A 72089-nucleotide genomic window follows, 5' to 3' on the forward strand; every position below is an offset into this window, starting at 1 on the left:
TTACAATGAGAAAAACTGTCAGGATCAAGAACGTCAAGGACAGGATTTTGTATTTGACTGTTCCACTCAAGAACTTTCCTCCTTTGTGTGAGAAGCAGAGTAAGAGTAAGCATCAGTAGAAGCTACAAGAACACCTTTTCACCATGTATTTGCTTTTGGTTAAAAATGGGCACACTGTATCACTTCTAAAAATCTTAACACTTTTCAGATAATAATCATTACATGTGAATAAAGCTACAACCCTTCTGAGCTGTGTTTAACAGATCACTATTCAATAGTAATAAAACCATGTTACTAACTGGGCAGATCTATTTTATCATGATTACTATAATGAAGGTTGTTGAAGTTGTAGTACACATTTTAATAGAAGATTTTGAAATGAGTTTGCATTCTTACAAATCCACTGCTTTTCCAGGCAACTCTTGAGCTTTACATTGCTATGGAGTATTGTAGGGAAAATATTCAATATGTTTCTTCTAGTTTTATATTCTTCACTAGTCATTTGCTGTAAGCCAGTGTCAGAGATGGATATAGATAAATGTATCTTTGGCAATACAGTATGGATCTTTTAAAGTTTGGGGCTTTTTTCCTTGTCTTAACTGTTAAACTTTCTACAGCACATAACCCCGCTTCACCTTCCACAAACTTGTAAAAAGTGCCATGGTTGTTCTTTAAAAACAATCCTGAGAAATGAGTGAATTATTTTATGTGAAATTAGGTGGTACTTCAGCTAATCTGCTGCTGTATACAGTTTATTTCTGTCTAGAGTTAACTGCCTCTGTCTCTCTTTGCAGTTATGCTTCAAATATTGTATTATAAACATAATCTACATGTACTCAAATTTTCAGTACTACTTGGACTTAAAAATTGTTAGAAGATTATACATTACTTCTAAACCTGATATTTTTAACATGATTTTTTTCATCAAGAGATGTTTGTTCTCATATTATTCCTCTTTCCTCAAGAAATGAGACTCTTTTACAAGAAGTGATTATCTGCAATTTCTGCTGAATTTAATTTTTTTTTTTTTTTTTTTTCAGTTAGAATTCAATTTTCAAAATGCCCTTCAAGAATAAAGGATATTTGTTTTGTTGCCCTACTTCTAGGCTGAGAAATCTAAAGTAAATAAACCAAATCATGTTTCTCCCAAAGAAACCTTTTTTTCCCCAGTGGCTCATTTAAAAATCACTTTTAACACTAGTTAACTAGAAGTAATTTATGTGTTGAAATGTCACAGTGTTTCAAATAATTATCCAAAAGGATTGATAGTAGAGTCCATGAAATTTTCTTTTTAAACATCTCCTTTAGAGCTTTCCCTTACTTAGAGGTGAACAGCAAAGTTTCTGTTATTAACGAAAGTAGCTAAAAGAACAAAGCTATATCTACACTTATATATGCATAATAATTTCTTTTTATATTAAAAAAAAAAAAAAAAAAAAGAAAAAGGTGTTTCATCTTGGAGCGGAATAATAGAACAGAAACTAGCCATAGCAGAGCACGATTGAGTGTGTCTAAAGGTGCATGTTAGAAGAGAATATGTGGGTGCCATTTCCATTATGAGAAGTAAGAGTTCATGCTGTGCCAACTTCCCAAAACTCCCCTCACCTCGAATTTATTATGTAAGTGCCATTGTTAATCTTCCTTAGACAGGTAACACTAGTCATAGCTAATTGTCACCTTAATTTCAACTTTAATATTCGCATTATTCCAGCATTTACCTGATCTCCTTTAGAATTATAGCAGTATGAATGCCCATAGATTCGGGAGGTTTTTTCCTAGGGCTTTTAGGATACTCAGTCCTCCTCATCTTCTCTTCAGGAGGAGAACAGATGTCTTCAGAAATTCCTCTGGACTGGAGTCAACATGTCGTGAATAACACTGTGATCTTACTAAGACACTCCCATGCTTAAAGGCACTGAGCTCAGTGTGGCAACTGATGTGTTTGAAATTAAACATGCGAACAAGCCTTTGCAGCAGCAAACTCTTAAACCAGAACAGAATGCTGAAACCAAGGGGGAATAGAGGATGAGATTTGTATTCTTGTTTTATTTCAAGAAAGATAAAACCCAATCTTTTCTTCTCCAGATTAATAACTGTACAAAGAACAATTCTGCTATTGGTCTCCCTTTCTTTTCAAGGTGCACCTTCATTATTACCATGTTACATACTAATAAATCATGGAAATTGCTTATTCTGATAATATATACAGCTTTGCAAACTCATTTTGGAGTAACAGTTTACAAAAATCAAAAACCCTTAATGCTGTTTGTTTGGAATTGGCTGTTGAATGCTTGGGAGCCTTTTATAACCATAAAAAATTACAATGATAGTCAATAGGGAAGGTTTATGAAAGGTGATCATGTAAGATAATTTTTACACAGGGAAATACCGAAAGAAGTTTCTAAAAAAGAGCAACAGACCGCAATATCTAATTCTCTTAAGCAATAATAAATTGCCCATATAGAATTAATGATCTCTAGACATTCCTTTTAAAAGACTTGAAAAGAACTAATTAATGTAGCACATTTCAAGTTAAGCAAATTGCAATGATAAATGGGATTACTGGAAGCTATAAATGCAATTCGTAACTGAAGGAAAAGAGCAAAACATCACTCAGAACATTAAGGAATGCAATTAAGCAAAACATTTGGAAGTACTTAATTACATCTGCAGAGGATAGTTAAGTGAGATCTGGTGCCTTGCATTAGTAGCAATATCAAACCTTCAGAAGATTGCTTGAGCATAAAGTAGACCATTTGCTGTCAGGATAAATTCTGATTTGACATACAAGAAAAATATTCCTTTATTGATAAATTGTGCAAGCATCTGAAAAACAGATACTTAATAATGACAAAGTTTGAATTACAGGAAGAAACGACAGGTAGGTAATCAAGTGCACTTGTTGTCCAAATGTCTTTTATTATAATTAATGTATGACAAAAAAATAAATAGGCAAGAAAGTGGGGTGGGCTGTAAATCAACTGGAGCTTAATTCCGCAAATTACAAAACTATATGGTCCTAATTAAGCGAAACTCTTACAAACTGGTATGCTTCCATTGATTTATCTTCCCTTATTATAATATTCTTCATTAGAGTTTGAACCTAAGACATTGATCTAACAGATAAAACTCCTAAAGGACAGGTGTTAAATCATGCACTCTCTCTTTCACAGAAAAGTAAAAGCTGTCTTTGAGGAAGCACAGGGAGTGAACAAGCCTTGGGGATGGCTAGTATGGACTGGCTCATGTCCATGCTATTGAGGACAAGTACCCTCTGGAGCAGAAAGGCAGTGTTAAGCATGTGTAACAATCAGGAGACTTCTGGTACTTTCTGTAGGGAGTGAGCCTTGGAGAGGGCCATCCATTCAAGCACACCTGTGTTTTCTCCTGTAAGAAGGTATTTTGATCTCTCTGTACAGGAAATCAGGAGTGAAGTAGCAAGGACCTGAAGGACAAAGCAAGCTCATGATGTAGCTAGATTCTCCTTGCCTGCCTTGAGCTCATTCCTAATGAATAGGCTGGCTATAGAAACTTTTTCCCTGCTTCACTTTTCCTTTTGTTCTTGACCTGTCTTCTAGTAGTTGTTATGATTTCAGCAATGAGACTCTTCTATGTGAGTGTTCGTGCTTGGGAATGTCACAACTGAGGTATCACCAGACATATCTATAGAATCACAAATACAGATTCACTGCTTAGAAACTGGATTATCAAATACAAGGGCCAAAAATATTCAGTTGTATCTCTCCAACTTTCTAAAAAAGTAAAGCTTCACTTAAAAATGTTGCCTATTCAAAACTTTGCTGACACATTTTAAATATCATATATCTATGTCTGTGTATTCTATAGCTGTCTTCTGCTTACTTATAATATGGATGGAATATTATGGAATGATAAACAAAATCACAAATAAAGGTGTTGTCCCCTTTCCTTGCAACCTAAAAATGAATATATAATTGTTTTTATTGCACCATCAAGCAAGTTGGGCAGTTACCAGAGAGTGTTTTAATATTTGATGATTATATCTTCATAGCTTTCAGTGCACAATTGTTTTAATGTATTTTGGTGAATATCTGATATAACTGCTTTTATGGGTCTGTTCCACTGATCACATGGATAACATTACCATTTTTAGTGTTGGTGTTAGGACAAAGCACTGCTGAATAAGTGATGAAGTCTTTGTTTAATGTAATATATAAATGTGTTTCTATTTAATTTTAATTCTTCTTCATGGAAATTGTTGTGACCTGTGCTTATACTGCATTTTATACTCTGCTGTGAATGCTAAAATTAAATAAGTAAAATAAAAAGGAAAGTAATTGAAAAATAGGGATATCTCAGAAGTACAGCTGGGGAAAAAAAGCATTGTAGAACTAAAGACTAAAACAATAATAAATATTACAGAAAAAGATCAAGGATTACATGAATAGAGGACACATTTTAAAGTTAAGAATATTAATGTTTAATTAAAACAGTTCAGGGTGGGAAAAATGTTTCTGTATTTCTTATCTCTGTGTGTGTAGGTTTTGGCTGCTCTTAACTCAAAGACAACATCCACAGAAGGAGTTTGTTAGGAATGACTAAAGTTATATAAAAAGTTACTTTTTAGTATTGTAATACAATAATTTAGTGAGGAGTTTGAATGAGATTTTGTAAACCAAAATGAAAGGAGAAAGCAGCTGGGCTTTCTTCTGTTTTTCTGAGAAGCCTGTTTTCCTGACCAGTTGTATCGTCCCTCTTTGTGACTGCTATGTGACTAACCCTTGGATGCCACATAAATGTATGTCAATGCTCTGATCTGCCTTTTTGAGACACTTTTATGCCTCCTGACTGCTTTGATGTCTCAGATCACTTCTCACTGCAGCAGCCTCTTGGAGATGAGGGCTTAAGTTACTGCAACACCTTGTAACATTGCCTGTTCTTTGTCCTGTGCTTCAGTAGTTCAGCTGCACTGTAATGGGTAACAGATCTGGAGCACACAGAACTAAAAGACCACACTTTTTTTCTGAGTAATTTTTAAGCCTGTCCAATTCCCCACTCTAGTTTGAAGCATGGCAGTCTAGTTTGTGATTTATAGGGAGGAGAGAGAAACAAGAATGTTTTACAGCACCTCTCTTGACTCTTCTTGGACACCAGGCTTTCAGCGGCTTTGCAGCCCTGCTCCTGTGGTTTTCATCAAGTTCTCCTTTACGAGGAAACTTGTGATAAGGTCACCAGGAAGTTCGTCTATCAATACTGGTGGTTAGAGAAACTCCTCTAGGCAGCTACACAGCTAGATACAGGACTCTGCATCAGTAGCAACAATATGGTGTTTTTAACTCAAAAACCCCTCCAAACTCGCCCCCGCTCTGCTCCCTCCCATCCCCCCCCCCGCCCCCCCCCCCAAAAAAAAAAAAAAAAAAAAGAGAACTCAAGGTATTGATTTCAATACCTCTTCTTGGCTAGATTGGCTTACTATCCAGACTTCCAGATGTTAGTGACTTTACCCTAGGATCAGTCTTAGCAACAAATGAGAGTCATCTGCAATTTTTTCCCCTTTTCTTTTTAGAAAAGCTATTTGCAAATTCTATACATGAGTAATCTCTCCCGTTTGCTAGCACATACGTCTTCAGATATGACTGGAAGATGACATGAAAATCTGAGCATGCAAAGGTTTGGCCACTTCCAGGAATGGTTAGCTGAAGAAAAGGAGATAAGATCTCAGAAATACAATGCTGGCAGCAAGCTGCTTCAATGGTATTGAGACGATCAAAGGCAGACAACCAGTTGGCTGCACTTTTAGAAGCTTGGAGAGTTTTTGTAAGCATTGCAAATCCTCAGAGTTGTTCACACATTAAAGACCATGTATCCTAATTGTCAGGGGGATTCTAGATGTAGTATGTGGGATAAAACTGGGACAGGGTTACATGGTGTAATGTAGCACTAGTTAGGTATCTATGACCTAATTAATAGGTGGAATCTTTGTAGATGTATGTAACCCAGGTCCTGAGTGTGGCAAAACTTCCAAACTAATTAGTCCTGCCTCAAAATGACATTTATTTTACTCTCATGACTTAGCTTTTCTCTACCTTTTGTACTTTGGAGTATTGACACATTTGCATTTTTCTTCTTTTCAATTTTTTAAAAAGAGTAGTGGAAAAATGTTGTGTAAACCTTCAAGGACTTCTGACATAAGTTGCAAAGCCCAGAGAATCAGGGCTTTTCCTGATGATATATCAGTAGGTTAAGTTCAAAATGCTACTATGTGATTAATGCTACAGCAGATATTATAGTAATTAAAACACTTGAATGAGTACTGCTGTGAATGCATTTCATAGGGCCCACAAAGAGCTAAATGCATACCAGTAACTATTTACAAAAACTATACATTTGGTTTTGTCTGACTCAGTATAGGGGTCTCTGGACTTACTTAGAACCAGAGGAAAATGAATGGCAGAGTTGTGCTTTTTATTTTAATCTATGTAATGCAAGCAGATGGGAGTCAAGTTGTTGATTTATTGTAATAATTTAGTTGGCTAATTTGTCCCAGATTTGCTCATCCTCTTAACTGTTGCTCATGGTTTGAAGAACCTGCAAGTATTTTCCCTTTCTGAGGTAAAAAGTATAGTAAGTGGTAGTTGGGTCAGCCTGGTATTTCTCTCAATTTTTGTCTTTTAATACTAGACATCACTAGCAGAGAATTCATTCTTTCCTGTAGTCACATTTATAGAGCTGGAGTTTAGCTGTCTGCTTTGTCTAATTGGCATTATAATTCACAGCCAGTCAGCATATTAGTGTTTCAGTTTCCCATTTAAAATCATGGCAAAACACACATAACTATAATGGGCTGAAAGTTTTATGCTTCGACAATTATATTTTGTAATGCCTAACTAACAATGATTATTCTCTCAAAAGAGGTCATTTAAATTGGAAGAAATTGCCAATATTAAGTTGGATGTTTTCCCATAAGGGAAAGAGACCTTTGAAATTCATCCTTTCATCCAAAGCCTTCAGCTGTTATTCTGTCTGTCTGTCCTTTGTGGCCACCCCTTGGTTCCTCATGGTGTTCTGTTTTCTTCTTCTGCATTCATTCAGTTGAAGACTAGCTGTTAGTCTTTCTTTTCTTCTGCTTTCCCCCCTGTTGACCCTTTCCATTGTCCCTATCCTTCATTGGTCCAAGCTGCTGTTTCTCGATCAGTCAGACTGTATGTAACTTCACTGGTCTCTATATCTATTTTCTTTACTCTCTACTCTCCTTGCTAATTATACCTGTTCTCTTTCTTCACTGAGTATAAGATCTACTTTTTCTTGACCAGGTAGTGTTATATATTCTGGAGTACTTGAGTCCAGCCTGCTTTTGAAGAAAGCTCTGAAATGTTCTCTATTTCATGAGACATTCCCGTACGAAAAAGCCACTATCCAGTACATCTGACTTCCCCCCCCCCCGTTCTTTCTTCATTGCATCAGACTTTAAAGCCCTTTGGGAAAGGAACCTCTTCTCTTGAAATTGCTTTCTTAGCACTGTGTGCATTCACAGTGCTCTAGAAATGAATATGTATGTAACTAGACATGAGACTTATCTTTCCAGAATTAAGTCAGTATCAACAAAGGATGTGCACAGGAGGTAAAGATATATGCATTTCAAGCTGCAGTGTGCCTCATCATTAAGGGAAGAACATGTTCTGAGTAATTGTTAACCTGTACAGATAAAACCTTATGAATTTGAGTACATGCTTGTATTTCCATTCAAAACCAAACACAAGGAAACCTGTCAAGCTGAAGTAAGTGGCCTGGAAAACAAAGGCAAACACCAATAACCATTTTTTTAAACATTATTTAGTCCACATGAAATGTATCAAACTAGCAGATGGAAAGTGTGATTTCCTATCTGTGTCTTTGGTCTGGCACAAGCAGGTGGTTAATTCTTTGGCAAGAAGAAATTTTGATGGCTATTAGACATCTATTTCCTGTGCTAAGGAGACTAACATTTTGACAGTGGTGTGTCTGCCCACTCAGTAGGAAATCTGAGGCAACCACATCACCTCCAGTTAAATCAGTAAACAGTTTTGAACAGGAAGGTGTGATATAGAACCACTTCCATGTGCTCAACAGACAAGCCATGACAAAGTAGCAGTAAGTACATGTTTTCCCTGTAACATGTCTTCTAGCAGTTTGTCTTGATACCCAGTGATGTATTCAGGGTGTCAACAGCTCTGCCTGGTGCTGTCATGAAGAGGATGAAGGTTATTTCTGCATGCTGTGAGAGAATGCTTTTCATTGTTTCAAATCAGTATTGCCTAAAAAATGAATCAGAATGAAATGGAAAAAAAAACTAAAACAAACAAACAAACAAAAAACAACCAAACAACTAAGTAAAGAGCAAGAGCCAGATATTAATTACATTTTGCACCACTTTATAAAGATGATCTTTTTTCTCTTTTGAATAAGAGAGAAGCATTTTTGCAATTACTTTTTGGTTCAGAATTCCCTTTCAGGAGCTCTGCTTGAAACAACAGCATTTATTGAAAGTTAAAGTATTTCATAGGGATGTTATTAGTAAAACTGATTATCATAAGCTTTTTTTCTTTAAGTGATATGAGTCAGATCTTTCCCATTGTTACCCTGTTTTCAGCCTGGAATAATTAATGAAGCTTATTTCCTCTCACCTTATAGTAACTGTGTATGTATGATTATGCGTCACTGGAATATGCTGCAAATCTAATTTATTTTGACTGATAATACATTTTAGGTTTTTAGTGTTTAAGAGGATTTCTTTGATATCTTTTATACTTCTTATATTTCTTTCCTTTTTCATTCCTTCCTTCTTTCCTTTTACCATTTTCTTGAAAACAAGAAAAACTACCGTGTTTTGATTAATTTTTTTGTCTTTCTTGTGGTCTGTTTCTGTATTCATTAAAGTTATTTGAAAAGCAGCAATTAATTTCAGATGCACAGGATGTGAAGTTGATGCTGAACTTGTCCTGAAGGTTGTCTGACTCCTCATCTGCTACTACCTTTGAAATATTGTTCTGAGGCACTTTCTCTCCCTTGTATGTGAGCCAGGAGCTTTTCAGCTTGTGGGTTTACCACAGTGCAAGGCCTGTTGTTCCTTAGTCAGCCTGAACCAAGTACAGCTGGGAGTCAAGTGCATCTGTCACAAACTCTCACGCCATTCATCGGCTAAAAGAGTTGGAGTGATTAATTCCTGGAGTGCCTTGGTGTCCCATGGGTCATGCCACCATTCTCATCATGACAAATATCAACAGGAAAAGTGAAGTCCAAGGAAAAGGTGGCTAGCTGCGCAATACTAGGCTACCAAAGGGGAGCTGGTACACCTGTTGGGTTGTTCAATGGCTGCTGAGATGTCTACTCTGAAATTATGAGCTTCAGGTTTGGAGAATGTTTCTGTGATGTGTGAAGTTACTGCAGTGATTGTTCAGCAGCTTGTTCAGGAGAACAGAGATGAAGCCTGCTTTCTCACTAGTCTGATATTTACTTTTTTTCACGTACATGGTCCTAAGACAGCAAATGTATTGTTAATTTTTATAACTTGTAAAATTCTGTTTTGTTTTCTGTTTGGTAAATATGCCTTTTCTTTTACACGACCACCAGTACTTCCTAGTTCACAACAAAGATAAAACTCATATTTCTGTTGGCATTTTAGACTCGAGTTAATGAACATTTTTATAGGAGCAATAATTAACATTTTATGAGCTGGAGTCCCTCATCCCTTGAACCTACTTTGGCTTCACTTCATACTGGAACATATAAATGGGTAATGTTACAAAATGCTAATGTTCTTTTTGGGTTTAAGGGCAAAATGAACTTCATAAATGCTGCTGAATTGCAGTAATAGCACAGAGCTCCATTTGAAGGAAAAGAAGTGGCAGGAAGCCCTCAGCACCAGTCCAAGATGCCAAGCTAACACTGAATAATAATTATTCTATAAATGTTATTCTGTTTGCTGTTATGCTGGCTAATATTATCTTAGTGATATGAGAGTCCCTCAACTATCTGTATCTGTGTTGTTTTATATTTAGATTGTAAGTAAATAGGGGCAGGCCTCTGTGGTCTAGTGGCACTCCTAGCAAAACGGGGTAAGGTGCTGAAGTGCTATCCCAGGTCAAAATTTTAATTGTAATAAATGATCCATCAGATCATCTGAGGAGACGCCTAGGGGAGCAGCATGCTTTAATGCCATGTCTAGATGAGTTGCTCTCACTAGCCCTCCAAAGTCTAATTTCTTTCTGCCTTCAATAGTGCTTTTGACAACTGCAGACACGGGGACCCAGATTTCCAGCAATAATAGCAACATGCATATTAGTGCCTTTTAGACCCAGTATCTTGTATTATGAGGAAAATGGAGTGGATATCTGTTATATTTTGTTCAGTGTCTGCAGTGTCTTTTCTTTGCGTTAGAGTTTTTCCATGCAAGGTGTCCCATTAATTTAAAAAGAATAGTTATTTTAATTAGTTCTATTATTAAAGAACGGTACTGAGGATGTAACCCAGATGAAATACTTGGTTTTCTATATCAAAACACAGGAGAAATGAGACAGAAATATATATCAAAGTGCAACCACACTATGTTCTTACTGTTTTTATGACTCAACATAATTTTTTAAGATCTCAGTTCACAGAGAATTATACTTACAGCTATTTTTCTCTTAAAAGTTGTTCTTTATCAATATAATATCCCCGTGCCATTTATTTTAGCTCCCTTGTCGTGGTTTGCTTGTGATGAATGAATGATGTACATGCCGCACAATATATCTTTGCCACACTTGAGAGAAGTACCTCATTAAGGAATAACTTTTTTTTTTTTTTCAAATTTGAGATGCTAAAAATAATTTGTTAAAGTCTTGCATAATTGGACAAAAAAACCACAAACTGTTCAAGGTTTACTTACTCAAGATTTAAGTCCTTCCTCTTACATTTTGTATGAAACTTAGAGAAGTATTGGAAGTTTGCTCAAAGACATTGAGTTTTGCAGCAAATGTCTCTTGCAACCTGTTTTACCTGTCTTCTGATACTGTTTGAAATAGCAGGAAGCCTATGTGTATAAAAAAATGCACAGACTGGCATAGTGAAACACTGTTATCTGTATTATCTGCTGGAGAGATCACATAGAATGGAACATTATGTCATTTAATGTGCATGGGTTTAAGGCACTTTCTTGGCTCCAGCTGGCTAGGACAAATGTTCCCTTTCAAAGTCCCCTTACTTAAGAAACCCCGAGGGTGTTAGATGGGACAGCAAAGAAAGACAAATGAAATATATGACCTTGTTTCTAATCGAAATGTTGTGGACCGAAAATCAATGTAGTTTCTGCAGCATTACTTCATGTAAAAAGTTCAGAAAATGGTAGCTAAAAAAACCAAGTTAAGTAATAGGCATGATTGTTGATGATTCTGAGGCAAATTACTGATTCACAAACATTGACAAGCAATTGAAAATTTCAAAATCCAACCTCTTAAATCTTCTTCACCTCAGTTGTAATGTCATCTTAAAATGTAACTCTTTAATGCTACGCCTTTGACAGACAATATAGTATCAGAAGTAAATACACCAATGCCAGTAATGAGGAAGGGCATCCATTTTGAAAAGAAAGCTAAACCTTTTGCACAGTGGAGAGAAAATGCTAGAAATCACAAATAATAAAAAGAAAAAAACCACAAACAAACCACCAAAAAACAAAGAGGAAAAAGACACCCCTTTCTAATAGTCTGATGAGGTCTGATGAATTTCCTAGATGGCTATTTGCAGTTTAGGATAATAATCTTAATTACTTGTGAGCAAGTAATGACGTAAATGGAAATCTAGTAGGTTTTTTCCATATTCTCATGCAGAAAAAAGATGTAAAGTTATGTTTATACAGGTTGAAGTTATCCATACACACCTATTTCAACATCTATAATTATAAAATCCAAGAGCAAAAAAAACCCAAAAAACCGCTATAAATATTTCCTTGTTTTGATTTAATCTTTTAGTACCATTGTAATGCCTAGCATAAACAAAATCAATTTACTTATCATTAACATCTTTATTGACTTCCTCTGGGAAGGTAACTAGTCTCTCAGGAGAGTAAACATTAGTACCAGAGCTGGCTTAAATGGCCATGCTGTTACAATTGTTCACAGTCTGCCAGTTATAATCTTTCTCAAAAAAAAATTTCTCTTCTGCAACTTGATCAATCGATTCCATAAAGTCATTTCAGTATTTTAGCTGTGCAAATAATCATTATTCTCTTCTATCTCTAGCTTGCGATTATAGTTTCAGCATTTGCTGTATGTATTGAAGTATGATTAAGTGATTTTTATGAGATCAGCCCTTCCACATGCATTTCTGGACCAATTTAATGCCAGTATAAGAGAGTGCTCCAACCGGTTGCCATTGTGACTGCTATACAGTTTGGCTGAGTTCAAATGGACCACAGGACATAGGATGAGAATGTTGCTATAAGTGACTCTACTAAGCATGAGTTTGAAATGACACTATCCATGTTAAATCTGTTGCGTTGTCATTCACCAGAGAGTGGGATTAGATCTAGGACACCTGACAATGGAAGAAGCCAGTCACCTGTCATCTGCAGAAGGTCTGGAGGCATTACTTAAGATATGTATAAATTAGGTAGAAAGTCTGTGCTGAACATAGGCCTTATTCTCTTATTTCCTACATTCTGGATTAGTTTCTCTCAGGAGTGCAAAACCACCATCTTGTCATTGTTCTTACTGTATTGTGAATTCATTCCGAATGACAGCATTGAAGGAGCTGTGAATTCATTACTGATGTCCCTTTCAATCAGTAGAAGAATAAAGTCCACTGGAAGTATATGCTGCCAGATTTATTCCTCTGTTCTTAGTCTGTCTGAATAGATCAAGAATATTGTCATCACACGGTTTTCAGAGTATCACAGAAGGTGGAAGGGTCCTCTGGAGGTCATCTGGTCCAAACTCCTTGTCAGCTTCCCAACAGCAGATCAGCTCAGCTGTGGCTTCATCCTTCCAAGTCTTGAAAATCTCCAAGATGGACATTCTTCACCTCTGCACCTGGTTCAGTGCTACACTATGCTGCTAGTAAAGAAACTTTTACCTATGTCCTATCTTAACATCCCAATGTACTGTCTATGGACATTGTTACCTGTGCACTGAGCTGGGAAAGAAATCTGTCATGATCATGCTCTTGTGGTGGATAAATTTTCCATATTCTGTTATCTGTAGACTATAATTTGAGAATCTCTGCCCTAGGTCAGGAGGGATGCTGTGCCAAACAGAAACTCAACTTGCAACATCCAAAATAGGTGGATTACCATTCATCAAAAATGAGAATAAGGTCTAGAGAAGTTCCTCAGGAATACAGACTGCCTGGTTAGCAGTGGATTTCCTTACAATGTGTCCTATTGTCTCCAGTGGTATTCCTGTAATAGAAATATGATTTTCTTTCTAACCAAATGCTATTCTTTTTGACCAAAGAATATATCATGAACTTTCCTCAAATCATATTTTCATATCTCTGATGCACCAATTCTTAAGCTGGGATGGAGATGCAAAGCACAAATACAATGTGAATACATGGCTAGGACTTAGTGAGATTCCGTAATGTGATTATACCTTTGCACAGATTGATATCTATGGGGATCATTTTGAAGTGTTTGATAGGATTTACAAGCTTAAAACATTCCTAAAATCAATGGGGAAGATAATGTGTTTGTTTATAATTGCCATACACTTATTTTATGGGGTAAGATTTAGTTTAGCTAGTATTGTAAAGCCATACTAACTTTGAAAAAAGAATCTGTATTTTTTATAAGTATGTGTAAAAATACATGCATACACATGTGCATGTACAGAGCCAGCAGTTACCCTTAACCAAACTTCATTTTCCAGATTTATTGTACGTACCTGGTGTTTACATAAGAAACATGTATATATATCTGTATTTGTAATATGTTTCTTCATCTATGAATACAACCATCTGTCTGCTATTCCAATGTAATATTCTGTCATTTGCTAAGATTAACTGTAATAGCTGTGTCTTCTTAGTTCTTCTCCATGGTAAATCTGTAAACTGAATGTCCTTTAATCTAAAAATTACTTGTAAGGTTTAGGTGAGAAACCACATTACCTTAGTTTTATAGATCTATTTTTGACTGTGTTCAGGACTTAGTATTCTTCTAAATGGAGTGTGTTGTTCAGTAAGTGCATGTTTATTATGTAGTTGGCTATTACCTTGGCAGCTAAGGAAGCTCTCCCTTTTGTCCCTTTATGGGAGCTAGAGCAATACCAGAAACACTTCTTCTCACTTCATTAAATCTAGATACACCATAATGGTTTTTAAAACCATGCCCCAAGTAATAGTAATAATATTGCAGTGCATTTTATACCATGTTGTTAGTTAACTGTGGAATGAACCTACTGCTGTTAGCTCTATGTATAATTATGTTTCTTAATTTGCATGTAGTTTTAATTTTTAGATAATTTCCCTGATCAAAGTAAATAATTGATAGTAGATAATGTCAGGAACACACAAAACAGACTAGCCTATTGGCAATACTGTGTTTTGGGGATTTCTTTTTCTTGGTTTCTTCCTCAGAAAAGGAATGGGGAGAGAACATAGTATATATGCCAAATCTATTGTAAATTATCGAATGATAGTATTAATAGGAAAAAAACAGTGTATTAAATTATTTTCTCATTTAAAAAAAAAAAAGAATAGTCATATTAGCTATTTGTTTTGGTTTGTTTGGGGGTTTTTTGCATTTTTTTTTTTTAAGAGAAAAATCCCTCACTTTTGCTCATTATTTTGATATTCTTCTATGCCAATTTTATAAAATTACAGAGCAAACACTATTTCTTTAGTGTTTAGTGTTTAGTTTAGTCTCCATCAAATCAGTGGTTTCTTAAATTTTGAAGTTGAGGAATACCAAAAGAGTGCATGTGTTATATATGAAAGAATGGAAAATATCCATAAGACACAAAAATCAAAATCTGCTTTGAACTCCATGGATTGAGAGGAAATAATGAATGCATCCTGCTTAAAACAAATGCCTTCCAGAAGGGTATTGCATACATATTGTAAGGACTACTGTCATGTACAGGTTTATCAGAATAACTACAAAAGTCTTGTTTAGCAGTCTCCAGGTGACGGAACAAAATTAACTCTTGACTTACTTGTTTCATGGGCTTTGCAGACACTGGCTGGATTGCATAAATTAAATAATTCTACAAGACTTTCAAGCTTGAGTCACAGGACAGCATTAGGAAGCTTATTGTGATATTATATGTGCCTTTCTTTACTTCAAAAGAATCCCAATACCTGTTGCTTCAAGGGCAAAAACTGTTTTATACAGTCAATGAAATGACTGCTGAAAGTAAGGATGGAGGAGAGGTCCTAACTGGGCACTGAAAAATTGACTTGTTGAATTGAACTTATCTGGAGGTGATTCCTTAAACTAGGAAGTGGCCTGTTAGGACTGACATGAAACACCTGATACACAATTATTTATTTTTATTCAATTGCTCATTTAAACAAACTAAATCTATTTTTGGAAACTGTATTTTTAAAATCTTAGTATAGTCATTAGTATATGTCATTTTTCCAGTGCAACAAACTACTTGAAGTACTGCTTTATCCATAGGTATCTTATCTTGTCTTTCATTAATATCTCCAAATCTCTCTGAATGTGGCAGAGATGAGACCAAAGAAGCCAGCTACTTGTGCAGTGTTTTTAATGTGCTCTTGCAGTTGCAGTGTTTTGTGTGGGGGTATAGAGGTTGTTGCTTTCACTTGTTTCTAATAGAATTTTAGAGTAAAGAATTTAAATGGGATAACCTGTTCCCAAATACAAATAATGCTGCAAGAACATGTTTTATTTCTATGCACTGCATAGACTACACTGTTTCCCTGCCTTCCTAAAGGGTATGAGGAACATTGCTGTAAAAAACCCCTATAACTTCTTTTGCTTTCCTTTATCAGGTAACTGAGCAACTCTGGTATCATCCCTGGTATGGCATCAGGGTTCCATAAATGGGAGGTACTACCCTGGCTCACACTGATCAAACTCCAGAGCAAATGAATTTGGTTTATAATTCAGACTATATAAACTGTCAGCAATCCAACAACCCTGACATTTATCCTGCCGCACTTTCAAGCACTGAATCCTCAAGAAACATCATAATGTTTTTTTTAAAAAAGGGGAAAAAAGAGAAGTAATATATGCTACCAAGTATTACAGCATGTTATGAGAACAAAGTTGCTTGATGGTAAGATGTAGTGCATAATTTTTATGAATTAATTTAAAAAAGAATATTTGCAATCTATCTCAAAAAAAACTCCAATCCAAACTCAGGAAAACCCTAGCTCTTGCTTTTCTTACTATACTTCTGAAATTTTTGCTTGTTTATTTGCTGAGCAGTGCATCTTACATAATACTTCTCACTGATAACAATATAAAAAGCAAACCAAAATTACAGTCCAAATAACCTACTAAGACTATACGAATCAATGTGACTCATGGATGTAAATTCCTGGATTTTGCCCTGGAAACCTCCTCACATTAAATGTTCTGCCTGCTCTCTTGAAGGAACTTGTTGTTACTGGTCTCATTTTAAAAAAAGTTAGAAGATTTTAGACATTGCTTTGAAAGAGCAAGAATTTAAAAAAAATGAATATTCAATGTAGAGTAAACAGATCTTTAAAATATATTAATGAATACCAGTGCTGTGCCTTTATTTGATCCCTGAAGCCTTCTGTCTGGAGATGTAGTTAACATACTTTTATCTACTGCTGTTTGCCAATGTAGTGCTCCTGCTCTGACTTCGTGGATTTTTCACCATTTGTAATTTATGAGGCATTAAAGATGTTGTTTGATGTAGGTGCACCAAAGAACAGAGTAACTACTGCTGTAAAACACAAGTTTTGGCAGTATCAATCAAATTATGCTTTCTGCATAGTAATGTGAATTTTAATGATATCCGTGAGATATTTTTTAACTCATTACCTCTGTGAATGCCACATAACCCTATAACAAAGAAACAGGTAACTGTGATAAAAATCAGAACGTTGATTCTCATCAGCTGTCAAGAAATGGGCTGTGACTGTGTAAGTTATGTCCCTCTGATGAAAAAACTCTTTCCAAACTCTAGCAATTGTCTTTATACTGACAGTCATCAGAGCTAGAAATTATTAGAGGATTTCCTCAATAATACACAACAGCAGCTCATCAAAATCAAGACAAGTTGCTACCAGCAAATATTTTTTAATAGGACACTCTCAATCCCAGGGTGGTTCTTTGATAGAGGAAAGAGCAGAACACAACAGTGAAAGTGGACAATCACCTTGTAGGGATGACCCTGTCTGCATCTGTTTCCTAACAGAACCAGCAACTTGCAGCGCCAACTGGTTCCTGAATTATCATTTTCCAGTCTAGGCTTGATGTATTTCTTTCTCACCAGTTTTGCTGAAAAATCCTTTTTTTTACCAAGCATGTTTATACAGAGGTTGTAGTTCAGTGATCAATAGTTGGAGCCGATCAGTTTAAATCAGATACCACAGGGACTGCTGTCTTTTTCCTCTGTTCAGTGTGCACTTATCTGCCATTTCATCAGTGACATTACCATATCATTGCTTAAAAATCTCTTATTTTTCCTGTATTCTAATGTGTCATAGGTAGCAGGTGGCTGGTGTTTTGTGGGGGGGTTTTTTTCCCCCCCAAAAAAGAAATTTATTTGAACATGTGCAATCATGAAATGATAGACTTTTTGATTCTCAGAGAAGTAAGGAGAGGGGTCAGCACAGCTGCCACCTTGTATTTCCAGAGGGCACACTTTGGCCTGTTTAGGGAACTGGTTGACCAAATCACTGGGAAGGCACTCCTGAAGGGCAAAGGACTCCAAGAAGGCTGGACATTCTTCAAGAAGGAAATATTAAAAGCAAAGGAGCAGGCTGTCCCCTTCTCCCAAAAGATAAGACAGTGGGGAAGAAGATCAGCCCAGCTGAACACAGAGCTTTGGCTGGAACTCAGGAGAAAAAGAGAGTTTATGACCCTTAAAAGAAGATGCAGGCCACTCAGGAGGGCTACAAAAATGTTGTGAGGTTATGCTGGGAGAAAATTAGAAGGGCCAAAGCCCCACTAACATTTAATATAGCCACTGCCATAAGACACAATAAAAAATGTTGATATAAATCCATTAGCAACAAAAGGAGGGCTAAGAAGAAACCTTTATTGGAAGTGGAGGGAAACATGACAAAGGATGAGAAAAAGGCTGAGGTAATGAATGGCTTCTTTGCCTTGGTCTTTAATAGTAAGACCAGTTGTTCTCCAGGTACCCAGCTCCCTGACATGGAAGACAGAGACAGGGAGCAGAATGAAGTCCCCATAATCCAAGGGGAAAAGGTCAGTGACCTGCCACACCACTTAGACACACACAGGTCTGTGGGGCTGGATGGGATCCACTCAAAGGTATCGAGAGAGCTGTTGGAATTGCTCACCAAGTCAGTTTCAAACATATATCATCAGTCCTGGCTAATCAGGAGGTTTCAGTTGACTAGAGGTTAGCAAATGTGATGCCTATCTACAAGAAGGGCCAGAAGGAGGACTTGGGGAACCACAGAACTGTCAGTCTGATGCTGGTGCCAGGACAAGTTATGGAGCATCTCACCTTGAGTGCTATCACACATCACATGCAGGACAACCAGGTGGTCTGTCCCAGTCAGCACGAGTTTCTGAAAGGTGGTTCCTGCTTGACTAACACAATCTCCTTCTATGATAAGGTGACCCTCTTAGTGGATGAGGGAAAGGTTGTGGATGTTGTTTACCTGAACTTTAGTAAAGCCTTTGACACTGTTTCCCCACAACATTCTCCTGGAGAAACTGTCCGCTTGTGGCTTGGATGGGGGTACCCTTCACTGCATAAAAAACCGGCTGGGTGGCCGGGCCTGAAGGGTGGTGGTGAATGGAGTCAAACTCAGTTGGTAGTTGGTCACAAGTGGTGTTCCCCAGGGCTCAGTATTAGGGCCAGTTCTGTTTAACATCTTTATCAGTGATCTCGATGAGATGTACGTAAGTAAGTTTGCAGGCGACACCAAGCTAGTCAGGAGTGTTGATCTGCATGAGGGTAGAAAGGGTCTACAGAGGGGTTGGAACAGGCTGGATCAGTGGTCTGAGGCCAATTGTATGGGATTCGGTAAGGATGAGTGCCGGGTCCTGCACTTGGGTCACAACAACCTCATGCAACGCTACAGGCTTGGGGAAGAGTGGGTGGAAATCTTCCCAGCAGAAAAGGGTTTGGGGGTGTTGGTTAAACATCTGGCTGAATATGAGCCAGCTGCGTGCCCAGGTGACCAGGGAGGCCAATAACATCCTGGCTTGTATCAGAAATGGTGCGGCCAGCAGGACTAGGGAAGTGGTCATCCCCCTTCACTCGGCACTGGTGAGTCTACACCTTGGATACTGTGTTCAGTTTTGGGCCCCTTGCTACAAGAAAGCCATTGTGGTGCTGGAGCATGTCCAAAGAAGGGCAATGAAGCTCAAGAAGGTTCTCAGAGCACAATTCATATGACATGTGGTTGATGGAACTGGGGTTGTTTAGACTGGAGAAAAGGAAGCTGAGAGGACACCTTATCACTCTCTACAACTACCTGAAAGGAGGTTATAATGAGGTGGGTGTCAGTCTCATTTCCCATGTAATAAGCAATAGTACATGAGGAAATGACCTCAAGTTGTGCCAGGGGATTTTTGGTTTGCTATTAGAAAAATTTCTTCATGGAAAGGGTTGTCAAGCTCTGGAACAGGTTGCCCAGCAAAGTGGTTAAGTCACCATCCCTGGGGGTATTTAAAAGGCCTGTAGACGTGGCACTTAGGGATGTGGTTTAGTGGTGGACTTGACAGTGTTAGGTTAATGTTTGGACCTGATGATGTCAGAGGTTTTTTTCAATCTAAATGATTCCACGATTCTACTCATAACTAATGTGTCAGGTTTTTAAATATAGCCTTGGGGGAAGTGAAGGCACATAGGTTTCAATCAAGAAGAAAAACTTTTCACTTTTTTAATGCTTGTATTATGACACACTGTTAAAAGATGTGTAAAGAGATTCAGATTAAAACTTGCTTATGCCACTCCAGTCCCATCTAAGCAAAAATTAGTAGCAATAAAAGGATTTCTTAAGAGGGAGCTCTTAATATTTCTTTTTTATGCCCTCTATAATTGTAGATACTTTCATCATACCATCCGAGAATACAATAAATAACCTTAATTTACTCTGTGTGACCCTTTCCTCTTTTACATATTACTTCTTTAAATTTATGTCTTGAGTGATTATGATAGGAAAAAAACAAAGAATCCCCAAAAATACTAAGCGGTGCCTGAGTAGGCCAATGATAAAGATTCCTTTTTTCACTGTCCCATGAAGATCACAGTGTATCTCAAGCAAATGTAACAGGCTAAGTCACTCCTTAAAACAGAGTTTCAGCAGAGGATCAGTGGGAAATGTGCTCTGCTGGTTTTGGCTAAGAGATAATTTTTTCCATATTAGCTTGTATGAGGCTGTGTTCTGGATTTGTGCTGCAAACAGTGTTGATAACACAGGGATGTTCTGGTTACTGCTGAGCGGAGCTTACACAGCGTCAAGGCCTTTTCTGCTTCTCACCCCACCCCACCAGTGAGTAGGCTGGGGGTGCACAAGAAGTTGGGAGGGGACACAGCTGGGACAGCTGACTCCAGCTGACTAGAGCAATATTTCATATCCTATGACATCATGCTTAGCATATAATGTTGGGGGAAGAAGAAGGAAGGGGAATGCACTTGCAGTGATGGCCTTTGTCTTCCCAAGTAACCACTACATGTGACGGAGCCCTGCTGTCCTTGAGGTGGCTGAGCATCTGCCTGCCCATGGGAAGTGGTGACTAAATTCCTGGGTTTGCTTTGCTTGCACGCATGGTTTTTGCTTTACCTATTAAACTGTCTTTATCTCAACCCACGACTTTTCTCACTTTTACTCTTCTGATTTCCTCCCCCATGCCACCACGGGGAAGTGAGCAAGCGGCTCTGTGGTGCTTAGTTGCTGGCTGGGGTTAAACCATGACAGTCCTTTTTTTGGCCCAGTGTGGGGCTCAAAGGGTTTGAGATAGTGACAGATGGGATTGGAATGCGCTAGATAGAATTTATAGCTGTTATTATTGTTTAGCTATTAATTGACAGGTTCCTGTGCTTGCCATGGGGCTTGCTTGCCTCACTGTTTATTAGAGTCTAGTGCTCATTAGTGGCTGCTTTTTGCTTTTGCTGCTTGCTGTACTACTACACTGATTATCCTCTTACTCTGCTGTACCCTGGACATTTATTAACCGCAGTGGCAATGTGCCTGTGATGGCAAATGGCCAGGGTGTCACTGCTGTTTCTGTGCTGCTGTAACTCCACTGTTAACTTGAGTCAAAGGGACTGTGACCTGTGGATGAGTCAACGTGGGAGCAGGACAACCCAAAGCATCTGTGGCCATGGATAAGCCCACACCAGAGTAGGCACATCTCAAAGAATCTGTGGCTGTGGTTATGTCCGTGCCACAGCAGGTATGGTATACCTCTGAAGGGCTTGTGGCCCAAGGATAAGTCCACGCTGTAGAAGGTATACCTCAAAGCATCTGTGGTTGTGCATGATATCATTCTGGAGCACCTCGAAGTGTGTGGATATGGATAAGGCCATGACGGAGCAGGTACACCTCTGGAGGGACTGCAGACACAGGTAAGGCCATGTTGGAGCAGCTTTACTTCTGAAGCAACTACGACTGTGGGTAAGGTCACGCCAGAGCAGGTATATCTCTGAAGGCATTGTGGCCCATGGAGGAACAGGTACACCTCAGAGCAGATGTGGTTGTGGATAAGTCTCTGCTGCAGCAGGTACATCCCTGGAGAGACTGTGTTCATAGGTAAGGCTCCACTTGGAGCCAGTACACCCCTAAGGGACTGCAGTCTGTGGATGAGTCCAAGCTTGAGCAGCGGCAAGAGGAGGAGTTAACTGTAAAGTTAAACTTTATGGTCAGGTCCAAAGGGGCCAGGAGTTGAGATTCTGATGGAAATACCTTTAAATTGTTGTAACTCATTATTTGAGTTGCATGTTACAGGAATTACTACATCAGGAACCACCTGAACCAATAGAGGACAAGCCTTACAAGAAGTGGTGCAAGCATAGCAGTGACCTAACCTAAGCTGGCTTTGGTGCTAAATAACCCCACACAACACACCATGTCTCCTGTCCTGAGTGACCACCATAACAAATGGACTCTCAAAGTCATAGACTAAATGAAGTCAGTGGACATTCTGTGGACATTTATGGGCATTTTACAGACAATTTACAACACAGGTGCCTACAAGTATTCTGCCTATATTCTGCAAGCTGTGCTATCTCTAAATCACTTTCTTGTGTAAGTCCAGAGGTGATGTAGATTCCTGACTGTATCTTTATACAGTGCCCAGTCTTCTTCAGAAGCCCAGCTGGTATCTGCATGAGATGAGAGCAGAGCTGGGACTGCCTGACCCACCTGGACTTGGTCCCTGCAGAGGGATGTGAAGGTCACCGTCGCTGCTGTACCAGATTAATGCAGTCAAAGCATTGCACTGTTGCTGACAGTGACCATTGTCACGAACCACAGATGGGGAGGTTGTAACAAACCCTGAGTAGAAAAATGTGAAGCCTATTCACAGGGAGATAGGATTTCTCATCCCTTTTGGTAAGAGCCGGAAAAGTGAGATGGTCCTTTGAACTTCTTCTTTTCTAAGTGTTCTAACGATCTCTCTATGGTCCATTTTTTTCTCTGAATCCTTCTAAGCACTTACAGAACTTTTGCATTTGCTTCTTTGCAGCTGCAGAGAAGACATTCTTTGGCATGTAAATATATCTCTCAAAATTCCAGCACATACAGAGTCATGCATCATCTGGTCCATGAAGTATGCATTAGCTCTGCGCATACTGAAGTCATTGGCAAAGTGTTGATTTATTATTTATCGAAGCAATAATGGCCAACAATTTTAAATAGATCTTCAATCTACATTGCTTAATGCCTCTTGGAAAAAAATCTTTGCCATCTAAATTGCTGGAATGTATTTTAAGCATCTCTTCCTATGTATCCTGTATTTCATGTGGAAAAATAATTGCTCATCAATTAATTTTTCATAATACCAATGTATGTAAAATACCCTATATTGTAGTTTTCTTGCTGAGAGGCTAGCTCCTATATAATTGCTGCAAAGCACTCCATTCTAATTGGATTTATTCTCAATAAACTTGATATCTCTACTCATTTTATATTTTTCTGCACCTTAAGTATCCTAATTATCCTTTTCTGCTAATAGAAGTTGTTTCTTTTCTTGTTTTATGCTGTCTATTTCATTGTACTTACTTTTTTATTACTTTTGAACAAACTATAGCACACACAGTTTGCCATCTGTTATGATATTTTTCTTAAAAAAACATTTTTTCTTTGCAATTTGCTAAGTACTCTTACTTTCTGCTAGGAAACTTCCATTATTTTATATATCTGTTTCAAACCTGAGAAAAAAGGCTCAGTTTGATAATCTCTCCCTCCTTCTCTCTCCCTTCTTCTCTCATTTCCTCTTCCCAGGCCCAGGGTGATGAGCCATCTTGTCTAGACCATCTTTTTGCCAAGAAAGGTTGGACCAGATGATTCTTGAGGTCCTTTCCAACCTGTTATTCTATGATTCTATGACTGATTCTATGATTTCCCTCCCTCTCTCAGTTTTGTATGTGCATGTGTAGAAATTGCCCTCCATTTTCAACAATTCAGCTGAACTGTCCACTCTTTGCCATATTTACAACCCTCTTGACAACTTGGAATATGAGACAGAACAAGGCTAATGGGCAGAAGTTTCAGATTCTTATAGTCCACCCAGTATTTGTCATGCTTTGAATGGGATTAGAAACTGACATGCAATGATTTTTATTTTTTAAAAAAGCCATAACATTTCTAACACAAGAACTGTGAGTGGCAGATGTAGGTGTTTCACTTACTGCAGCCCTTTTTGCAGGGTCTCCACTTCCTGTAAGGAAAGGATATAGTCCAGAAACTGCCGAGATTTCTTTCTGTATTTTTTCTAAATGAAAAGCAACATCAGTTATTCAAATTTATTAAGGTAAAAAATTAGTCTTTTGCTAGAAGTCATGGAATAAGCTTCTACAATTGATCATGTGTCTGGTGATCCTTTCTGCATAATTCTCATAAAATGATTCATGTTCTCTCTTAGGGGAAAAACTTTAAATATCACAGCTATTTGTTCATTTTTCATGATAATATTAAACATATATGATTTTGTGTGCTTTTAGGCTAAATTTTTCCACTAAAGAATACAGAACTGAACTCAATGTAAGTGCACTGATACCTGACTAAAAGCCGATGGTCAATGCCTGAAATACTACTCTAGAGGATGCCTATAACCTCTCTTCTGTTGAAAGTTAAGGAGGTAAACAATTTAGAATGTATGAGTCTTAGTGGTTTCTAGAGTGAGAGAGCATTGCATTGCCCGGCTCTCATTCAGGACAGTTCTGTTTCTAAGTTACGTATCAGTTGTAACCAACAGACTTGCACAAGTGTCTGGACACAAGACACAGCTACAAAAAGCAGCTTGCAGGATGGATTTGGAGCTATTCTTAGCTTACCAGAAGGTTTTATGTAATAGAAAATGACGAAATTGGTCATTTTTGCTGTTGATAGTCTAACTGCTACTGAGAACTAATGATAATTTTTGCTAGTTTTTACTGCATATTCCAGAAGAGCATGGTATGCACTCAGGTGCTATTGTGAACTATGCGCTAAGTCCCATGGCTGTTGTGCAAAGTGTAATTTATTATCCTCATTTTACAGATGGGAAGACTGAAGCATGGAGTGCTGACAACAAATGAGTCCCTCAGTCCTGTAGCCAAGAAGAGAACCCAGTCCTCCCGAGTCACATCTATGCTTTCACCTTGACACACAGTGTTGGGTATGTCATGTTCCTGTCACTGATTTAAGTGACAACACAGCTGTGAATATCTGGCACAGTGGAGATGAGCCTCTCTGCACTTACTGCTTAGCTGCTTCTTTGAAATATTATCCAGAAGCATTGAAGGTGTTCATAGTTGTTGCTCAGAAACTGAACAAAAGGCACAGATATTTAAATTCTTGTTGTGAGAATGTTCACAGCTGTCAAACCTTTTTGAGACTTCCTGGGAAACATTTAAATTTGGTTTGTTTCTGAGTGCTTGCCATTATGATTAGCAAACACTTTGTCATTTGAAGTTGATGGATGAAGCAGTTGCTTCTTTCTTAATAGAGACCAGGGCTATAAAACATTCCTCTCTTTATGTCTCTTCTCTGTTCATGGGGGACATTCTCCATGAAGGCAAAACTCTGGTGAGCAAATTATATTCCAGTGTGCAAGCACTAGGTGGCATGAGTCATTTTATGGACACTTCAGTATTTCAGCTAACTCCATCTGTTCAGTACACTAATTACAAATTCAGCCACAAACACTGTTTAGAGGCACATCATAAAAAGTTAGCAGGAAGTGATTTGTGTCCATGTATACTGTATGTTCTTTATTCTGCACACCATGCAGCTGTTACATTTGATGATTTTTCCATGCTGAAACTGGGACAAAATAGTAATTTTCCTGAGGCTGTTTACTGTAATAAATGCCGTGTTTTGTGTGGTTATACAAAGGCATGGGGTCTCCACATTTGGGGTACTTTTTGAAGGACAGAACTGAAAAGGGGAATTACATTAATAGTAACTTGAAAACATCCAAGGCCTAGATAATTCCATGTAAACATATCTAAAAAGCTTGTAACTATTACTCCCAACATTTTCAGGAATTTGAAACAGCACTTTTTTTTTTTTTCCATTTTATGGATTACAGTGTTTGATGAAGACAGAGGTAAACTTGCAGTTTGTAGAATGAGACATAGATGCAAATGTGTGCCCAAAGCAGTCCAGTGGACAATATTTATTCCTTCTTCAAGAACTGTTTCTTTTTTAATCCATTAATTCCTTCTTGAAAAATGCAGACACAATTCTTTGAACGGGGCCTGTAATTCACATCTTCAACTCCTACCACTCCTAGACAAATTCTTTAAACAGTAGATAGGAGAATTTTGTCCCTTCCTTCTCTCCATCCCACTCAGCCACTGGGACCTTGACTGAACAGCTGCAATCCAAAGTATTAGATAATACCCCTTGCTTTACCTCTTCTCCTCCCCTACACATTTATACCTGTGCCCTTTAACAGCAGAAAGGCGTAGGCTTGACACATCTGCCAAGGAAAGGATCTGGACATTGTATCCCATAGGGAGGGGTTCACCTTTCTGTGGCCTGCATAAAGTACCTTAACCCTGTAGAGTAGCTGGATTTATAAGGCGTACTTTCTTCTCAGTATGCTTGGGTCTAGCAGTCTCCCACTTGGCTTTCTAGATGTCCTGGATCACATTCATATGCATTTAGCCCTTCCTGTAGAGACTGCAGGGACTCTGGGTACCCAATGCAAGATTGTGCTGTAGGGCATAGGTACCCAAGAGCCCAGACACAATCTTTTTTTATTCACTAGTGGCTGTCTAAGCCAGATCACTTTTACATTTGAAAGTTCATTAAGGTGGCAGTATTTCCTTTCTCATGTACAAGTGAAGTGGCCTGCCATTTTTCTTCTGCCTAACATTGCACAAGCTTTCAAACACATGGCTCCCTTCTCTTAGGTGAAAGTCCCAACTCCAATTTGTGAGGCATTCTAGAATAGAGCTTGCTAGATGTCTCTTAAGTTTCTCAGCTTGTAGACATTCCCAGACCCAGTAAATATTGAAATGTTTCACATCTAAACTTAAAATAACTTCAGAGGGGGAAGGTGGTACAGCCACTTCAACATGCACTGTTCAAAGTTATCAAATGAGTCAATGGATGAACTTGTCATTTCCCAACTCCTGCCACACAAACATTAAATCAGTGACGTGGCCCTTTAAAACAGCTTCAGGTTTTTTAAGAGCACTATGCTCCAGTTTTTCTTGCATACCCTACTTCTTTTCCTAACACTTGTGAGGATATAACTTTTTGTGACTCATTATTTACTCTGTTGCACAACACAACACTATTTCAAGCTCACAGTATCACTGCAAAGAATTTCAGTTATCAATTTAAATGTGTTTGTGGTATTATGTGAACTTTTTTTTTGCAGGTCTACAAGTTGATCCATTATATTGTCATCAAAGTGTGCAATAAACATCCCATTGTAAGAAATTAACCTTTATCTTGGAAAGAAAAAAATAGTTATTTGACTCTTTGCATTTGGATGAGCTAAATTACCTAGTAAGAGAGTCCCAAATGTTAAAACAGATTTTCATATGAAATGGGAAGATTTCTTTTGGAAACCTTCAAAATTCTATCTTCCATTTGATCTTATTTATTATTAGTTGAAATCAGCTCTGTACCAGCTACCAGGAGTTGGTACACAAGACCATTTGACTTTGATCCTGAGTACTTACCTGGTGACTGATTAAACTCCTGGCTGACTTTGTGTGGAGCTGTAACTAATTGTTACAGGACTTCAGGTGGGAATTTCAGACAGTCTTGTAGATTCCCCCAGGCATCTCCTGCTGTCCACAGGCCAATTGACATGCATTATTTATATGCTTAAATGTGCTGATTAACATCCTGGGTAGAGGATCTGGCTGTTGCAGAGACTTCCCCAGGCAGTTCCTGCTATAAAATTGACCAAATAGTACACAAGAAAGTTGCTCATTAATACTCTGCAGAAACTGTTTCTGCAGATGCAGAAATGCTCACATAGAACAGTCTTTCATACACAGAAAATGAGAATATTTTGTTTGTAGTTTAAGGTAATCAATAAAAATGGATCATGGGGTGGTCATGTAGTAGTACGTCTCAACTGATTTATAAAAATTTACAAAACTAACAGTTCAGGAATTCTACCCCTGAACATTTTAAGGGTTAAGGACACTTAAAATGGACTCACATTGCCACCGGGACAGTCACTGACCAACTTTTTGGAGATTTGATTATCCACTTGAGTATCATTTTATGTAAAATATCCCAACAAAGTAGTGGGTTTGGGTATTTTAGTTGTTTGTTGAGTTTTTTTTAACAGTCTGTCTGCAATTACCTGTGCAATAGTATATTCCCCTGACCTCCAAATTCTTGCTGGTGTAGAACAGTCATGTACCTTCTCCTTTGCCTGTGCTTTGATTTCTGTAGGGAAAAAACCTGAATTTGAAACTAGATGTTAGGTGCTCTTCATGAGTATTGATGTGTAGATAACCGAGAAACAGGGTGCTGAGGTGTGCTGCAGAGCATAATTACCTCCACAGCATCAAGTCTCTCTAAAGACAGATGTAATGTACATGGAGAGATAAAGAGACATCTGCAGAAGGTGACTCAGATAATGGATATACAGCTTCCTTAATAAGGCCAGCACAGAATGGCTTCTACTGCTAAGGGAACAGTTAACATGTTTGGAGTGGGATAGGGGTGGACAGGGGGAAGAAATAGGGACTCTTGTTGACAGTGGGTGGAAAAAGCAAAAGAAAATTATCCATTTCCTTGACTCAGAAAAATTTGGTTTTGCCTACTGCCAGTAGAACACGGAGCACAGGCTGGCAGTGTCTGAATCAAAGTGCCTGATCAAAGTGGCTGAAATTATGCGAGAAGAACCAATTTATTTAACATAAGGTCATATCCCATCCTGAGGTAAATAAAAACTATTTTCTCTCCCTTACAATCTACCAATTTGTGGCAGGAAAACCTGAAGAGCTTCTGCTTACATGAGGCAGATGATGCTGAGACAAATGTTCAGACCCCAAGAGAGGACATTTTGTTTTGGAAAGAGTTAATCAAATTAAGATTAGTGCTTCACAAATATTTTCTCAAAGAAAAATGCAAATGTTTTGGGTATTTTTTGTAAGCTGCTTTGGAATTATTAACATTTTGAGGATTTCAAAGTGAAAAGAAGTATGGAACAAACAGTAACTTAATAAGAAACTCCTTTTGAAATGTGCTTAAATGTTCATGGTTTAATGTGTTAGTCCACTCATCCTACTTTCAAATATTTCAAAATTTCAAAAAGGGAGAAAAATGATGTTGTAGGACCAAAAGCATTCAAAAGTGAACTGTCAAAGTTGACATTTCATGGACAATCGTAAGATGATATTTATATTAATAAACTACTTGGAAGATATTTACTCATCATGTATATCCACAGAAGTCAGAACTGATTTATTAAATCATATGCAAACAGAAGATAAGAGCTACATTTACACTGTATAGTATAGTTTGACTAGCTCTAAAATAAACACTGATTTCTAGGAGGTTTTGGAAGATATTTATTATGAAAAGCAAGAAAGAAAAATCTCAGAGTGATTGAATTTCTTGTAGGCAGAAGAAGAGTAGGATTTCAGGTTAAACGTTGTACTAATGCCCAGTCAGGCCCCAGTGCCATAATTACAGTAATCAAACACTATTTATTTATGCCATGTCTCTTTTGCACTAGTCTCATGCATACTAAATATTTACAATGCAATCTGCAGTTTATAGCTTCCCATTGGCAGCAGCTTTTTAAAATATTTAATAAACTACTCTACTTAGCAGCTTATATAACATTTGGGAATAATGCAACAGAATTGCTGGCAAGTTATACAACCTCCTAGGGTGCTCTTCATTCCAGGACAAACCTGACTGTTATTACTGTAATCAGTTTTACAATCTTATGTGACATCTGAGATCACATTGAACTGTTACTTGTAGCAGTGGATTCCAAGTTTGAGATCCTGATTCTGATATACTTGTCCATGGTATGGGAAATGGCTGTTTGGTCTGATTCATGATTGCTATTCTTTTTCTTAAGCAAATGTGAACTATGTTTTTTTCAGAAGAGGTAAGACACAGACTTACACCTGAACTGTATCTTTGAAACAAAATTCAAGAATACCTCAGAGTATAGATGCTCCTGAGTCTTAGCTTTGCAAAATTTAGAGACATTATTAATTAAACAATTACAATAATACATTTTAACTAGAAGGAAGCACTTGCTAAACTCTTGAATCCCATTAGATTGCTCACTCTTAATAATTTCTTTTCTAGGGCTGCAGCATGGATTGAAATATGCAAAGGGACACAGAACCATATGCAGTAATCTAACAGCATAAAGGCACCTGTCCTCTTCCTTGCTGTGGGGAACGGCTGAGTTTAAGACCGGAAAATCATCCAATTCTCAGTACTTGCTAATTGACTGAGCATTTGACTACTGATCCACAGGAAGAAAAAAAAAAAAAGAAAAGGGAAAAAAAAAAAGAGGGATGGGGAAAAAAAAGACTACATCGAAAAGGCATGTGCAAATCAGCTGCAGCCTTTAATTTGGTGGAAGTAGAAATGATAATGCTTGTGCAGTGTCAGCTCTGCAGTATTCTAACTGAGCTTTTGCAGCTGTGAATTGCTTTTGCCCTGAAACCAATTCAAAATGCGATGTTTGTTTTGGAAAGGCCAAATCCCTGCAGAAATCTGTGGTATTCTGCCTGTTTGGGAGGGGAGGGGCTGAGGCTGCAGACAATTTGTGCTTACAAGGTTGTGACAGAAGGAGTCTTGAAATGTAGAAGAATAATAATGAAAAGCAGAATTGTAGATTTTTATAAAACAAACAGACTTAATTTAGTTATTCTTACACATGTTGAAAGTTGGGCTTTTTTGCATCTGAAAGATTATTTTGCTTCTGGCTCTTTTTAATAAGTCATGTTGAATATTTAATTATGTTTCTTAAAAATGTCCACATTAACTAAGCATGACCCCTTATCTAGGGCAAGAAAAGAGAACACTTTCATTAATGACCCAATGCCTGGGGAACCCTATTTTCTTAAAAGTACAGAACAAGTGAGGACATTTATAGATCTGGTGGGAGATAATAAGAAGTACTCAATTTGCACTGAAAGTCAACAGGAGTCCTCTTTGGACCTTTAAAAAGCTCCCCTTTTGTCAAATAATGGGAGTGAACACAGGTTATGTCATAAAGTGAAGCGCAGAGATCAAGGCATTTAGATGGAAAAAAAAAAACTATCCTGGAATCTTTATAGGCAAATTTTGACTTAGATCAATTATTTTCTGCTTCTATAAAATGCCCTGTCAGTTGTCAACAGAGTAATTTAAGACTGCTCCAATTCTGTCCTGAGAGGGTAGGTGGCATGGCTAATTGCTACTGCCTTTCCCAGCAGTTTTAGCTTCTCGGTTTGGTCTTTGTGCAAAACAAAACCATACTTTTGTGGGGAGAGCTAGGAATCTGGTTCTTTGGGGCTACAGACAGTCTTTCATTTCATGAGGCACTGTTCTCTTCACCATGTATTCCTCCCACTTCTTTTTAGGCACTGCATGAAGAGGTCCAAGCTAGAAACCTGATTGCCCTATGGCTATTGTCTATATGCACTGGAAAGAGAGAGGCCCCTCAAGGGACAGTAGAGCCTACTAGTGAGTTATATCATCTTTTTTGAATGTCTGTCACTCTGGCTTGGTGGTAGAGGACTCTATTGTGGCAATGGCCATAAGGATAACTGAGTTCAGTGTATACTATGGAATGACTCTGGGCCTGTGATTCCTCTCCTGAATGACTATAGAGAAAGGTAGGGAAAAGTAACTATCTTCCTGCTGAACTTTTGGCTTTCTCAAAGCCATTTTTGCAGGTAAAAACAAGAGTTTAATGGAAATTTACTCTAAAGTAATAATTCCTCAACAATCCCTCTTGTTAGAAAGCATTGAATAAAACCAATCTTTTATTCAGCAGAATAACAATGGAAAAATTAACAACCTTTTCTATATTTTTTCTCATAGAAAATATGCTTTATTTTCTATTTATTCCTTATGAAGCATTTTAACTCATTGCATTAATGCTTTTGAAGACAGGTATAAACTATTGCAAATTCCCTTTCCTAGGAATAACTTTTTAAAAAAATCTCATTCTTCATTATTCATAACTTTTAAGATTTAAGTTATCATATTCAGGAAGTTCAGTGTGATTTCTAAATGCTTATATAACTTTTGAACTGTATCAATAGCCCATAAAAAGATCACAAACATAGGTACGGTCGAGTATTTGAACTATCTCATAATAACTTTGTTGATGAAGGGCAACAAGAAACATACATAAAGCAATTGAGGGATTTCTCTTCATCTTTATGATTCTGGCAAGGTCTATAAATCCATTAATGCACAAGTTCAACAGCCTCTTTTGGCTGCAACGCATTGAAAGATAATTTAGCAGGGCAGAATCCTTTCTTTAAGAGATATATGAAGGTTTTCAGGTTTTTTCCTGTCCAGAGAACAGATGTTTTCAGGCAGGAACAGAATGTTGAGTTTCATTAGAGACCCATACAATAACTAAGCAGTTTCAAAGAAGTAATTCTTAGCCAAATTGACCGTGTGTCTCTTGTCTTGGCAATGAGACATTTGGGGGTATGGTTCTGAAAACTTCTTTAAAAAAAGAAAAAAAGTCAGAAGGACATGCTTTCCATTTTGTCAGGACGATTACTCCCTTTCTAATAGTTCATTTTCAGTCAATTATGGGACCACTTTTCTGATCAGAAGGGATTGGTTGAAAACTTTGTGAAAGTAATTTCCTCTAAATGAGAAGATAATTTGCAGGGGAATGGGCAAATATTTGTTAATTATTCATGACTATGAAATTTCAAAGCCAGATTTCAGAATTATTTTCTGTCTATATTCAAGTAATTGACCTCAGCTCATTACACACAAACATATTCTTCTATGTCCCCCATATGTGCTAACACACGTTAGCATATATGCTAATACTCTCCAGGGTTTAGAGTCAGGGTTATATTTAGCACTTTAATGTTCTGTGTTTGAATGAGTTTAAAAATGTAATATGGTATTTGGTTTTCATTTTCATTCCATAAATCGGCTCTCACTTACTCATAATACTAGCCAGCAGTCATAGAATTTAGCATTCGTTTTAATAAGACATGTTTGAATTTTCAGGTTTTCCTTCTTTATCCCTTTCCCTCCTCTTTTGTATTCCTTTGAAGAGAACATGGATGTAATGATGTATGCAACTTGAATGATGCAAAGTTGCAAAACCTGTAAAGGAAGCACTGGTGATTCTGACCAACAACTCATTCATTTTCTTTGGTATCTTACCTCTGACAGTGGCCATAAATGGATGCCTAAGAAAAAGTAATGAGAAAAGAACAAGAATATAACAAAATTTTTCTAAATGCTTTCTCAGCCTCCATCTAGGTCTCCCAAGATTGCCATGTCGTTAATAATTCCCAGTAGCTTTCATTTTCTGAATCTACCTATCTCCCTGCTACCCATGCACAATTTTAGCAGCTGCTATATCAGTCGCAAAAGAGTACCAGATTCATTTCACATTAAGTTATAAATGTCTTGCAGGTGTGTTCAGCTCTTCCCTGTAGACAGTCTGTAATCTCTTTCTCAAGGGCAACCAGATAGTAGATCACATTTTCAAAGTCTAATATTCTGTAGATAACCAACATATCTTTCAGAAAACAGCCAGAATTGAAGTCAGAGATTATATTAAGGTATTCTGAGGTAACCAATAACAGGGTGTTTTACTGAAATGTAATAGATTTGAAATTTTATAACTGTATTAATATGACTTTCAAATTCAGTTACTCGCTTTTTGTTCATTTAGAGGCCTTAAGCATAATTTCATCCATTCCACTTACTAACATTTAAAAGAACACATATGGAAGTTGCTAATACAGTAAGAAACTAGTGCAAATTCAACTGGATGAGGCATAATGTAATTATATCTTTTACCTATTGCTTTTTTGTTCCTTTGTGTCCCTTTACCTACTCTTCTACTTTTCAGCTTAGAAATTAAACACATTTTCACCCTTTTTCATACTAATACGCTAGACCAAGTTAAAGACTGGGATCTAACATATTGATAAATTTATGAAAATGAGAGGAAAAAAGTGTAGGGTTGCCTGGGGAAATCTAAAGAGAGCATAAAGGGAGTTTAGATTAGTGCAATATGCATATTAATGAGTCAGAATAAGGTATCCATTTATATCGTTCCAATGTCTTCAATCCATTTCTGAAGTTGGTCCCTGGTGAGGAGGTTTAATTTAAAACATAGAAAAGCTCTCCAAGTTCCTGCACTCGAAGAGAATGCAATTAACATCACTTGCCAAATGAGTCCACTGCTTTTTTTGAGACTGTGGGCATAAGCACAGGTACTTATACTGAATCTGTGAGATGAGACCACACCAGAAAGGATCCTGGCCATTGTTCTTTGTCACCACAGTTCTCATCTATAGAAGATGTTTAGTGGCCAACAGTTCTTATATGTAAACTATGAAGTGCATTAAATATTTATTTATATGTGAAATATGAAAAAGCATCATTAATGCTTTCATTCAAACAAACAAAAAAAACCCACACCAAAATATTCAGTGATCAGCTATCATTACAAAATAACGGCCTACATTATAACCAGTGGTGTTACCATAATTGTTTCCTGGGCTGAGGTTAGGTGAAGAGGTTGTGTCCCTATTTAAAGATAACTATTGGCAAAAGCTGGTGGTGTAATGCTGACTTCTGTCCCTACATTATCAAGACTTTGCATTTAAATTAGAAACATAATTCCTCATACTGGGAAGCTAGTAATGGAATAAGGTTTTCTCTTCATCTTTTTGTTCCCACTTTCAACCCAACTCATAATCTTACTGATTAAAAGTAAGTTGGTGCTGAGATTTGAATGCCCTGTAGTTTTAGCTCATTTAAAGCTGGTGAAAATATTTTAGAATGTTTTTCTTACTTTTAATCACTTTTGTATTGTTTGTTTTTCTAGAATATTTCTGCCAGGTTTTGCTGACTTGAATAGAGTAAGATCAGTTGTTACTCAGAACATATTTTTGCACATGGAGTTTAAACAGACTCCAGATGAGAATAGACATTTTTACTCTGTGATCCAAGTAGTTTCTCTTAGATTTCAGTCATTTCATCAAGTAGCAGAAATAATGCTCCGATTAGGTAGGTGGTTACCTAAATTTGTATAATCTCCAGTTAGTTTAGCCATCTACCATCTAATATCTTTATGGCAGCTGTTTCTCTTCAGTTTCCTTTAAAATGAGGAAAAAAATGTTTTCACTTTTAGCAGCGCACCAGCTTGAGGTCAACATCAAATGTGCACTAGCCTCTGATGCCTGCCTAAGTATAATAAATAGATATCTGTATAGACCTACTTTTATTCACCCTAGACATATTACTACAGACATTGTTGAAATGAGTGGTTTGTAATGTTTGTAAGATTGAAATCTTATTTGCCTAACATGTTTAAAAAGTTATACCTAATAATTGCAAAGAATTCAATATTTGTTGCACAAATGAAATGAGATTAAATTAAACTGGTTAAAATGCTTACTATACTATAACATAAAACTTCTGCATATCCCCACCAATATCATTTGAACTGATAATAATCAAGAATCTCAGAACAGCTATCAAGGACAGTATAGATATAGATTAAAGCTGACCCTGCTTTCTGTAGCAGTGATTCCTGTTCTTCAGTCATAATGCATACTGGAGGATTAAGTGGTTTGCAGACTAACTATCTTTGCATTAATTATGTTGATGTCCTTCATATCATTATGAGTCGTCATGTAGCTTTTCCTGTACAATACAATCTCTTTTCTTAAAGCCTCTCCTTTGTCTTGTGCAACATTTCAAACCTTTACTTGTTTTGATTTTTTACTTAGTTTACCACTCATGTCATGTCTGAGGTGAGAGAAGTCTTTTTGCCCCCATCCCTTTACACTGAAAAATGTGACTTCCATTTTGTACTTCGGCTCACTTCCCAGAAATATTTGTAAATAGCACTTTTGCAAACATGTTTATTTATTTCCACCAACCAGAAAATCTGTTTAATCAAACTGTTTGAGGCAATGAGTTTGCAGCAAAGCACAACCGTGAGGTGTAAAAGTTTGTCTGAGGCACCCTGGAGTACTAGTGGAATGAACTGAAGGTCAGTGCCATCTTTGCAAATAAATACAGGTACATCATTCCCTTTTTACTTTTTTTTTTTTTTTTTTTTTTTTTTATTAATTAATCTGTTCTCAGCTAACTGGTGATTAGTTCATATAGCAGTCATAGTGGAAGTTGAAAGAAATGGACGGATTAAAGATTGTCAGGATAAGCCTTCTTCAGTCCTGGCTAAGCTAAATTGTTTGTAACTTGGTAAGTAAGGGCTAATAGCTCGCTTTGTGAGCAGGTGATGAAGCCTTGTTTTCTCTCTTTTTATCTTTTGCACACTCTCTGATTTCAAATAAAGAATGAGCAGTTTTGTCTCTCCATTATTGGGGCATTAAGTAGTTATGCCCTTAAACTTCCTATCAGTTTTTACAAAACTCTTGTAGTAATTTTGTTCCTTTCATATCAAAAAGAGTTGTGGTGAACCGTCTAGAGTAGACAGTCATCTCAGGATTATTGGGGAGGAGGAAACAGGAGAGGAAATAGAAAAAAAATCACTGCATTTACAGTAATAGATTGCTTTCTTACAGAAATGTTTCAGGATTCCTGGATCCAGCTCCACCTTCTTCACCAGTATTGTGTAACTTTGGCATGTCTTATAGTCAGATAGCTCATGTTTCTTGCCAAATTGCCAGATGGTGTTGTTCTCTGTGTCACATAGTGGTGTCAACCTGGTCACGCAAGGGAGAAGACAGCCTTTACTGCAGCTCAGACACCTGCCCTCTAATGGGCAAGGTCTTTTCTTCATAGGGCCTAGTATGTGACACAGAGACAAGACACACTGTGGCTAAAGTGGAGTGCTGTGGCTTCTGCGTGGCTTTGTAGCCTGTGGGCACAGTGGGCATGTGTGCACCAAGCAGGCAGCAGAGAAGCTGTGGCACTGGCTGCCTGGGTGTGTGAGGGATGCTCCTCACCTCAGAGGACTGCAAAATTGGAGGCTAGCTCCACGTTCCTCAAGGTGGGAGGCTGGGCAGTTCTGCACGGCTTGGCATGAACTACAAGTTCTTTATTTGTAAAACAAGGATGATCTTCTCTTGCTGTGTTGCTCTGGGGAGATTAAATACTTTCCCGGTTAAAAATTGGTTTCAAATGGGAGTTCATCTTAGGCATTTTTCTGCTATTTCTACTTCATTTTTTGTGTAAGGAACAAGTAGATATTGTTTGTCTGAATTCAAATTAATATAATAGTAAGTTGTCAAAACAGACTGAAGGCACTTAGAAATAGGTCCTTTCATTATGAAGCACACACCCACCGCAAAGCTGCTTTGAGAAGCTTCTGATAAGAAGTTGTAGTAGCGCAGGGGTGGAAGTATGATTTGAAATATGACAGGTCTAACAAGGTTCTTTGTGCTGAAAGGAATAATTATTTTGATGTGTAAGCTTAGAAACATAGCACAATAATACTGTTTGTGTCAGTAACTCTCAGTGAAAAATCAGTTGTATGCTTCTTTGGACTGAGTGGTCTGCAAACAAAGACTGAGTCTAACAGTAATGCTACAGTGCCAGGTAGCTATACTCTTAGTAGACTTTGATAAGCTATCTCAGGTCCTTGAAACAGTACAGCCATGTTAGAATAACTCTCCCTGGGCTGTTTAGTCCTGCCAAGAAGCCTGGACAGAGCATGGTCACTGCTTCCAAGACCTCATTTATCTCCTTCAGTTTAATCTAAAATGTGCCAAATAAATATCCAACTACCCAACTCTATAAGAAAACTGGCCCCATCCTTAAGAGAGAATTTTAAATGTACTTAATGTGTATTTCAGTGTTGAAAAACACCACAAAATGTGTGTACATGAATGTTGGAGATGAAAATATTACCACGGTAATGATTTAGCAGCAAATCAAGATGCACTAATGACTAGCAGCACTTAATCATTAACTAATTTAAGGTTTTACAAAGTAATTCAGTAAAATATGTTGTGATTAAAACGACTTAACTACAGATTAAAAAATTACAATATTCACATTAATTTACATTAAGTCATAGATACATGTGCATTCAGGAACACAAGATGTACAAACACACAGACAGAAAAAAAGCATTTGAATTCAGTAAAATATGTATGTACCCACACTCATGAAAATAACTGTGTGTACCTAAACACATCAGCAGGTAAATAGAGAAACAGTGGGTGAAAGAGAAACTAGTTCAAAGTTTAAATTTCCCTTTTCTCGAGTTTAGATTAAATACAGTGCAATGGCATTCCTCAATGGGCAGTAATTGAGGCCCAAGGGGATCAACTTTGCCCTGTCCTCCTGTCTTCTCTAACAGTGGATAGTACCTTGAGGATTTGATACCTGACAGGCATCCAGCTCAGGGGAGATGCTGGTCACAGGCCCGCTGCAGTCCAGGACAGCTCAAAGCTTGGGGTCGCTATGCATAGGGTCCAAGATAATTGACTTTCATCAGGTACTTTTCCACTTCCAGCCTAGCTCAAGCAATGAAATATTCTGGTGTTTTTCACAAGTTGCACAGTCCAAGAACTTGATGGATGTGCAGGTCTGTTATTGTTCTCCCTCATCCACATCCCAGGTACCGATGTACCAAGTTGTCAGGAGGTGATGGACTGTTATAACTGTTCCCAAGCGATAGGGAGAGCAGGAGCCAGGCTTGTCAAAGGGGTGCCTTAACGTTCTGGTTCACTGCCATTTGCAGTCCATATCTCCCTGATTGGTATGTGGCACAGGATGGGGGTTGGAATCACACCAAGCACTGAGCAGCCTAGCAAGGAGTTGGGGGAGGAATTGCACCATCACAGTGAACCACAGCTGGTTAAAGATAATGTAGGGTTTCATTTTGAAAATACTGATTTATCAAATGCATCAGGTTGAGGGTAAAGGAGTGGGAAATACGTGACTTCAAGATTTTTCTATGTTTTTCTGGGAGCTTGCTTCCTACTTCTACACAGTTTGAAAACCCTATTGCCATTGATCCCTGCAAAATTTTCAGGGAATTTTAGTTTTATTGCCACTGCATTGGTGTTGTGAACCTGGAGCTAAGTTCCAAGTTTTCCAGTGTTGATCACTGCTCCAGGAATTTTTGGCTTTTCCATATCAGCAAAGCAAAAAAAGGAGTGGAAGTCCTGGAAGCAAGGGCTGTCATATCTGAACTGAGTGCCTAACACCTTGGGCTCAGCTATGTAGGCCTGTTAGGTATCTGTCCTAAGGATGAGAATGTCTTATTAATGTCTCTGGGAAGTATTACATCTCAGTATACATTAACTGTGACTAATCTAGAAGCACTCTGAGAACCCAATAGACTATTAGCATATGCAGATTATTTCTTTCATCCACCAATATCTTCTCTTGATTCCCAGGATAAGTGGTTTAGCACAAGTTGAGTCCTATAGTTCATCATCACAAGAATTTTACATGAAATACCTAACAGTCCACAGTACACATGAGCTCCCTAATAGTCCACAATGACATGCACAGTTCTGTCTAAAGAAGTGACAAACAAATAACAATCTGCTTGTAGACATGAAATTTGATTCAGTCTAATAATTTCAGATAACCAATGTTAGAAATATTATGAGAGATTTTTTAATAGCATTGTGGTGATTTGACCTTGGCTAAATGCCAGGTACCCACCAAGTCGCTCTATCACTTCCCCGCCTTCCCCTTGTTTTCTCAACAGGGCAAAGAGGGGAAAGAAAATAAGATAGGAAAAAACCCCAACCCTTGTGGGTAAAACAAAAGCAGTTTTAATATAAGCAACGCGAAGCAAAGGTCCGCACACGGAAGCAAAAAAAAGCAAACAGATTTATTCTCTTCTCCCCATGAAGCGGCGCTGTGGGGCCTTCTCAGGAATCAGGGCTCCGATACACGTATGGTTGCCTCGGAGGACCAAGGGTGACCCCACCCCCTTCCTCCTTTCTCCCAGCTTTATACTGAGCAGACGTCATATGGTCTGGAATGTCCCTTTGGTCGGCTGGGGTCAGCTGTCCTGGTTGTGTCCCCTCCCAAGATCTTGCCCACCCCGTCCCACTGAGGGAAATATCAGAAAGAGCCTTGGTGCTGTGTAAGCACCACTCAGCAGCAGCCACAACACCAGGGTGCTACCAACACCCTGCCAGCTCCCAGCATAAACCACAGCACCGTGAGGGCTGCTGTAGGGGAAAAACAATTCCAGCTCAGCCAGACCCAGTACAAGCATCTAGGTTTACAGATTCTTTTCTCATTATTTGTATGTCCAACAAGTGCATTTATATATAAATTATATATAACTATCATTATTTATATTTTGTCTCTCTACTTTTATTATTCTCTGAATATCTTCTAACAGCTATACTGCTATGGGTTCTTAAACTGATGGGTCCTGGTGTAATCCTGGGTTATACAGAGGTAAAGGTACTATTTGATCCCTTGGGGCTGAGTAATCTTCTGGAACGTTGGAATACGTTATTGATGACTCTTTTATAACTCCTAATTTCTTAACATTAAGTAGGGCCTTCCAATAATTTCAGCTTTTGCTCCAGAGGAATTTTTTTTTTTTTTTTGGGGGGGGGGTAACAACATTTTGTTAAAAGAAAAAAAATCTAAATATTTTAAATTCTGATACAAAAATGTAACTTAAACCAAAATACTCAATTGTTTCAATTTCAATGAAAATACATTTTTTGAGGAAAAGTTTCTGTCTGATGTTTTCAGCCAAGCACTAACTGTGCAAGGGAAGAAACAGTTTTTGCAAGTTAATTTATCAATAAGAATATGTGAACATATGGACATATTAATACTTACAGATCTGAGTCACACTGACAACATATTGAAAAGTCATCTAGTTGACAAATGCTTGTTAATATTTTTTCAATATTTTCTTTTTTTTAAAAAAAAGAAAACCATAATGAAACAATTAAAAGGTATTATTGGACTAATAACAAAGTTTCATTTTGGGACATCATAAATCTAGTCGATCAAATCAGAATAATAATGGCATATGAATTGGTACAGTGTATCAAGAAGAAAAGCAAAGAAAAGGGAAAGCTAAAATAAAGAGATCAATAGCTCTACTTTTTATATAGAATAGTGGGTGTCATGTTGTGAAAAACTGAATTTATTTGCAAGTTTTATTAAGTATTAGAAAAAGGCAAATAAGAAAGAAAAGTTTATTGACACAGAATTTCCAAATGGAACATGGGTTTCAAGTAAAATAAGTCCCATTAAAATCAGATGAATTTGGTAGTACGGCTCCCCATTTTTTGCTTTGGTTAGTTTCAGTGAGGTTAGCAAACCTTTGTTCTCTGCATACCAGAAGGGCTTAAGCCTTTGAATCAGATGTGTTACAACTGTACAAATACTGATTTATAAGCAAAATACATTGTTTTATTACATTATGACAGTGCTATGTATAACCTGAGGTGATGCCATATGAGTGGGATATTTTTCTCTCATCAGTAGAACACTCTTGATTTGGTGTTAGGTATATTTTTTTAGGTGAAGGAAGAACATTCCACAGAATGTAAACCCACTGCCTTGTTCTCAGTGAGATAGAAAGCCCTCTTAACTGCCTTCTAGGTACTAACAAACATGTCCACTTACTTTGCCATGATGTTATTACCTGCCATTTCTTTTCAAGACATCCATTAACCTATCTGAATGGCATGAGTCAGTCGGACATGAGCTGCTCTTCAGTATGTTCACATACAATTAAATGGTTAGGGAATTCAAAAGGGATCACATGCGATGGCAGTGCAGATCAAGTGACTCCATACACACTGAAGGTACGCTGTAGCCTTTCTTGCCACACAGACCATCTTACCTGAACCCTACAAATGTCCTAAACAAGCAAGATGTGAGAGAGGAATAATTGTGCAGAACTCTGTAAGAAAGTTCTGTCATGCAGAAATGTAACTGCACATAGAAAACTTAATAGTACTTCACAGAGAGAAAGTAGACAGACAGTTGTAGAAGGACTTATGACCTTTTTTTATTGCTTCAGTTTATAGGTTAACCAACACCAACTTGTCCCCAGCCATACTCTGATTTGCATCATCGTGCACGGGGTAGGGTATCATATCACAAACCTAGGTTGCTCCAAGCTCTCTTCCCGACAGTGGCACCATAAGGTTATTGTATTATGCTTTTACGAATTTTTTACAGCATAATTTTGTGGGTTCTTGAGCAAACTCAGGTCCAAAAATATATTGTTCAAGGATTTCCCACATAATGTACTGTGTAATCAACATACCTTCCAAGCAATCAGTCCTGGTTCAATATTGCAATAAAATCAGAGGGCCAGATGAGTCTTTAAACGTGCTGAACTTTGATACCCAGCATCACTAACTGACTGAAAACTCTCACAACTTCTTGCATTTATGTAAATCCACTACTTATTACTGCACAGTGTTTCTAAAAGGGGAAAATATCACAGGGTACATCTCCTTCACATTTATTGTAGTCTTTAGAATTAAATGAAAAAATGACATACCTGTGAACTATTGAGAAACTGACAGATGTCTTAATTCTCTTCCTATCTCTGCTATCAGTTGGATAATTCAGATGATCTCTTATAACTTCTGAAGAAAAGGATGCACAGAATGTGAAAGTTGGAACATAAAGCCTATAGACACCTCATCCCTGCAAATATTAGATGTTGTTTCCAGGCTAATAATCCTTTGTTTCATTAGTTAAAGTAAATCTTCAAACATAGGCAGAATGCAAGGAGCGCCTAAAAGAAAGTGCAGGCAGAACTGTGGCTGTTGTGCAGACGGATGGCTTGTCTTTATCAAGAGAAATGAAATTATTTATTTTGGGTTTCTGGCAGACAAACCGCAGAATGCCACTGCACCATTTCTGGCAAGAGCACTTGATGATGCATGCAAACGAGGCCTGCTTTAATGAGCTGCTGGCCAAAAGGAGGCAGCAGAATTTAATCTTAAGACTTATGTCCTCTTGAACATATGGTGCTAAACCAGCATCTTTCATAGCCCAGCTAGTAATGAGAACTAATCTGAATTGGGCTAGCAGTAATCTGCAACAGACCAAATAGAAGAATCATATTTCTTATTTTCAGTCAAGAGTTAATAACATTTTTAAATTTTAAAGCACATTATTTTATTGACATAGAAATTAATTTCAAGAGGTGGATATGAACCAATGGAATGTCAAGTCAACACTGTGTCATAAAACCAAGAAAGAGCCAGGAGGGGTCAACCAGTAGAAGGTTTTGGTATAATAAACATTACCATAATACTTTTGTTTATATAACTCTTCACATGTGCTCATCCATATCATGACCACTGCAGCATAATCAAAAATCTGTTTCTAATACATTCTGGAAGCCCTTATAACATTTGCATCTTGCATATAGCCTCCCACTGAGACTCAAATGCAAAGGCCGAATGGAATGAAATCAGCTAATATCACAGTTCTTAGATGAATATTTAAAACCCTGTACATACAGAAAGAAAGGAAAGATGAAGGAAAGGAGGAAAGTAAGGAGGAAGGAAAGGAAGAATTAATTGCTATGCACACTAAAGCTGATCAAATTCCACACCCTTGAAACTGTTTCAAAAAAGTAGGACTGCCTGACACCTAAATTGCATAGATACAGTATTTTACCCCAGTGTTTGTAAGCACAGATACTTGTCAAAATGTTCAAATTGAAGACCTGGAATATAGTCAAAATTTATACTCTAAAGGACTGGAAAATTAAGTAAAGCCATCTTGACATTAAGTCAAGTATTTTGTAGACAGTCAGTGTAAAATACTAAATATTTGCATGGAATATATGCCTCATGATTGTTGCAGTTGCAGACCAGGTGTGGTATTGCTTTCTCCACTGACTGCAAACAGCAGCTAAGTGCTGAGAGCCCTGATATTAAAATATTTCATCTTGGTGGTTATGAGGAGTGGAGGTATTCCTGCTATGACTTGATTGCGAGAATATCATAGAACCAATAAAGGCATAACTAAGCAAACTGCAGAGGTGACAACATTCATATAAATATACAATGACATTACAGATGTGTTGGCATGGCAAATATCTAATATCTTGGGGAGGGGGATAAATACACACACACACATATGTATATATACAATCTTTTTGATCCAGATAGGTTCCACTCTGTAAAATTTCTGTCTTTCTACTGGAAATGAAATAATTTCTGGATTAATTTCTGGGCATGATCAAACTTATTTCCAGTATTTATTTTTTTACATTTTAACAGACTTCAAAAAAAGGAGATCGAGACACAATGATTTTGTATTTTCCATACTTTTATGATAAAACAAAGGAAAAAGCATTCTCAACAGCTTTCTTTCTAAAACTCAAGCCCAACTGTGCGATTATTGTGGTGATTTCATGCTGCTGGGATAAAATAGAAAAGAAGAAAAAATTAATACTTGTGCTAGATGTTAGATCAAAACCAAAGGGAAGACAGAAAAAGGGATGAACTAGGTGTATATTATTACCATATTATCCCTCTCTTCATAGAAATCTTACGTGCTTTCTATTTAAAACATATAGTTTATGTAAAACATTGCTTACTTTAAAATGCTACATTTAAGTAGCCCAAATTCCTTATTTACCTTGGTGGGGTTTTTTTTGGTTTTTTGTTTTTTTTTTTACTATCTGTCTTAGCATCCTTGGGTCTACTTGGCCAATAGAAAATATTACACTTTAAAAAGTCAGGTATGATGTTCAAAGCACGTGAATAGTCTTGCTCCTGAAAGTAGCTGAACTGGACCCATAACACCTAAATATTGTGAAATACGTTCACTAAGAAATCCATAGATACGCCTAGGAGACCAACATTATAAAATGTATTTTTTGACCACACTCTTTTGGACCTACAATCTATGCTTATATCCTATTTTTGTAAGTTTATTTCTGCATTGAAAGGTATTTACAGATAAACACATGTAAGAGACATGAAGCTGTTACACACATTGATTACTACGTAAGTGCAGGGAATGAAAATGGGGTGAATGTATGTAAGCATTTGTAAATATCATATGGATTCTTTTAGTGTTAGCAATATAGAATCATAAAATCATTTAGTTTAAAAAAGATCTTTAAGATCATCAAGTCCAACTGTTAACCTAACACTGCCAAGTCCACCACTAAACCATGTCTCTAAGCACCACAGCTACACATCTTTTAAATGCCTCCAGGGATGGTGACTCAACCACTTCCCTGGGCAGCCTGTTCCAGTGCTTGATGACCCTTTTAGTAGAGAAACTTTTTCCTAATATCCAATCAAAACCTCCCCTGGTGCAACTTGAGGACATATCGTCTCATCCTATGACTTGTTACTTGGGAGAAGAGACTGACATTCACCTCATTACAACATTCTTCCAGGTAGTTGTAGAGAGCAATAAGGTCTCCCTTGAGCCTCCTGTTCTCCAGGCTAAAAAATCCCAGGTCCCTACGATGCTTCTCATATGACTTCTGCTCTAGACACTTCACCAGCTTCATTGTCCTTCTTTGGAGACGCTCCAGCATCAAAATGTCTTTCTTGTAGTGAGGGGCCCAAAACTGAATACAGTATTCAAGTTGTGGTAGGTTGAGATGTAATTTAGTGATAAGTAACAATATCTTGTCCCAATGAGACCAGGTCCTGTGACTTTATCCAAACAGCACAGGGGCCATGCTGATTATCCCTTGGAGGATTCTTATATCAATTTTATCCAGGCAAACATATTTAATTTGGATACATTCCAGGGAGGCAATTAAAGAACTGCGTAATTTTGGGTGTATTTTAATTTATTCTTTGAAGCAGCACTTGCTGATGTGGACTAATCAGCTTTTATGTGCCAGTGAAAGCACAGAACATGATGACAGATGGTAAGCCAGAAAAATTCTTGTAGCTAAATACCCACTGTCATTGTTAACCTAGAGAGTGACAACTCTGGTGTCATTTTGTACAGGATGTGAGAGGGGTTTTTTAGCTATAGCGAAGTTCTCAAAATATTATGAACTGCCTGTATCGTGGTATATTTGAACATGGAAACATCCAACTGACATATCAATGAGATAGTCCTTATGAATGCTGCAAGTTTAGTTAGGCAGAACCTAAGGTTTGTGGCAGTATCACCGCGCAACGTTGAACTTCCTAATCAGTGCACCTGCCTTTTCTTACCCTCCCATAATGTTCATCAATAGCCAGTTAATCAGATTAAACTTGTGGGGAGGTATCTCAGCTGTCTAATTAACAATGTAGGGGGAAAAAAACCCAAACAAACAAGTTCTGCCCAATATTTTAATGAATCTACAGTAGACACGCTATGTTTCAGTTCAACTAAGAAATATGTGCCTAAGAATCCTTTCAAACAATCAAGCTCTTAGTGTCAGGAACGCCAAAGGAGAAATACACTTCAAATTCATGTGCTTCCATAAAAACATAATTTAATGCAACTCCACATGTTCTAAATTAAGATCTCTGCAGTACAAAGAGAATGCTATTCTAAGATTAAAATACTCACAGTTTCATTTTTAAAAGACTGGGGTTTTACTGTGATGTTCTAATTGTATTTTAGTTTATAGATTATATCATTTATCATATAAGCAATGGAGAAACATTGATGTGTCAATATTTTCTAAAAAGAACATTAAGATTTAGGCTAAGAGGGTGGGAAAGAGGAAGGTGGTATCATTTTGGAACAAAGCCAGTCTGAAGACCCATCTTCCACTCAGACTACCAGTGTTTTATTCCACACTCACGTACATGGTGCCTAAACACGTGATCACATTTGGCACACTGGAACAGTTTGACAGCACTTACTGGTAACTTTGATGATATAGTTTATTTGAGGTTTAAGTTTATTCCCTTTGCAAGAGTAAACATTTCATACAATGGTGTAGAAAACCCCTCAGCTTCAGTGAATGTGTTGTGATTTTTTTGTTATTAGAGAACATTTGAATTTTTTGAGCTTTTCGACCATCTTTTTCTCTCAGGCACTGTTTTCCTAAATGCTTCCTTGCCTCAGCCTGCAAGAGACAAAAAGCTTGCCAAAGAAATCACGTATGTATAAAGCTAGTTAAATATATGAACAGCATGTCATTGTTATGAGGTGAGGAGTTTTTATGTATTCTAATACCTTTGAAATCCAAAAAATTGATGTCCAAGCTTGATACATAAAGCATTAAGTCCATATTAAGGAATACAGAATGTGGACAACATCTTAATCTTTTCACCTTATTCTGTGCATCTGATGAAGGTAGAAGCAAGAACAACATTAGCTAAAATCTCCTGCCATTAATCCCAAATGTTTTTTTCTGATTTTTTCATTAACTGATTTCTGTGTAGCAGGCTAGGGGAAATATAATTTATATGTGCTTCTTAATTGCAGAATTGATGCTAAGTGGGAAAAGAAAAAAGGACCATGTTGCAGGCTTTGCTTATAAACTGCTCTTCCACCTTAAGTGTCCAAAGTAAGGTGTCACTCATTTTCATATACAAAATATCTTCATGCATTCTTCATGGAGATACTCTTGACTTTTCTTTCAGTATAGCTTGTACTGTCTCATCTCTTTGGTAGAGCTCAGATGGCAACCCTATATTCAACCATTTCATGTTAGAAAATTTCCTGGCTGGAAGATTTCCATCACTTGCATGTTGACCTAAGAACATCTGACATATTCCCTACCACCTAGGTTACACTATATAATTTTGTTAAGATCCAGCTGAGTGCTGTGCTTCTGCATGCTCAGCTATTTCTGAAAAATACATATTAGCAGCTCTAATTCTCACATTCAGGACTGGCTGCCTAGATTTGCCTGATCCCTAGATACTACTGGATTGCCACAGCACTTTTCATGCTTTGCTTAATGCATGTTTTGTTTGTTTGTTTTTAAATATGTGCAACTGCCTGGAGGCTTATTTTTTACAGTTCACAGTAGAGTTCACTCACAGTTCACGCACACAAACCCAATGCAGCCAGCTGACAATAAAAAGAGGCAAGCTACAAGAGACTAGGTAATTGCAAAGTAAAATATAACAAGGGATTCAAAAAAATTTCAAACAGATTGTCTGAATGTGTAAAATACTCTCCTCTAACTCTTCTTCATTCTGTAATATACTACAGGTCCGTTCAAAATACTGCCTTGGACAGGAAAGAGAAACCATCCAAAGATGTGTACAAATGTCACACTGAGCAATTTCATTCTACCCCTTTAAGAGTCTTTCCTGATAAAATGATAAAACAGTCCCAAATAATGCCCTACTTTTACTATGTGGACCATTTGGTATCTCCAAAATGACCAGGCTTGCATGAAGGAGGAAGCTACAGAAATCTCAGCAAAAGAGAGGAAGAGCCTGTGGTGAGCAGAGCTAGAGGGAGGGGAGGTAGAGGAAAGCAATAGAGAAGCAATATAGGCTGTGTATTGCAAATGCAGACTGATTTGGTATTTTAAACAAGATCTAGAGCTGAACATTTTGTCACGTTTTTGGCCTGGTGGCATGATTATTAAGAGGGATCATATCCAGGCTTGCACTTGACAGTCTGATGCCTCTTTCCTTGGAAGTGGCAGTTCACTTGAGCTGCCAGCCCAGTAACACTGCCAGTAGTCTCCCTGAGAGTCTGGTAACATCATCTGGATGAGTATGGATATTTGACCATAGTGAGTCTGGGTTTTTATTACATGAGATTATTTTACTGTTTATTCTTTCTTCTCAGCAAGTTTCTAGCTCGTGCATCAGTTTCTTGAATCCATGTGCCTGCCTGACCCTGGCTCTGTGTCCCGATCCCCACTTCTGCCTTTCTCCCTGCTTAATTAGTTAACTTTACCTCCTGATCTTAGGTCCTTTTGCATAGTGTAGGATTCCTGATCATCAGCACAACTCCAACTTCTTTTTTTTTTTTTTTTTTTCTTTGATTTGGCATCTAGTACAATCCTTGGCTTCCTCACTTTCATCTCAAGCTGACTGCTATTGTAATATGCTGTCTTCACCCTCCACATTTCTCCCTACAGCCATATATTATACAAAATACATCTCAAAAAAACCTGATCTGCTGACTTCAGAGAGCTTTATAATGTGTTAATCCTTCCAAGATTTGAACACTGCAACAGGGTATCAAGAAAATCTTGAAAACAATGTAAGTTTTCATAACAGAAATAGCTTTTGTTTTCTTCACAAATGAGTTTAGAATTCTGTGACTATACGAAGCAAAAGATGAGGGCGTCTAAAGAACACGAGTTATGAACATCAGAAATTTCAAGTGTCTTCTCTATTATTACTGTCAAAATTTCCAGCAGTGTTATGCCATCTTGGAGGATTAATCAAAGACTATTTTTCCAAGATCATCATAAAACTGGATAAGAAGTTCAAGGGATTTTTTCCTTCATTTAGGTGGTAGTCACCTTCTGGATGCTTCCAAATCATCTATGCTCAAGGTTGATCTTTAAAATTAAAAGCCACATGCCACAAGGACATCATCTTGGAGATGACTTTCTGAGTCATCTGGCCCTCTTCCCCTGCTATAGCAAACTGACAGAAAACCTTTTGGTATGAAAATGCAAAAAACAACAGCAAAGCATCTTAGTCTCTATGTTACTGAGAGTTCAGTTTTCCCTCTGTTTTGGAAGGAATAAGGGAGGAATGAGCATACCTAAGAAATATCATAAACATCAGACCCAAGGATTTTTCTCAAGAACCATTTTTTTAATAATATTTTGAATTATGTGTTGAACATGTGGGTACCATTTCCACACAAAGGAAAAGGTGCAGGCAATTGGCTTTCCTTATATAGAAACCGGTAGCTTTAGTTTTAGATTCAGTAGATCTTTTTATGTTTAGTAGAGTCCAGGAAAATGTGCTTTATCAACTACTAGTATTCTAGCTTTTAAAGAATGGTAATAAATGTATGGGCTTGTGAAGAAATAAGATGTTTTCCTCTTAATCATCCAAAAATAACAACTCAGATTGAAGATGTGAAGGCACTTGACTCAAGCCTTTTTTCTTCCTAATGACTGTACAGGTTACTTAATCTGCTACAATCTGAAAAATCAATATCTTCATATTTTACCTTAGCTACCCAGTGCTTGCCTCTATATGTCTTCCTGTCAGATAGAAAGCTGAGAAGATGATAAAGAATCTTGAACTTGGATTAGTATGTTTCATAATGTAGATGTAGATATGTTACAAAAAAAATGACAGGCTAGGTCAATCAGCCTCCTACTGAGAAGTGAACTGCATTTAGTTTTGAATTTGGCAAGATCTTGAGCTGAGCAGTGTAATGGGACAACCTAGCCCATATTCACATTTTTGTACTTGAATGAAAAAAGATGACAAAAAATAAGAAAAAAATGTTTCTTGAACTTCATTGCAGCTACATTTATATTTTAGATAATTGAACAGAGATTTAAAAGAAATTGAAAAATAGTGATCATAGTATGTGATCTATCCCATGTGATTGTGTAAGTTTTTTGCATCCTTCCCTCCATCCTCCTACATTACAAAAGCAGTAACAATGGCCATTGAGGAGAAAACATGCAAAAATATCTTCTCAGATTACAGTATTTTTTGTACTGCCATGATTTTGTGTACAGTTTTTATCTGTGCCTGACAGCCTAAGGATAGTCTGTGTTATATTTTGAAAATACAAGTACAGTGTTCCAGGGAATATATATGATTGCCACAATCTCAGAATCAACAAAATAAGATCCGAATGTTTAAACTTAGTTTCAAGAAACTATCATCAGGCTGTAATCAGTAATTTTAAGGGAGGAGGGAACTTTTGTCAATGCTACCACACAAAATAGTATATATGGGTATATGAGGATTATATTACCATAGTATATTGCTATAGCTATCTTGCTATAAAGTGTATTAAGGACCAAAAAACCTATTAATGCTTTATAGAACTAAATATTTGGGGTCACTTCCTATCATTTAGTTAAGCAATGTTCGAGGTGGAGATTGGATATAAATCCAAATTACTTACTTACTTTGCCAGTTTATACAGAACCTATAGTAGGACTGCTAAGTTATTTCCAAAAAGTTTTTTCCTTCTAATGAATTTTATTTTTGTTTTCATCACTGCAGTAAATTTTCTCTTATTTTAAATAGTAATCAGTGATCCGATCCAAATAATTTTTCATTAAATGTGAGAGCTTTTCCATATCTTTCCTATGTCTTTCTCAGCCTCTGTGATGTAGCAAATGCAAATCTCCTCTTAGTAAATTAAACACCTCCGAATAGTCAGTTTCAGTGATAGGAATCACCATTTCTTCATGGATATGTAAATGTTGTACCCAGTTCTCACTGCAGAAGCCTGAATTAGAGGCCACACATAATTCAGAAGTTAAGACATTCATGCTTGGTTATCTTAAGCTTAATATTCACTGAAAGATTTATTGATGTTCAGCCATTCTGAAAGCTGGTTATTTTTACTAATTGCCTGACTATTGATTTAGTTTATGTCCTGGGTTGCAGTGTATTCTATTACCATCCTCATGAGCTGTTGAAATCAGGTGGGGCAGTGTTTCCTTGTGCCCCGCCCCCCCCCCCAGACTATCTTTCTGTTAATGGCCCATCAATGTCATGCAGCATGACTCATTATCCCATCGAGAGATGCTCCACCCAGAGGGAGAAACCAAGCATTCCATCTTGGATATAATCTGAGATTCTGAATTTCCAGAGGACAGGAGCTACTTAGCCACCACTGGTTGTGGTGTAAGTAAGATGTGTAAGTAAGATGTGTAAGTAAGATGTGTAAGTAGGAAGAGCAGGCCTTCTTTCTACAGGATCACCGCTTCGGGGGGACTGCAGCCACCATTCTACCGGACAGCTACCACCACCGTCATTAATAGGGTGTCAGGTTGTATCCTGACTCTGTCAGTTTAACCCAGTGCTATCTGCCTATATATATATATATATATATATATATATTTAATTTTTTTTTCCCCCTTCTTTTTATTTCCCTATTAAATTGTTATTCTGACTTGGTGTCTCCCACTAGTTTGTTTTCAAACTAGCACAGTTTACAATAGATTTACTATGGATTTTAGTTGAGCAAACATATCATCCCTACAATGGATTGTTCATGCCAGCTGGTTTAAAGGTGATATTCCTACCCAGTGTTCTCATGTCTTCATATTTTGCATTGGATGAAACTGACTATAGATTCAAATTTAAATCTGTGAATCTAGAGGTATTCATGTAAAAAGTAATTCTTCACAGTACTAATATGGTTAAATAGCTACTGTTAGTTTCGCTTCTGAGGTACAAGAAATACTAACCTTTCTTTATTTTTCAAAATATTTGGTATTTTAAATGTTTCAATGAATATTCCAGAGAAAAGATTGACAACTCTGTGTTATTGCTCTCTTAATCTACAGGATAATTACTATTCAGAATTTATAAAGCAGTTTCATGGCAGGGAGGGAAGGGATGAGGATCTGTTGATTTGCTGGATGACCAGAGATTTACAGTAATTGCTAAATGAACTCTATGCATATGTTGCTACTTAAAATACTCGGTTTGAATTTTCAAGATCTCGTATACAGTCTATATCCACAAAGAGTCACAAACTGAAACTCAACTGTAGTATTGTTTTGCTCCTTATAATGTCTATTATAGAAATTATAAATAGCATTTATCAAAATTAAAAATATTTCCTCTAATCTGGAGTATGCACATAGATTGATAACATATTTCGGGATGAAAATATGCTTATATTATTAATCTTAAAAAGTGTCTCTGGTGAGAGTTTATTGTTTATCAGGAACTGCTGACTTCTCCAAAAGATTTGTGCATAGTTATATTTATATTTCTGTACGGGTAGTAATCTTGAAAAAACCTACAAGATTTTAATGAGAAATTTTTAGAAGTAATGGAGAAAAATAACATTGTAAATATTTTTAAATCCTGTGAATCACAACTATAATCAGTAACTCTAACATCTATTGTTCAAAACTTCTTTTCAAAAAAAAATTAAGTATTTTCCTTCTAGTTCTAATGAATTTTTCATCTCTAATCTTTATACTCAAATATCATGGCTTGACTTTTTTTTCTGCATCCCCAAACTAAAATTAGAATTACCACCTTTGTGCTCAGGCCAAGTGGCTAAAAGCTGTCTGGAATCATCCACTACCTGAAAATCTTGAATCATACTTTAAAAACCATTCAGATGGTATCATAAACTTGCTTTAACAGTGTATTACTTTGTTAATACTTTTGCAAGAGATTGTTTTTCTTATCTAATTTTAGATGCATATCCACATTATACAGATGCTGTACTTTTGTCTTCCTCTGAAATGCACATTTGAGGGCTCTTTATTTTTCAGTTTGTTTGCTTGTTTTTTTTTTAAGGAAAAATGTCTTTTTCCTACCAAGCCACCAACAGGTGCTACTGTGGAAATGCAGCCAAATGAGGTTCCTGCTGTTTTAATGATAGTTTTACAGGCATATTGTGCCTTCTCATGACACAATCAATTCTTCTAAATGACATTTTTATAACTGTTTATTTGGATTCCATGTTTATATTTTCTATGCATTTAAACTTTGTCCATATTATGGTTTTCTGTTTCAATTATGAATTATTATCAGTTTAATATAAGATTTAAAAATATCAAAATTATAAGACCTTTTATCTAATAATCTCAAACTGTTTTGTAAATATTAATGAATGCTACTTGGTATAGATAATCCTAGATAATCCTTGTCATTTCAAAGCATTTAGCAGACTGGAAAATAGATGTACAGCATGATTAAGCAATTTGTCCAAGATTAAACAATGAGTTGCAAAGCTACTTTTATGTGAGTAGAAGGAGAACAGTTAGATATACTTCCTCTGTGTTTGTGAAGGTAACAATTTATGCATCAGATGAGTACAGGGTTGACAGACAGCATGCTTTTTTGTCTATACTCTTTAATGGGTACCTTTAACCCACAGGTAGTTGATAGGCTGCAGCCTGTCCTCAGTGAATTCATGGTATGTTTACACCACAGGTCCTGGAATGACTGAATCTTGGATTTGCAGATGTAAATTTGAATTACCTGACTGGGACACTGAACAGCACTATAGCCATGGCAACGAGGAGCTCAGCGTGGCTGGCTGTGCAGATGCTGAGCAGGTTTATAGATAGTGCTGAACTCTGTCCTGTGGTGTGTACACAGCTGGAAATGTGAGGATTTGACAAAAACTATTGCCTATGTATCTCCACTGGGAACAGTCTTTACTTGGACTACAGAGAAGAGGGATCTCCGGGGACTCTACTTAGACCTCTTGCTCTGGGCAGACCAGAAGCTGCACCCTTCTGATATTCCCACCTGGCTACAGTGAGCTGCAGCAAGGCTACAACAGATTCTTGTGGTTTATTTGTACAATTTACTCCCCTCCCTTTTATATTTAGACATCACCATGGGCAACATTATAAAGATATCCCAGTATCAAGTGCTAATATACTGGCACTAAGTCAAAAAGCGACACCATGGCTCATGAGCATAGATACAAGCTACTTTTTGGATCCCTTTATTGTCTTCCCTTCTACAAGTAAATTTTTATCTTTGAGATCTCGATCGTAATGCTAAAAAGGTATTCTTCTTTTGGTTTCAAGAGTATTTGAATCAAGTCTGAAGCTAAGTGAGAATAACTATTATTGCAGTTTCAGTAAGAAATGAACTGAGATATAAATAGAAGCACATGGATGGATGGACATATATGATTTTCTTTAGCTCTTATTATGATGTCTGACAAACTGTATTTATGGAGGACACCCCACTTATTTTGTAGGAGGAATTATCTTGTTTCTGTTTATATTATACACCTTTCCGGAGATCCATGGCCTGATTTTCTGTTACAGTCTGAAACCAAGATCAAAATTTGAGACTTTCTTCACCTGTGAAATCCAAATACCTGGGTTTTTTCCATTCATTTTTACTATTGTTCTGGAGAGATAAATATACAAAAGTAGCAAATGTGTTATTACAGAAAGACTTAAAAGAGGATACAGATCATTAGGAAATACTGCCTGGTGATTCAGTACATAATCATGATGCTGTCCTACACAAATGGTTGGTGATGGAAACAAAAAAGGAATTTTCCAGTGGCTGTAGGACAAAGTAGTGATGTACTGAAATGAAGATTTCTGGCTTCCAATCACATGCACCTACTGTCTAGCAGAACTGGTCTAGCTGTAGCACCCGTTTGCCTAAGATGGGTACATAGTCAGGTGGAAGTGCATGCTATCTTTTCAAACTCCTCACTTTACACCACTTTCCTGCCTCCAAAATTTGTGCCTGCTTTTAAACAAAGAAAAAAAAAATCTTTTTGCACAAGAGTCTTTCCTCTTAGAACCATCTGGATACTAATTCCAACTTTTACTCATTTTCATGTATAGTACGTCTCGCAATACTTGATCAACAGCAGCTGGAGCAGCTAGCAATAGATCAAAAATATATATAATTTTTCTGAAAGGTTTTCATCATTACCTCTGTCTTAATTTTTGTGGTTTTACAGAGGAGTTAGTATATTAATCTATGAGAGACTGCTAATCAAATAAATAAAGAGGCTGAACAACAGTGCAAAACCCAGAGGTTTTCTTGAAAGAAAAGTTGAATTATTTCTGCCTTATGGTGCTGTAAATGGGAGGCCTAGGACTGAAAGAATGGAGGACACAGGCGATGCAATGGACAGAATCTGTTATGCAAAGCAGGGAGACTTTGTTCCAGAAAAGTAAGAATCCATGGCATATTGCCATGAACCCCTTGAGCATTATGCATTGGTAGTACGGAGGGAGTAGAGCTGAGAAAATAAGTTAATTTTTTATCTATGAATCATCAGAATATTCTAATGCTAGTCTAAAGGACTGCATAAATGTTGCACATTTCTTAAATATACAGTGTATATTATATGAGTTGCTCAGTGAATTAAAAACAGACCAAGCCGCTTTGGGCTTTAATATAAATTCTGTTTAAAACTTAAGCCTCAGATGCAGTCAATCTAACTTTATGTATTAAGTGAAGTACTTCACAAAGGACCCTCATCACCCTAGGCTATCCCTCTAATCAGTGCACTTCCACATGATGAGTGTGATGGCCTGAATTACCTGGAGGAAGTGCTTTCTTCTCTCCCCTGGCTCTAGAGAGACAAGAGACCCTGTGGAAGCCAAGCATTTCAATTAAATGCCTACGCTTAGATGAGAGCAACTTAAACTTGAATGCACCAAAAATTTGCATATGTCTTGGATGCTCCATGTATAACTAACCTCCACATCATTTTCAGACACCTTTTTAGACAGAGACAGGGTTCAATTCCCATATATTTATATGCAGCAAAACTAGATGCCCCCTAAGATTTCACAGTGATAATATATTTTTGCTCTGGAGCCAGTCACTATCAGTTAATGAAATTCTAAATGGTGGAGGCAGATGCTTTTTCCACTTTCATGGTATGATTTAGCACTGATTAAAAGTGTGTTATACATGCCTTTTGATGAAGACCTTCACCTGGCAATATTTCCTCATTTCGTGTTTCTCAAGCTTTGCAGTTCCAACATTTTTCTCTCAATATTTTTATTTCCCTGAGGGAAGAATTTGTAATCTACTTCTGCTACCAGTCTCTTCCATTCTACCCAGTAGTTTCTGCCTTTGTCTTCAAGACATCAAAGAACAGCTCAATTTATGTCTTATTTTAGGAGGGCTTATTCCATTTTGGATAGTTTCGTGATGGAATTTTTGCCAGTGCGTGTGGTACTGTCCAGAAATGCATCAACTGATTTTTTTTTTTAATTATCTAATTTCAGCAATTTGAGCTCTAGTTCCACCCTAAAACTAGAAATTCGAGGGGCAAGATCTTAACTGGCTGGTTCAGAAACTAAAATATATATATCCAAGTGGGCCCTAGTTCATTTCCAAAATTTGTCAAAGCTTCAGTTTTCCTTCTATTTTAGCTTAACTAATTTAGTCTTTCCTCTATTCTAGTGCCAAAACTTTTTTTTATTCTACATGTTAAACAAGATGTGTTTGTGCATGTGCACAGCTGTGTTATTCTACAGTCAATAAGCTCTAATTTCTTTCCACATGATCTCTCACACTTCCTGGGTCATTCTTTGACCACTTGTACCAAGCTTCTCTCTGTTTCTGTTGGAATCACTCCTGAGCATACATTCATGTTCTTGAAAACATGCCAAAACCACACTCAGAGTTCAATAAGAACAAGAGACAAACCAGGATAGGGTGCATAATTCCACAGAAAGGTCAACAGTGAAACATAGTTTGTGGACAAAAAGCCGTAATATCATGCAACTTCTATTTTGTTCAATAAAATTCTACTTTGTAGTCTGTTCTTGGAGACTTGGATATCTTTAGAGAAATGCTGATGGTAACCTTATTGTCGTAACTTTCCCAAAGCTTAGAGACATTTTTTTTTAACATGAAGAATTGACAGTTTTCCAGCTAATTGTTGATTTACTAGAATTGTTCCTTCATCCTTCACTAAAACTCTGATACAGGTTACTGAGCAGTGAAAAGGAAACAAGAATTATGGAATTAGCGTTTTGTTTAGATTCAACACACTGTCTTCCACTGGAAGTTAGAAAAAAATAGGAAATTTATGATAACCTGGATAATTTCAAGAGCCTGTTTAATTAAATTGATTAAAAGCAGAGTGTAGTGTGTTTGAAGCTTATCTAAATAAGGCGTGATATGATAAACATGGTACTTTTTTTTTTTTCAGTTTATAAATAAGACATGATTCTTGTCATCTAATTGAAGTTTAGAAAAAAGAATATCACATTCCACGGAGTTAATCTTGACAATCTTTTCATTTTTCTTCCTAGAAACTCAGTTTCTAGAGTTTCTAACAAAAGTAGAAAATTTGATCATTATATTATGTACCAGAAGGGCAATGAAAAGCAACAGATGAGGAGAAGAAATTAAATGCACTTAAATAACTAGTGCCATCAATGTCCTATTTGCTATAGAGTTACCCACAGGCCAGCATTTTCTCAAAGTGAGTCGGATATTTGAACCTAAACATAAGAAACTCATAGGCGTGTATGAATTGGATCAACTCTGTGCAGACTTGCAACAAAGTCCTTACCCAGACTTCTACCATTTCTGCTAAAACACCTGAGCACATTTTTTCAGCTGTAACACAGGGCTACATAAAATATTCAGTTACAGTGAGTTCATATTTATATAATCATTAGAGATCAAGTCCCATCCTGTCTTCTAGCCATTACCAGATGCATAAAGGGGCAAAAGGCACTTCTTTGTCTTGAGTAAATGAATCTTCCAGAAAGCAGAAGAACAATGGAGGCTAGTCCTGGAAATAACTGAGCAATATGGAAAGTAAAATACAATGATACCAAATCCCATAGGAGGTGGAGAAATTCTTGTTTATTACAGTTGATAAGTGCCCAGAGAGTATGATGATAAATTCAAAATATGAACCTAGAGTGTGAATATACATGTAGTATCATTAAAATGTAATGGATTTAGTAAATAATATAACATACTTCATTCATTTTTAATTATGTACTAAAACTCCGAGTAAACAAATTTGAATAAAGCATACCATTTTGACTCTGTGATTAATCAATGTACTCAGTTTTGTGTAATCGTTGAAAATGATATTGGTACAATATTCACAGCCAAAATGATATCAAATGTCTGGTTTTGGATCTATTATTTTCCTTCTGTGTACTACAGCAGAAAGCTCATTGAAGATAAGGAGACAACAGATCCTAGAGAACAGCTCCACACCTTTCATAGGATGCTCAGATAAGGAAAATTAAGTGTCATGTTTTAGAGGAATATAGCGATCAGTGCAGAAACACGCAATAAGGAGAAACCCCTATTTACCTTAATCTGTAAAGATTTTGAACATTTGCCAGGACCTGACTCTTGGTATCCAAGTACTCTGCCAGAGCTAAAATAACATGTTTCAAACCTGATCCAGGCCTGAAAATAGCTTCTATTGAATTTGTATAGAACTTCTAAATAACGTACATGTTGAAATGAAGGTGAATACAGTGATTACTCTTTATTCATTGACTGCCAGTCTTTCCACCTCTCACAGAGTCTTTTCACCTTTCACGTTGCTCTTTGCAGTGATTAATAGTCTGTCAAACAAACCTCAAAATCAGAATTCCCACTTCTTTTCCTCTAGCAAAAAGATAAGGAAGACTTTTAAAAGCAATGGAAATGTGGTCTGAGCACCCGATGTTGAACAGCATTTTATGTCTGCAGGAAGTAGTCTCTGAAACTGCTGCTTACTGAGTGCCCTGCTTGTGGTCTGCTTAGCTTTGATGGAATATCATACTTCTGGCAGTGATAAAGGAGTTTAAGTGTACACCAACAGGATAATAAACTTCTTGTCTTTTAATAGAGAGAAGAAGTGAATGCGGCTCAGTAAGGAAAAAGTGTCTATCATGATTGCCCACCCTGTTATGTATCTCCCCAATGTGACTAAGAAACCTAACTAAATTATCGAAGTCAGAGAAGCCAACAGCTGACAGGCCACCTTCATCAGCTTTTAATGGTGAAACTAATCACTGTGAAAACACTACAATTGTTTTGTAATTTGGTTGATGACTGGGAGTATTGGTAGTATTTGGATGATTTTTAATGTCTCAGAGTTTGAAAAAAAATGGATGGTTCTCTCCTTTGGCTATAAACCTGTAGTACAAAGAATTGAAAAAGATAAGCATTTTCCTGATCTCTCCTGCAGCAATTAGTGGGTAGACATCTTAGAACATTTTACAAAATTAGATAGTTCTAAGACCTCGGTTTGTTTTCTAGTGAAATCTTTTCCCTTAAAAAAAAAAAAAAAAAAAAGGAAATAATTTCATTGGAAAAAGAGTAAAGAGGGAGAAAGAGAGAGAAAAAAAAAGTCTGCATTTTACACTGATCTTACTTAATTGCTTTGGGTAGTTGTCTTGCCTAGTCACAATGTTTCTTCTGACTTTTGTTTTGCTGTGTTTTTAGTGAAAGGACACATTTAATAGCTACACTAAATAATTGTCTGAATCTTTGTGAAATAGAAATATTTTGTCTCAAGATGGCAGGATCTTTAATTTTTAACTGTTACAAGCAACACAGAAAAATACTGTTTAGTGATAACAAAATATCATTTTTACTTTTGCTTGATAGTTTCTGTGCTTCTGTATGAAAAAAATATACACAACCATTATAACTATTAATATCACTTTTAAATATTAAATTTTTAAAAAACTTATTATTTAATATTTAATCTATAGATTAGATTTAAAGTTAAGTACAATGAGGATCAGAGAGGTGATTTATCCTGAATTATATCAATAGGTAAAACAACATAAAACCTTAATCTTTTGGTTCAGTAATCTCTCCCTTTTGACATCCTGTTATGGCAAAACATCAAGGTAGATTATAGAAGTGGGAACAGAAACAGTTCAATTAAGTCCAGGGAAGCCACTATTGGACTTTTTGTTTTCTAGATGCATGTTAAGTCTTTCAAGAGCTACCTTAAGCAAATCAAAATAAATTTTAAGTAGTTAAATCCTAACAGTTCTTAAATCTCTGCCCTGTGCAATAGCACTTCGAGACCACGGAGACATCTGATAGTTTTGCTAAGACCTTTTTCCATAACTTTTTCTCTGAAAATGACACTTTCAGAGTTCTTAAATATTTACAGTGCTTTGACAATATAGATTCTGTTTTCTATTATATTTACACACACATTAAGGAGTAGTGTAACTACTATAGACTAGACTGTAACTAGTATAAACCAGAGCTGACTGGAAACTGTCGAGGTTTCCTTAATATATGTGGAAACAAAGACACACCCGAATGAGATTAGATTCTAATTAGATCCTTAATTCATCTGTTTTTTGCAATGTCTTGAAAATGTCTGCATTTGGAATGATTAAAACAAGAAATATCAGTAATTACAACTGTATTTGACAGAGGAGACTTGGTTTTGATATGAAAAATTGCAGTGTGGAGAGAAAGAAGAAGAAGGAAAAGTTAAAAAACAGAGGAAGGACAATTTAAAAATCATCCTTCAAATTTTATGTCTTCCAGAATATTAGAATATTTTCTGAAAAAAAAACATTTGAAAAAGACAATTGTAGTTTTGGGCAGAAAGCAATAAAGAATACTTCCTGTGTGAACATCACTCAAAGCTCGTTCCCAATCACATAATTAGGTAGTTGCCATGAAAACATGTTGACCCATATTTGCATTACCAAGGGACCATCAGCCCTTGAGACTTACTTATCTTCATTTTGAAATTTATGTGTTTGCACTTAAATCAATTAGTTGGATTATTACAAGATTTCCTAATTAGAAAAAAGACCTTGGGATCTTTTATTTTTAAACTGCTTTCTTAGATATTGCTTGGATACCTCCTCAAAGAACCTTTTAGACTTTAAAAAAAAAAAAAAAAAAAAAAAAAAGGGTAGAATAAGAACTCTGAAAGTGTTTATTCAAAGCAATAAGTGAACTCCTGAATCAATTCAGGACACAGACAATGAGAATAACATGAAACACACTGGGGGACACTGCTGCTAATTGTCTACTTATCTAGTATCACAGTGAGCCCCGGCTGCTTGAAGAGAACTGGGAAAAATAATTGAGGCATTAGCCATGTAATAGAAGAAAAATGACATGATATATGAAACTCAAAGTGAAATTTCTGAATGTTGGCTTGCCCAAAATGTCAGAAAGGAAAGAAACAAATTATCCAGAAATCTGAGATTTTTATGCAATGATATATTTCGATTCTCTTGCAAAGTTACTTCACAGAGCTTTTCTCCAGATGGGTTTGCTCACTATTCTGCTCTGTTGACCCAAATGTCTTTTATTTGGCCTCCTTTAGACCGTATAATCATTGTACAGGGGCCTTTAGCAACATGGGCATTTGCATTTGTATTCAAAATATGTAGTTGAAACAATGAGATCAGAATTTTGTTACAGTAATATCAACGTGCTATATGAATTACTAGAAAAATCCACATTTTTTGACACAGTTATTATGTTATTTTACATAAAAAATAAAGGAAGTGTTTGACTTTATTGAAACAAATAATTTAAAAATACTTATCTGAAAGTATTATTGAAAACTTCATTTCACCAAAATATGATTTTTTTATCAAATCAATCTTTTTCTGACAAAAATTAAACACACATTCTACCATTTAAAATCATTTCACCAGCTATTTTTTCAGATCATCTTCATGTGTTTTATGGGCCTGATCTGCAGGTGATTCAGCCTGCTAAAATGAATGTTTTCTGTCTCAGCAAAGCAGTAAAAAGAGTAGTGAAGAACAATGGGAACTCTATCATGCCAAAATGTGTCAGAAAGGTATGAACTAGGCATGTGTTTTTACAGAAGTGGCTTGACCACATCACTAATATCTGATAGATACCTACATCAACTGTGATTAAGTTACTAAAGCTAAAGGTGATTGATCTCAGCCACTTTCTTGTGGCTACTTTCAGAATAATTCATTGACAGTAGTTTAATTAAAGAGGTATGTTAGGTGTCTAGGAATGCCTGAGTTTAGGGAAATATCACATGTTTCATCTGTAAACTTCTCTGTCAGTAGAGAATAAAATACTTGAGTCAAGACTTTTGTTGTTGTTGTTCCTGCCAGTGACAGTGGTATAATCTTTTAAATGAATGAAAACTGTTAAAGAAAGCATGTGAAGAAATTTTGTTGTGGTTTGAACTCAGCCAGTAGCCAATCACCACACAGACAGTTGCTTACTTTTTCCCACCTCCCTGGTAAAATGGGGGAGGGACAAAAAAAAAGGGAGAATTCTTAGATTGAATAAAAAAACCCAAAAAACCCCCAAAAAACACAGTTTAGTGATTGTAACAAACCAACAGTAACAATAGGAAACCCAAAGGGGTAATAGACAATGTGGTTGCTTGCCACCCAACAACCGGTATGTGGCCCACCCCCAGCAGCAATCCCAACAGCACAGAAAACCCCACCACATCAACCAGAAATGAGAGATCACCCACCTCCTTTAGATACTGAGAATAACATCATATGATATGGAATACTCCAATGACTCATCCAGGCTGGGACCTTCAGCTGTGCTCCCTCCCAGCCCAAGGAAAGTTAACTCTATCCTGGCAGAAACCAGAACACATTTGTCTTTAGTCAACCATAATTGCTATGCTAATCTGGATAAAACATTTGAAATATTACTGCTATTTTATTATAGTAGATAAATACTTATGGTGTTTTGGTTTTCTTCATCAGTACATGGTGTCCATGGTTAAGATCAGGCCAGAAAGAAGCACAGAAAGGTCTTTGGACAGTAGCTGGAGTCATCTAAATCAAACCAGATGAAAAAGGTTTTCAGTTAAAAGACAATATTATGAACCTTGTTTGTGTACCTCAAAAATAGCAAACTGTAGGCAAAAACATAGTGTTAATTGTATTGATACAGTCTTCCAGCAACAGATTGTCAAATTCATCTGTAAATGTATGTAGGAATTTCGTCTCAAATTACAACATAATTGAGGTTTTTTTTTTTCTTTTTTTACCTGTTTCCTGGTTTATAGCTTCTATTGCATCATGATGTGGGATAAGAAAGTAGATGACACTTAAATGATATATTCATGTTAGATTTCAGTAAGCTATATATATTAGACAGCTTAAACATATCCTGGAAGGCACAAAGAGCATTGCTTTAAGTCACAGACAAACTTCAGTGAGAGGGAATATAGTTATTGTATATCTGAGTTATGATAATTAATAGAGTACCAACATTCAAGCTAGAAAGACTTATAAACTTTATATTCAATAGTAGAAAATTTATGAAGAATGAAAGTTTACTTGTTGGAGCTCATTACTTTCTCTCCTTTTAAAATTCAGTAATCACCTTGATGATGTTGATAGTTAACTAAAGATCTATTGTTTTGCTTCAAGATTATTGGTGTTTCATTTTAAATTTTAAGTAATTCCTGGAGTTTGACATGGAGGTTTGTCTTATTAGTACACATTTACTGGAATATATTAAGAGAATGTGTTGTCAGTCCTAAATATTACTGAATAAACATTCAAACCTAAAAGGGGGTGTAGCAAGAGAGAGTTCAAAACTTCTGTCAATACTAGATGAGATTTTATTTTGAAGGACACTAATAGAGTTCCCAGAAGAAGTTAAAAATATTATGGTTTATGATACAAATGGATGTTGATATTGTGCAAAGCCATAGCACAGACACTTATGGAAACAAGCCCTTATTTGAAAACACAATAGATATAAAACTGTGGGAAAACACAATAGATATAAAACTGGGGAACTTTCAATCAGGTATCTAAAAAATACTGGAATTGTTTCTGGAGAAGACTGTTGCAGTGCAGTTATGATTTAAAAGACTGAACGCTCATAGGTCTAATTTTTACTTTATGTTTCCAGCTTTGCCTTTTCTGTGAAAACCATGCAGATTAACTAATATTACTACCATGACGTAAACTTTTGAAGAATATAAATAGAACACTGTTGGGTTTGTGTGTGTGGTGGGGGCTTTTCATAGGGGTGGAGGGAGCTATAGCAGTGGCCTTCTGTGAGAAGCCTCTCAAAGCTCCCCTGGCTCCAGCTGGACCCACCTCTACACCAAGATCAAGCCAATTAATAATGGTTCTTCATCTCTGCTCTGTATTTAAGAAGGGGAACCTGGAAAGAGGAGTTGGAGTTGTGAGAAGTTGCAGGGAGAATGCTTATGTGGACACCAAGGTCAGTGAAAGAAAGGAGTAGGAAGTGGGGGGAGGTACACCGGTGTACCCACTCCTGCAGCCCATGGTGAGACAGCAGGTCCACTCCCCTGTGGTGGAGCAGATGCCCACCTACAGCCCATGGAGGATCCCACATCAGAGCAAGTGGCTGTGCCTGAAGAAGGCCAGGACTCTGCGGGAAGAAGAAGTCCCTGCTGTTGTAGTTCAGAGCTGAGATGACTGCAACACGTGGGACAGACCCATGCTGGAGCAGCCTGGGGAGAGCTGCAGCCCATGGGAAGGACTCACACTGGAGAAAGTTAGTGTGTCCCATGAGAGGGGAAACATGCTGGAGCAGGGGAAGAATGTGCGAGTTGTGTGTGTCCTCCCACCTCAAGGAGGAATAAGCAGCAGGATGACCATAGCCCCCATCCCTTGCCCCCTCCACTGCTGGGGGAGAAGGAGGTAGAGATATTGGGAGCAAAGCTGAGCCCGGGAGGAGTGGGAGAAGGTGTTTTATTCAAGATCAATGATTCTTGATCTCCTACTCTGTCTGTTAAGTAGTGTTGTTGTTAATGTCTGAAATTTATGTTCTTTTTTCTTTCCCTAAGGAGTCTGTCTTTTGCCCATGACTGTAATGGGTGAATCATTTTTCCCTGTCCTTGTCTTGATTCCTGAGCTTTCTGCTTTATTTTCTCCTCCTCAGTCCTAGGGAGTAAGGGAGGAGTGAGTGGGTGCATGGTGCTAAGTTTCTCTATGATCTCAAACCACAACAAGAATCATTATTTGCAAAATTGGCGTTAATAGGATCCTGTTGTTTAACCTTTTTTGGTGTAATTTATGAAGAGTGAGCCATGTTGTCAGGTTCAGGCCCATATGGATCAATGGCCAAATGCTGCTGCGTGTAGGAAAAAGATGTAGAGGCAGACTTCTTTTCATGTAGAGCATACCTGGTATTTTAAATACTGTATCAATTTTTGTGTTGGATAAGGTAAATGCTGTCAAGTTTTCTTTGCACATTTTAACAGTCTCCAGCTTCAGAAAATAATCTGATTGGATCTTATTGATCCTGCGGATTTCTTCACTGTTCTGGAAGAGGTTAGGGGCCCAGTTTCTTTGTTAGTTTTATACAGACATAGAGAAAGGACAGACTCTGATTTAACTCAAGGACTTCATCAAAGCAAACCCACCCTATTTGGTGTCAATGGCCCTTGAAGTTAAAATGGCCTATGGGGCATCCAGTGTTCCCCTAGTTCAGAAAAGGTAGGTGAGAATCAAGAATGTGTTTCTATCAATAAAATTTGCATGAGTGACCATGCAAAATGGCAGTTAACTGATACTTGAATGAAGATGTATACAGAAGTATTGAAGGAGACATTTGAGAATTGAGTTTAAATAAAAGAATCTATTTCTGAATACATATTGTACTTCATATTAACTGATTTAATACATCACATTGTGGTAATGTTAAAGTGTAGATGAAGTAAGAAGATCTACCAGTGAAGTGAGGTTGACAACATGCATTCATTTTTCAAACAGACCTGTTGGTTGAGAAGTCAATTCTCATCAACTCTTAGCTGTGTCCTTTTTGCTGGAACAGCAGATCTGAAGTAGATGCTTTTCAGCCTGGGTCTGCTGGATTAATTTACAAAGCAATGAAAGTTGTAAATCAGCCCTGTTGAAATAGGTTATGGAAGGTGCACAGCATCCCCTGTGGTAACTGCCTCTTGTTACAGAGTGAAAAGATATTATGGGGAGAGCATCTTCTGACAGCACCACCTATAAAGATATCTCTCTGTGTCCTTCATCTCTGTGTCCATGTGGCTGATGTATCTCAGCGCCAATCAAATGTTGCACTGTCACCAAAAGAAACTATTGAGTTTAGTGAGTATAGTGTATAACATTGTTCTGAATTAAAAAAAAAAAAATAGTAAAATATCATATGGCTTATAAAAACTGACTTTCTGTACAGTAGAAAGTTGCTTCTCGAAGTACATTCAGTTGCCTAAACATAAGTAACTAGTCCTATTTTAAGGGATGAGGGGTGTTTGACCTAGCTGCTGCTCCAAAGTGCACAGTTCTGCAAGTTCTGTATCTTATCTGTCAGCCCCGTACAAATACCTCAGATACTTCAGGGCATCTCAGATGATGCCAGATGTTAAGCAATTGAATCCCACAGTATTGTAGATTTTTCTGTTGAATGCATTTATCAATCCAAACTTTACATAACCTTGAATGAAACAACCTTTTCAACACTTGAGGGTTTTTTTCATAATCGATACTTCGCGTGGGAAAAATGGCACCTATTAATAGAACAGGTAATGCAGCAATGTTTATGAAATCCATGCACAGGCTGATTAATACATTTAACATGTTTACTAAAAGCTGATGAAAAGAAGATAATAAATGTCTGATGAAAATGCTCAAGCTGCAACAATCAGTGTGATTATTTCAACTTCATTTTTTTTTCTTCATATGCTTAGTACCATGAATAACCAAATAAGTTAAGTGCAAATTTTGTCTCTGATTAATAAGGGAAATATTTAAAAGAGCTTAAATTATATTCTTTGTTTACCTCTTATGAAAGGAAGGAAGAAAGGTAGGTCATCTGAAAGAACAATTTTTTCCTTTTAGGGAAACATCATGTGGTGAAACATTTGAACTTTGAGACAAAAGAGGGAGCTGAAAACTGTTGGGACAAGGAAAAAATCATACACTGTGTGAACTGTATAGAAAATTAATATCTGCACTCAATGTCTTTGTCATTAACAGTACAGCTCTAGAGGTAGATGGATCTCTTGGCAGGATTTTGCCTAATAAATTCTCTGTGGTAAAAAAAGCTTTAGAAAACAGCATCTATATTTGACCTATACTGAGTGTTCTTCTTTTTTATTAGCTAAACAATCTTAAGGCCCTCAAGGTTTGTTTTGCAGCTGTAGGTACCTGTATATTTTCATTTGTGTTCATGGTTTCATTAAAGTCAAGGTATAATTTAGCTTCAGAAAAGCCACTGAAATGGGTGATGTTACACCTTAAATTGTTATGATTGCAGTCTAATATAAACTCACAGAAAACAACAGGGATTATAGCTTTCATTTTCTAATCAAAGACATTTGACACATCTGGTGCTGATTATTATATCAGCAAATATAATTATATTTTCTTAAAGTTAAGTGAAAAACAGTACCAGAATTATAATGCCACAGTCATAAAAAATGTACTTTTCCATTTTCTTAATGAAAGTCACCTTGTACTGGATAAGAATAGGAGTAAACTACCAATTGATACTTTGAGTTGTTTCTACTAAAAAGAGACTCATTATGTACAATCATCTGCTGGGTACTGCATAATACAGTGGCTGCACTTAAAATGTTACTCCTGAACTGAAAGATTTTATTGTTTTGAGAAATATTTCCTCAATCCTCTCAACTTGCCAAGGCCCAAATGTGGAGCAGAATGTGTAATAAAAAATGAAAATGAGAGATATAAAACAATTACAAGCACAAGAAACATAAACCACTGAGAATCATTGGTTTTGTACAAATAACTCCATTCTTATCACCTCAGTTTCATGAATCTTTATCTTTGCTCTGAAGAATTCTCTACAGACAATGTTGAGGGACAACAAATTGGCCAAGACCAGAATCAATTTGAGAATTCAATGAGGGATGTGATATATATAAGACATTTTTATTCAAGCTAAAAAAAAAAAAAAAAAAAAAAAAAAGAACCAGAAAAATAAAGGATTTACCAAGTTATGACCACTTTGAAAAAAAGTCTCTCCAGTTTCCCCAAGATTTCTTCCAAAGAGGTGACAGTCCAGCCTCCTTTCATGGCTCAATAAGATAAATGCTGGACAACTAATAAATGTTCCACTGTTTAAAAACAAAGCCCAGTCTAAATGCAGTACCATGTATCAGCCACAGAAAATTCTTTGATTTGACAATATAATTTTAAAGATATAGGTTGTTACGAACTTCTGCATGTGCCCACATTCTTGGCTCTGAAGGGTGAGAACAGTGTTAAAAATAAAAGGTATCTGACTAGAAAGTACAACATTAATGTAATTTAATATAAACCTATCTAGAAAGTTATCAAAGAACCATGCTGTGGAGGCTGTGAAACATATGCCAGTCTTATTAGATTTGTCAAATAATCAAGTTTGACTTGAACAGTTCGAAAGTATTCTCAAATGTCCAGACTAAATAGTAACTCAGAACACTAAAAGGCAGGTGTGAGCCAGCATCAAGAAACTATGGCATAATTTTCATGCATGCAGGATGCTCAGATCTACTAACAGGATTGGACCACCAGGCTGGTTTGGTGTTCACTTCCATCACAATCCAGTGAAGAGGTACATGTGCTGTATCGCAAGGACGGATTCATTTGTCAGGAGACAGATTTTCTACCTCAGCAGTTCATCCATTGTAGGGCAAAACTAATGCTGTTCGTGTTTCATTTCAGGCTTTGGCAGATTTGGGGAGAGTTTGCTGCCCTCAAGATGTCTCCACAACACCAATAATCATTCTAGTTGAGAAATATGTCACTAAAGACCAAAAATCCAGTCTGATTGGTATAAAGTTTTATTTGACTTTGAAATGGTATTGAAGGAACAGGGAAATTAATTCTGTCAGTAGGAAATGAAGCATGCACTTATCAATAGTTGATCACTCCATTATAGGAAAGGGAAATTATTTTACTCAAGGAAATAAGGTCCTGTTGTCATGAAAATTTGTGGTTTTGGTAACCATTGCACTTGTCTAAAAGGGGAGCACTAGACCATGTACCCTGAGTTACTGTGCTCATTGTATGAAGTAAATGCATCCTCACTGGATGTAATGCTGTAAATGTATGAAAGAACTGAAACAGAGAAGAAAATATCTTCCAACTTTACAAGCATGAGAGATCCCAATTTGGATGTTCAAGATAAGGGTTTATGAAGCCTAAAAAGTTAAGTGAGTAAGGAAATAATGTGGTACGGCTGCATGAACACCTCAAATAACTTGCAGGAAATGTCCTTAATTACCAGTGCTGAAGAGAGACAGTTATAACCCAAAGATTTTGGCATTCTTTCATTTTGATGTAGAATAATTCTGGCTGATGCTAGTTTTTGCCTTGATTTTAATTGTATAGTGGTTTTTTGGCCACAGAACTTTTTTTCTTGTAGTAGTAGTAGTAGTAGTAGTAGTAAGACCTGTTTGAGCTGTCCAAAGTACTTCTGAACAGTTCTCTTTTCTTCTCTATGCTCCATGGAGATACAGATATACACGTGTCCTTTCATATGCATACGTATGTATGAATACAGATACATATGCCCATACACACACACTTACACTTTTTTTACTAGAACACAGATGTCAAATAAAACTTGGAGAACATGTTTGTATCATCACAACAGAAAAAGCTTCTAAATTGATTGATGCCCCAGATACACAGAAAATAGCAGAACATGTGGTGAGTAGGCACAATGAATCCTTATACATATGTTTAGGCAAACAGTAAATACCAGAACAGCTTGCAATAGCTGTAAGAAATCCTCAATACTTCAACTCCTAAACTTCCTTCACATGCAGCCTTTTACTGTGCTCTGTGCATGCTGTGTTGTAACTTTAACCTTCAATAATACGTTTTCTATCTGTAACACATGAAAGTTCATACTGGGCTTCATGATAAAATGTCCACATTGTTCCTGACATCTGATTTTATTGGGCGCTGTAATGTATCTGGCACTTCTTCAGAGATGCCATTCATATGGTTATGGGACTTACTCCTTTTGGTAAAAACAATTTCTTCATCGCCTTCACAAAATGTAAAGTTTTTAGACCCTCCTGAATGTGTTGTCTAAATGTGCGACAGTGCCAATCAGCTAAGAGACCCAAAGGAATACATTCCATTTTCCATAAATTTTCTTGTCAATAGGAGTGTGTGTGCATATGCATTTTCTGACCATTGCAGATTTCAGAAAATCAATAATAATCATGTCCATAAGGCTGTTCCTGTATGCCAGACAGCCTTTAATGATATGATTTGAAGACATCTTCTGGTGCTTTCTCTGGCATTCATTCATTCAGTTTCTTATCAGAACCTCAAGACTAAACTCTGCCTACGGGAAAGGAACTTATGTTGCTATGGAAAATCTATCTGCATGTATCTCAGTACATGTGTCAGTATCTCAGTATGAGATCCACATGTATCTCATCTACTTGCCCATATACCTCAAAGCATGTACCTCTCTGTTCCTCTACAGGCATTATCTATTTAGAAAATAAGTATTGGGAAGGTTTGCACCAAAGGTCAACAAAGTCAGTAAGAGGCAGCCCTTAATTTTAATTATATATGTTAAGTTACATATTCATCATTATTATTTATTAATTAATTGCTAACTAACAGCACTAACACCACTAACAGGAAAGAATTTTAGAGAACTGCAATACTGCTGATGATGGAGTTTGTTGCTGCCTTGATCCTCGCGTTGATATTTAGTCAATGAAATCTTAAAAGCCTTTCATGCACCAAAGACTGCTGTTCATGCTCTTCAGGTTTCTTATGACATCTTACCATTTCACTGATTTACAGAAAATCCGTTAGTCAAGCCCTCCATCTGCATGCAGTTCTTAGCATCCAATATTTATTCAGCTTTCTGAGTGAGAATGTACTCCCCGTACACTTTTTTTTTTTTTTTTGAATCTGTATCCTGTATCATCATTATATATTTCTTACTTGGGTCTATAATATGATATAAAATTATATTTCATATTGGTTTATCAGCAAGAAATACTGACATATAATTTATAACTTTTTTCTGATTTGCATCTTGCCATGAAAGAAAAGAGGATGCTGTCCTTAATTCCTTTTCTTTACATCCTCCTCATAAACATCAAAACACCTTGCTAAATGATCTGGAATAGGAAAGAGTATAGAGAAGCTTTTAGTTCCTGATGCCGTAAAGTGAGCGGATTAAGTGAGTTTTCCCTTGCCACCTCATTATCATTACAACCCTGTTTAGACTCTGTCTGTCAGCTACTTATGATGTGCATAGGTTGTCCTGTGCTGTAGCCAGTCCTTATCTTCTAACATAGCATTAGGTTTAATTTTATCAGATATTTGGGATTTCAGATCTCTCTTTGATCTCTAAAACAACCTTTTTTGAAGAGGTGGTAAAACTAATGAATTGCAAATCACCTTTGATAGTTCTGAGATTTTAGTACAGGTATTAGGAAGGATAACACAATACTCCACAGGAAGTTGAAGCTTTTTGAAAACCACTGTAAAGCTCCTTATTAAGAATAATGTTCCCAGAGAAGATCTAATTGTATGGGAAACTGGTCCTTACATTCAGTTGCTCTTGAAAATGGTACAAAGAGAGTTATTGCTAACACTACAGTGTTTCTATCATGAATGTATACTTCTGGGTCCTGAAGGCACTGCAGGACCTGCTGCCCCTTTACCCCAGGGCTCCCCAAATCCTGTCGATGGCCCA

Source organism: Athene noctua, chromosome 2, assembly GCF_965140245.1.
Source record: "Athene noctua chromosome 2, bAthNoc1.hap1.1, whole genome shotgun sequence".
Classification (NCBI taxonomy): Eukaryota; Metazoa; Chordata; class Aves; order Strigiformes; family Strigidae; genus Athene; species Athene noctua.